The sequence below is a fragment of the Xenopus laevis genome, chromosome 3S (genome assembly GCF_017654675.1).
Source record: "Xenopus laevis strain J_2021 chromosome 3S, Xenopus_laevis_v10.1, whole genome shotgun sequence".
In the NCBI taxonomy this organism is placed as follows: Eukaryota; Metazoa; Chordata; class Amphibia; order Anura; family Pipidae; genus Xenopus; species Xenopus laevis.
In genome coordinates this window covers 46816726-46877673 of record NC_054376.1, presented here as the reverse complement: position 1 = coordinate 46877673, position 60948 = coordinate 46816726, and the positions used below count along the sequence as shown (strand labels likewise).

The 60948-nt window shown below is 40.8% G+C and overlaps 2 protein-coding genes across 3 annotated transcripts; one reads left to right on the top strand and one right to left on the bottom strand.

Annotated features, from left to right (window-relative positions):
• Positions 1-5261: 5261 nt before the first annotated feature.
• On the top strand, positions 5262-20459 carry LOC108712870 (small EDRK-rich factor 2). The gene is made up of 3 exons (XM_018255354.2): positions 5262-5415; positions 16520-16625; positions 20007-20459. The coding sequence occupies exons 1-3, from the start codon at positions 5409-5411 to the stop codon at positions 20068-20070; spliced, it is 177 nt and encodes a 58-aa protein (XP_018110843.1). The 5' UTR covers positions 5262-5408; the 3' UTR covers positions 20071-20459.
• A 2724-nt stretch (positions 20460-23183) lies between these two features.
• On the bottom strand, positions 23184-56353 carry rasef.S (RAS and EF-hand domain containing S homeolog). 2 transcript variants are annotated; one of them, XM_041588261.1, is made up of 17 exons: positions 55359-56353; positions 47152-47307; positions 45980-46070; positions 42383-42478; positions 40309-40386; positions 38176-38291; positions 36308-36376; positions 34015-34093; positions 33191-33240; positions 31205-31400; positions 30998-31099; positions 29397-29544; positions 27752-27833; positions 26507-26639; positions 25175-25279; positions 25010-25086; positions 23184-24776 (listed from the first exon to the last, which is right to left on the bottom strand). In XM_041588261.1, exons 1-17 carry the CDS (start codon positions 55670-55672, stop codon positions 24680-24682), a joined length of 1989 nt encoding a protein of 662 aa, XP_041444195.1. In that variant the 5' UTR covers positions 55673-56353; the 3' UTR covers positions 23184-24679. The 2 variants fall into 2 exon arrangements, with proteins under 2 accessions (XP_041444195.1, XP_018110842.1); XM_018255353.2 differs by having other exon boundaries at positions 26507-26621; positions 55359-56352.
• Positions 56354-60948: the final 4595 nt, after the last annotated feature.

The following is a 60948-nucleotide window of genomic DNA, read 5'->3' as shown; positions in this document are numbered from 1 at the left end:
GTGTTTTGTGAGGCGGGTCTTTTGAGACATTTCATTTAATTCCATTAATTAAAAATTACACTATAGTGCTAATGTTGCTTTACTGTAATATAAGGATATTAGAAGTCACTGAGGGGTTGTTCTGTGACCATATAAAGGCACAAGGCTGCAGAATCTTTTACATATTTTACATTAATTACACTTAAGTGAGAAACCAGCTCTATATGCACATATTTTTTTGCAGTTTTATCCAAATATACGAGTGGATGTGTACAAGATCATCACACGTTTACATGTGGGCTGCTTAGATTTTTTTGCCCGGGCTGCTTTTTACTCCCAGTCCGGCCCTGGCTCAGACCACCAAATGTGTATACTTTGCATATGTGCCTGCACTTTACTAAATTACTGCCGGCAGGGTCGGAACTAGGCAGAAGATGCATTTCCCAGGCCAGTTTGACCCGCCTCTGTCTGCACTTCTCTGCTTTTCACAATGGAGTGCAGAGACCAGCATCTGCCTCATGAATAAATTCTGCAGTGCTGTAAATATGAGGGTTGGGTGGAGGTTGGTGCATAGGTTTATGGGCATCTTCTTTCATTACCTTTTTCATGCTTGATAATTTTAGCGTGAACTTACGGTGCAAATTTGGGGTAGGCATGGCAGGAGTTACGCAGGAAGGTTACAACTAGGGAGTGGGGAAAGTTAACAGCTTGGGTGGCAGCAGTGGGGGGAGGGGTTTCACAACTGGGGTGGTGATGGTGGGCCCTTGTGGTGGAGACCCAGAGAGCCCAGTACGGCACTACTAATGCATGTCATTCAGATGTGCAAGTCAGAGAGCACCTACTGTCTCAGGCTGCAGCACTTGCACCACCCACTGATGATTACTCTGCACCTTGAACCGGACTGGATATTAGATGCTAGGTACAGAGGGCAGCTAGCTGGGTCAATGAAACATGCCTGCAAGGCTAAGTCTATGTTAATATTCTTTTATATACAGTATGATGTGATCTTGAGTTTTGAAAGGCTTTTTCCAGGATTGCCACTTTGTCCCAGATCTTCCTTATTACCTATGCATCTAAATATGTACGGTTTAGTAATATCAATGTACTTACTGTACTGGACATCTGCGCAGCCATTCACTAATATTGACAATTTTCTTCCATTCTTGATTTAAAAAAAAATAAGTGATTCGCAAGTTACCTGAGGCATTATCTTTAAGAATGTATCAAACACAGCAAGACTTTTTTTTTTTTTTTACTTTTCAATGTAATCAACCTAATAGTTAAATTTACAGAATTATTTAGTAAACTGGGTGAGAAAACATGTCTCTAAAAAATGTTTTACTTTTTCAAAACAACATGCCTCTTAAAAAATGTACTTTTTCAAAACAAAACCACTGGAAAATGCCAATTGTATTTGAATCGGCATGGGGAAAAATTACCTGACATGTGTCTCTATGAGCAAATTATTGCTCATTGTGCTGCACTGGACTTCAGCTGTATACCTTTAATGACTTTGGGTCATTGTGCTATGGTGCTTTACTGCTTGCCCAAACCCCCTATAATGTATTGTAGTGGATTTTAACACTAAAGGAGGGTGATAGAAAGACATCAAACATCTGCATGAAAGCAATAAAATGTCTGTGTGTGTCATTAGCAACACCACAAATCATTCTACTTGACTAATATAAAGGAATATCCAGGAAACAAAATTACCAATAGGAATTGAATAAAGAGGGATAAGTTGACAAAAATGGGTTGATCATAATGGGTTCAATGCAACTTTTCAGCTGTTTAATATGAGAATGTTATTTTATCCCTTGTGTGTAAATAAACATACATTTTTTAAAAAAAAGAAATTAACGTATCACATCTTATCTTAGGGGCCTATTTTGTTTGCAAAGATAATAATCTTAGAGGGTCACTATATATTTATCTTTTTTTGTATCAGAACTGTAGTCAATACAGGGGTATATATATATACTGGAATAGTTTGTCTCTCTGTTTCTCTGTAGATTCTTTTTGAAAACATAAGGAGCTGTTATGCAGAGTTCCGTTTAGGTGCACATAAGGCTGGACACAACCACTGGCTTCTTGCAGAGAAAATAACACAATAAGAAAGATATGTAAGGTGAGAAGTAGTGGTCTAATATATTGAGGCAATGGCAGCTTAGGCAAATTTAAAGCAGTCTCTAACACCTAAATATTAATAAATTCATAAATCGCTAATATATCAATATATAGCAGTAATGGGTGAATTTGTCCCGTTTTGCCCGAAATTCGCAAAATGGGCTAATAGTTTGCGAAACGCATGTTTGTTGACGCCATCGCCCATTAAAGTCAATGGGTGTCCGTTAATTGTCAAAGGCGTCTATTCCATCTCCGGCGTCAAAAAAACTTTGAAGCCTGCGAATTTTAGCCGCAAATTTGCACCTGACGAATAAATTCGCCCATCACTGATATATAGTATTATTAACATACTTTTTGTAACTTACAGCTAATTAAAATTAGGGGTCTAACATTCTCGTGGGATCCTTCCTTCTAAAGTCATGTAAATGAAAAAATATTTATATGGCTTCTCTTGAAACGGTCTTAGTTGATGGACAAATCGTACATTTAAACCTAAATGTATGATTTAGGATCTACTACTTTCTGTATTAGGTCCACTTTTATTTAACTTGTTCATTAAAGGACCAGTAACCTTAAAAAAAATGTTTAAAAATTCGTTAGTGCACAACAAAAAATAAACACCAAGACAAATAAAACTTTTAAAAAGCAAAGCCTTTATTAAGAAATAACTTACAGAAAATCCACTTCCTGTCCTCTTCAGTAACAGCGAAAAGGCGACCATCCACACTGCATCGATCGATTTCTCCTCCCTGGCTCCTCACTGACGTCCAGCAGCAGCAGCGTCTCTCCTTCCCCGTGCATCGACTTCCCTCCTCCGCTCTCTTCATCTCCCTGGTGGGTGCATTCCAGAGCTGCCTATAGATCACGAGCGCATGTGTCTCTACTGGCAGCATTGTGCGCAGCTTCCCCAGCGGCAGCTCCTCGTCAGAGCTGGGGAAGAGGACAGAGGGGAGGGCTGGGGATTTCCCTTGTGCCTTCAGAGACTCTGTTTACGCATATGGATGCCCCTAAGCAGACAGCCATGCTCCTGCACAACAGCGACCCTTCCTTGCTCCTGCACAACAGCAAACCCACGGAAGCCAGGGTGTCTTCTTTCTTCAAGAATCTGCTGGGCCCCGAATCAAGGAGGAGAAGAAGCCAAATGCTGTCACTAGAAAAGCCAGGGAGGAGAAATCGAATGCTGCAGGATGGATGGTCGCCTTTTCTGAAGAGGACAGGAAGTGGACTTTCTGTAAGTTATTTTTTAATAAAGGCTTTGCTATTTTAAAATTTAATTTGTGTTGGTGTTTTTTTTTTTTGTATATTAACAAATTTTCAAAATAAATTTTTTTATGTTACTGGTCCTTAAATGACTTAGGGGAGGGTGTTGTAAGTAATGTATCAGTGTTTGCAGATGACACAAAACTATTCAGCCCAATTAATTCCATCCAGGATGTGGCATCCTTGCAACACGATCTTGACAAAGTGGCTATCTGGGCAGCTAAGTGGCAAATGAGATTCAATGTTGATAAATGTAAAGTCATGCACCTGGGATGTAAAAATATCCACTTATACCCTTAATGGGACTGCAATAGGCAAATCCATTATGGAAAAGGACCTTGGAGTCCTTGGATGATAATCTTGGCTGTATCAAGCAATGCCACTCAGCAGCATCAAGGGCAAATAAGGTCTTGAGCTGTATTAAAAGGCTATTGAGGGAGGATAGGGGTTATTCTTCCACTGCTCAGAGCATTGGTAAGGCCCCATCTAGAATATGCCGTACAGTTTTGGTCTCCAGTGCTCAAACAGGACATTGTATTACAGAGGGTACAGAAAAGGGCAACTAAGCTGGTAAAAGGTATGGAAAAATCTTAGCTATGAGGAAAGACTGACCAAATTGGGGATGTTCATGTTGGAGAACAGAGGTGTATTAATATATAAGGGAATCATATAATAATCTCTCTAATGCTTTACTTACCAGTAGGTCTTTCCAGCTGACACGAGGTCACCCATTAGAAGGAAATAGGTTCAGCCTACATATTTGGAAGGGTTTTTGCAGTGAGAGCTATAAAAGATGTGGAATTCTCTCCCTGAATCAATTGTACAGGCTGATACATGAGATAGCTTTAAGAAGGGGTTGGATGGTGTTTAGCAAGTGAGGGAATCCAGGGTTAGGGAAGATAGCTCATAGTACAAGTTGGTCCAGGGACTAGTCAGGAAGGAATTTTTACCCCTCTGAGGCAAATTGGAGAGGCTTCAAATGGGTTTAAAAAAAGTTAAAAGGTTGAACTTGATGGACTTGTGTCTTTTTTCAACCTAAGTTACTATGTAAAAGCATCAGAAATCTGAGGGGGACAGGGCAGAGCACACTATCTGGTAACTCCCATAAGGCTGTTGACAGCTCTAGGAGCAAGGACCACCTTGAAAATGCCATAGAAACCTGGAGAAAATCTAACCAGGAAGAATGGGCCAAAATCACTTCCAATTTCCCAAACCAAAACAAACTACAAAGCTGGTATGTGCTTCTCTTCACACCAGGGCTGGAACCAGGGCTAGGCAGAGGAGGCACGTGCTTGGGGGCGCCAGGCAAGTACCTCACATGCAGCCTACCCCTAGTCCGGCAAGTGTTATCTCACTGAAAAGTGGGTGCGTTCACTAAAGTCAAAGTGCTTACGCACTGCGTCCTCCGTTGCGCACGATTACGCACGTGCGTCCTCGGTTGCGCATGATTACGCACGGTTACGCACGCGCGTCCTCGGTTGCGCACGATTACGCACGCGCGTCTTCGATTGCGCACGGTTACGAACGCGCGTCTTCGATTGCGCACGGTTACGCACGCGCGTCCTCGGTTGCGCACGGTTATGCACGCGCGTCCTCGGTTGCGCGCGGGCCGGCCGGGTTGCCTGCAGCGCCCGGCTGGTCTGGCACTGCTTCACACAAGTTAAACGAAAAGTACACATGAAAAGTAACGAAAGTACAACTTTCGATAGTTATACTAAAGCTAAGTAACGTACTACACCAACCAAGCCCTTCACTCCCAGAACTAACACTAATAAAACGCAGGCGCTGCCACTGCTACATGAGAAACCACCACCCGTTTACCAGACGTAGACACGCCCCGTAACTGTTGATTGGATAAAACGCCGAGATGGGCGGGGCGATCGTGGAACTAACAGCGCAATCATTGCTCGGTTGTTTCTAGACAAACACGGATTCCGCGTGATCGGGATTAGCCAATAGCTGAACGCGACTGAGAGTGAAAGGCGGCGGACGGAGGAGGAGGAGGAAGTTGGTTCCAAGCAGGCGACTCGGTTACGGGAGAGATGACTCGTGAGTATCCCGGACAATATTATCGTTTATTATGTATATATAACTGTGCAGTAAATCTCAGTAGTTTCTTGTTGGCTCGAGAGGCGGGGGCAATGTTTGAGACTGCGGCCTTGTGTGTGCCACGTCAATCAGGGCCTGGGCTCCCCCTGAGCGAGTGGAGATAATGTAGGAGTGTTACCTCAGTCTCTGCTTATTGCTCTCTGTTTATCCACTGCTGAGATAATGTGCTGCGCCTTATACAACTGCCCTGCGCCTTGTACAACTGCCTTGCGCCATATACAACTGCCCTGCGCCATATACAACTGCCCTGCGCCATATACAACTGCCCTGCGCCATATACAACTGCCCTGCGCCTTATACAACTGCCCTGCGCCTTATACAACTGCCCTACAGACTCACTCTGTGCCACATACCAGGAGCCCATTATATTCATTACATGCCCCGGGGCTATGGTTTCCTTCCAAGCACCGCCCGCTCTTTGCCTCTTGTATGGATTGTTGTGTGAGGGCAATACAAGTGCAGTCCCCTGTGCTATTAGTTCTGTTGTGCAACTACTTTACTATACTCAAGCCAAGTACAGGGATCCCTGTGGCTGCTGTATCACTTGGATCACACAGTCTGGGCTTTTATTTCTTGCACTAAGGGCAGAATGTGAAGTGACTGTTTCCCTCTGGTTATTACAAGCATTCAGCTCAGCACTGCTGGGATTTACAGGCTTGTCACGTCTAATTGTAAGAACCAGCCAAAGTCCGCTACAAGACCAGCCCAAAACTAGCCAAGAGGCACTTCAGAAGTATCCTGAAAATAGCACAATGTGTGCAGTGAAAATAAATGAATTTATGTGAAAATACGTCTCTTTCAAGTTTTCACTGTTTTGCAAATTTTTCCATGAAACAAAATGGGACGGATTTGCCCGTCATCAGGGGCGTAACTACAAAGGGGAGGCCAGAAGGTATAGGGGCTCTAATACATATCCAATTATAATAAATATTGGTAAAACAGATCAATCTATATTCATTTTGGTGGCCAGCAGATTTTTGCCCCAAAATTGTCTGAAATTGAGGAAAGTAACTGTAAAATGCGAGAATTAGTGATGTGCAGGTTGGGATTTCTCCGACCCTAGCCCGTCTGTCTGCATCCACGCCTCCGGGTTGCTTTTATAGACCCACGCCGGCCCTGCCCCTCAGGTGATGTCACAAAAGGGGCGGGGCCAGCAGGCGCATAGTCTCTAAAAGACAAAGCCGGAAGTCGGCGTATGATGGTGATGGGCGGGGAGAGCAGGAGAAGAGCTCAACCTACACCCACCCGCAGAGAAGCGTAAGAGGTCGGCCACAACACGCAGTTCCGCACATCACTAGCAAGAATGCTTAAGAGAGACTGGGGTACAGAGCCCAAAATCTGGTAACTCCCGACTTCTACACAACTCGGTCCCATTGCATGCTGGGTATTGTAGTCTTACCTTAAACTTGGCAGCTGGCAAATTGTTAAAAAAAAGCTACATTACCCAACATACATTGGGAGACAGGTTTAGCACATTAGGGCAAGGAAAAACTTTGGCTGGTTTCCAAAGTACAAACCATCCAAAGGCCCAAATCTGTATCTTGGCTAGTTAGTACTTTCAAAACCCACCTGGGATTTAAATTAGTAGCCCAATTTGGCTGGAAAACCGGCAACCTGGCTGGGAAACTCAATGTGACTTTGGGAGGGGTTTGTTTATAGAGAGGGCTTCTCCGATATTGTTTGTTTTGACATGAGCTTATTCATTTGCATTTATGTAGAAAAAGTTAATATAAACTTCAAATTGTTTGTACACAGACATACCTGATCCCTCGATTACCACATTACTTATAAGAACCATTTCCTAACTCCTCCCTTGCTGTGTTCCATTGTGAAGTGATGGATTCTGAGAGATAAAGTCCCTGCTGTTTCCATAGAGGGTGGATTCGCTAGAAAGCAGAGAAAACTTCAAAAAAACTAAAACTGAGCCAACGCACAAAGTCCATGGGGAAGAGGAAATAAAAACAATATAGTGTAATATTTCTTAGAATACATAAACCAACACCCTTTAGCGCTTTACTGGATCAAATGGTGATTTATAAGGCACCATTGTGTAAATGAGTTGGATATAGAGCAATAGTAGGTTAGACCTTCCACCATAGGAGCAAAGGTTTAGTGAAATATAACCTTACCATTCACAAACAAATTATTCAAACATTGTAACCATTCCCAGAAGACTGAGTAAAGAGAGACTTCAATCTCCATAATGATTTCCTTTCAGTCTATGGAATCTGTTATGTTTGTGTAGAAAACAAAATATTTCTATTTGGGGGGGTTGTTCCTTTTAAAACATTATTTCCTGAATATCCACATGAATATTTTTGCTCACTCAGTTTGGATTTCACTCCAGTTTGGGAGCTTCAGATAGGGGGCGATGTAATTCTTTGGCATTTAATAATACATTTACAAAGAGGCATTCTGACTAAAATGAGTTACTTGGCCAAGAGAAGCTAGTCCTTAACCCTTTCCCTGCCAGCCGTTTTGTCCTAGATGCGAACATCTACTGCCAAGCAGTTTTTAGATATTTTGCACTCTTTCACTTTAAGGGCCTTTCCTGGGGTGGTCTTTTAGTTAACCCAGGAAAACAATATATTGTTTTTTTCAGGACAACCTGAACTTTCACAATATGCAAGAATTTTGGTGTAATTCTACTTCTCTAAAAAAATATTGGATTCTAAGTGTCAAATAAAATGAAAAAAATCATGTTGCACGAAGAACAATCACATATATCAGAAACATCATTCATTTTATGTACGAGAACACAGCCGATTTAGAAAGGTCTATGTCTCCTGAACGCGACAATACCAAATATATATAGTTTTATGGAGATTTCTCACTTGTATAGCTCAAAATCTAAAAGCAGTACACAACCAAATTTCCAAAGCAACACTCCCCAAACGGCATACTTTTGATTTCAAGACCAAACATTCCGCTAACAGTAGGTTTACCCTAGAAAACTACCCATTACTAGAAAGAACAGATTCTGGTGAATCAAAAATGGGTAGAAATATCTTTGTACTCCAAACCACCAAGTTGCAATTGTTTCCTAAAGTTATAATGTTTTATAGAAATTGGTGAATTTTTTGAAAAATGACCTCAAAGCTTCCACTCTACAGCAACATATCTCCCACACATCATTAGGTATCAATGTAAAACACCCCAAATATAAAATCCTGGGTCCACTGAACAGTTTGATGCCCAATATGAATAGATGTACCCAAGCACGTGGCATAGGAGGCCCCAAAAGGAAGACCCCCCGTTTGTTCTGTAATTTCAGATACTGCAAAATCAACACATTTACATCGTTTTGGGGGGCGGCAAAGGTAGAAAAAAGTACGTTCACCCCAGAAAACCATATATTTTCGGAAAGTACACATTCCCCTGAATCCAAATTGGGTATGCATGTCTTTCTACACTAAAGTACCAAGCGGCAAACCATTCCTAAATTTGGTGATTTTGGCGACATTTCCAAAAATCACCTAAAAATTTCTTCCCTGCAGCATCGTATTACCCACATACTTTTAGGTATCAAGAGAAATCACCCCAAATATGAAAGCCTAGGGTCCTCTGAACAGTTTGATGCCCAATATGTAGAGGTGTACCCAAGCAAGTGGCATATAGGGGCCTGAAAAGGAAGACCCCCATATGGTCTGTCATTTCAGATACTTCAAAATCAACACATTTACATCGTTTTGAGGGGGGCAAATGTAGAAAAAAGTAAGTTCACCCCAGAAAACCATATATTTTCGGAAAGTACACATTGCCACGGATCTAAATCGGGTATGCATGTCTTTGTACTCCAAAGTACCAAGCCGCAAATCATTCCTAAATTTGGTGATTTTGGTGACATTTCCAAAAATCACCTCAAAATATCTACCCTGCAGCATCGTATTACCCACATACTTTTAGGTATCAAGAGAAATCACCCCAAATATGAAAGCCTAGGGTCCTCTGAACAGTATGATGCCCAATATGTATAGGTGTACCCAAGCACTTGGCATATAGGGGCCCTAAAAAGAAGACCCCCATATAGTCTTGACATTTCAGGTACTGCAAAATCAACACATTTACATTGTTTTGGGGGGGGGGCAAAAGTAGAAAACAGTAAATTCACCCCAGAAAACCATATATTTTCGGAAAGTACACATTCCCACGAATCCAAATTGGGTATGCATGTCTTTCTACGCCAAAGTACCAAGCCGCAAATCATTCCTAAATTTGGTGATTTTGGTGACATTTCCAAAAATCACCTCAAAATATCTACCCTGCAGCATCGTATTACCCACATACTTTTAGGTATCAAGAGAAATCACCCCAAATATGAAAGCCTAGGGTCCTCTGAACAGTTTGATGCCCGATATGTATAGGTGTACCCAAGCACGTGCATACAGGGGCCACAAAAGGAAGACCCCCATATAGTTTGTCATTTCAGGTACTGCAAAATCAACACATTTACATCGTTTTGGGGGGGGGCAAAAGTAGAAAACAGTAAGTTCACCCCAGAAAACCATATATTTTCGGAAAGTACACATTCCAACGAATCCAAATTGGGTATGCATGTCTTTCTACGCCAAAGTACCAAGCCGCAAATCATTCCTAAATTTGGTGATTTAGGTGACATTTCCAAAAATCACCTCAAAATATCTACTCTGCAGCATCGTATTACCCACATACTTTTAGGTATCAAGACAAATCACCCCAAATATGAAAGCCTAGGGTCCTCTGAACAGTTTGATGCCCAATATGTATAGGTGTACCCAAGCATGTGGCATATAGGGGCCCTAAAAGGAAGACCCCCATATAGTCTGACATTTCAGGTACTGCAAAATCAACACATTTACATTGTTTTGGGGGGGCAAATGTAGAAAACAGTAAGTTCACCTCAGAAAACCATATATTTTCGGAAAGTACACATTCCCACGAATTCAAATTGGGTATGCATGTCTTTCTACGCCAAAGTACCAAGCCGCAAATCATTCCTAAATTTGGTGATTTTGGTGACATTTCCAAAAATCACCTCAAAATATCTACCCTGCAGCATCGTATTACCCACATACTTTTAGGTATCAAGAGAAATCACCCCAAATATGAAAGCCTAGGGTCCTCTGAACAGTTTGATGCCCGATATGTATAGGTGTACCCAAGCACGTGCATACAGGGGCCACAAAAGGAAGACCCCCATATAGTTTGTCATTTCAGGTACTGCAAAATCAACACATTTACATCGTTTTGGGGGGGGGCAAAAGTAGAAAACAGTAAGTTCACCCCAGAAAACCATATATTTTCGGAAAGTACACATTCCAACGAATCCAAATTGGGTATGCATGTCTTTCTACGCCAAAGTACCAAGCCGCAAATCATTCCTAAATTTGGTGATTTAGGTGACATTTCCAAAAATCACCTCAAAATATCTACTCTGCAGCATCGTATTACCCACATACTTTTAGGTATCAAGACAAATCACCCCAAATATGAAAGCCTAGGGTCCTCTGAACAGTTTGATGCCCAATATGTATAGGTGTACCCAAGCATGTGGCATATAGGGGCCCTAAAAGGAAGACCCCCATATAGTCTGACATTTCAGGTACTGCAAAATCAACACATTTACATTGTTTTGGGGGGGCAAATGTAGAAAACAGTAAGTTCACCTCAGAAAACCATATATTTTCGGAAAGTACACATTCCCACGAATTCAAATTGGGTATGCATGTCTTTCTACGCCAAAGTACCAAGCCGCAAATCATTCCTAAATTTGGTGATTTTGGTGACATTTCCAAAAATCACCTCAAAATATCTACCCTGCAGCATCGTATTACCCACACACTTTTAGGTATCAAGACAAATCACCCCAAATATGAAAGCCTAGGGTCCTCTGAACAGTTTGATGCCCGATATGTATAGGTGTACCCAAGCACGTGGCATACAGGGGCCCCAAAAGGAAGACCCCCATATAGTCTGTCATTTCAGGTACTGCAAAATCAACACATTTATATCGATTTGGGGGGGGGCAAAAGTAGAAAACAGTAAGTTCACCCCAGAAAACCATATATTTTCGGAAAGTACACATTCCAACGAATCCAAATTGGGTATGCATGTCTTTCTACGCCAAAGTACCAAGCCGCATATCATTTCTAAATTTGGTGATTTAGGTGACATTTCCAAAAATCACCTCAAAATATCTACCCTGCAGCATCGTAGTTCCCACATACTTTTAGGTATCAAGAGAAATCACCCCAAATATGAAAGCCTGGGGTCCTCTGAACAGTTTGATGCCCAATATGTATAGGTGTACCCAAGCATGTGGCATATAGGGGCCCTAAAATGAAGACCCCCATATATTCTGACATTTCAGGTACTGCAAAATCAACACATTTACATTGTTTTGGGGGGCAAAAGTAGAAAACAGTAAGTTCACCCCAGAAAACCATATATTTTCGGAAAGTACACATTCCCACGAATTCAAATTGGGTATGCATGTCTTTGTACGCCAAAGTACCAAGCTGCAAATCATTCCTAAATTTGGTGATTTTGATGACATTTCCAAAAATCACCTCAAAATATCTACCCTGCAGCATCGTATTACCCACATACTTTTAGGTATCCAGAGAAATCACCCCAAATATGAAAGCCTAGGGTCCTCTGAACAGTTTGATGCCCGATATGTATAGGTGTACCCAAGCACGTGGCATACAGGGGCCCCAAAAGGAAGACCCCCATATAGTCTGTCATTTCAGGTACTGCAAAATCAACACATTTACATCGTTTTGGGGGGGGGGCAAAAGTAGAAAACAGTAAGTTCACCCCAGAAAACCATATATTTTCGGAAAGTACACATTCCAACGAATCCAAATTGGGTATGCATGTCTTTCTACGCCAAAGTACCAAGCCGCAAATCATTCCTAAATTTGGTGATTTTGGTGACATTTCCAAAAATCACCTCAAAATATCTACTCTGCAGCATCGTATTACCCACATACTTTTAGGTATCAAGAGAAATCACCCCAAATATGAAAGCCTAGGGTCCTCTGAACAGTTTGATGCCCAATATGTATAGGTGTACCCAAGCACGTGGCATATAGGGGCCCTAAAATGAAGACCCCCCCTTGTATGTTCTGTCATTTCAGGTACTGCAAAATCAACACATTTACATCGTTTTGGGGGGGGGGCAAAGGTAGAAAAAAGTAAGTTCACCCCAGAAAACCATATATTTTCGGAAAGTACACATTCCCACGAATCTAAATTGGGTATGCATGTCTTTCTACTACAAAGTACCAAGCCGCAAACCATTCCTAAATTTGGTGATTTTGGGGACATTTCCAAAAATGACTTCAAAATTTCGACCCTGCAGCATCGTATTACCCACATACTTTTAGGTATCAAGACAAATCACCCCAAATATGAAAGCCTGGGGTCCTCTGAACAGTTTGATGCCCAATATGTATAGGTGTACCCAAGCACGTGGCGTATAGGGGCCCCAAAACGAAGACCCCCATATGGTCTGTCATTTCAGGTACTGCAAAATCAACACATTTACATTGTTTTGAGGGGGGCAAATGTAGAAAAAAGTAAGTTCACCCCAGAAAACCATATATTTTCGGAAAGTACACATTCCCACGGATCTAAATTGGGTATGCATGTCTTTGTACTCCAAAGTACCAAGCCGCAAACCATTTCTAAATTTGGTGATTTTGGTGACATTTCCAAAAATCACCTCAAAATTTTCACCCTCTAGCATCGTAGTTCCCACATACTTAGGTATCAAGAGAAATCACCCCAAATATGAAAGCCTAGGGTCCTCTGAACAGTTTGATGCCCGATATGTATAGGTGTACCCAAGCACGTGCATACAGGGGCCACAAAAGGAAGACCCCCATATAGTCTGTCATTTCAGGTACTGCAAAATCAACACATTTACATCGTTTTGGGGGGGGGGGCAAAAGTAGAAAACAGTAAGTTCACCCCAGAAAACCATATATTTTCGGAAAGTACACATTCCAACGAATCCAAATTGGGTATGCATGTCTTTCTACGCCAAAGTACCAAGCCGCAAATCATTCCTAAATTTGGTGATTTAGGTGACATTTCCAAAAATCACCTCAAAATATCTACTCTGCAGCATCGTATTACCCACATACTTTTAGGTATCAAGACAAATCACCCCAAATATGAAAGCCTAGGGTCCTCTGAACAGTTTGATGCCCAATATGTATAGGTGTACCCAAGCATGTGGCATATAGGGGCCCTAAAAGGAATACCCCCATATAGTCTGACATTTCAGGTACTGCAAAATCAACACATTTACATTGTTTTGGGGGGGCAAATGTAGAAAACAGTGCGTTCACCCCATAAAACCATATATTTTTGGAAAGTACACATTCCTGCGAATCCAAATTGGGTATGCATGTCTTTGTACTCCAAAGTACCAAGTCGCAAGCCTTTCCTAAATTTGGCGATAAAAGCAACTGTTTTTACATTTCTGAAAATCGCCTAAAAATATTGCAATTGGCCGCATTTATCTCACCCAATTTCTTACATACAATTGTAAAACACCATAAATATTGATGCCAAGGGTCTACTGAACAGTTTGATGCCCAATATGCATAGATATACCAAGGCAGCTGGCATGTGCGGACCCCAAATAAAAATAGTGAATATGAGTTTTCTCCGCTGCCGATTCGCCTTCTGTGAACATAGACCCTTGACTTCATATTATTTGCCTCAAGACCCTCCTAACAGCAATGACCCCCCAAAGCCATACATTTTTGGAAAGTACACATTCTGCCGATTCCAACAAAGATAACGACGTCTTTCTACACGAAACTACCAAACTGCAAAGCTTTTCTAAACATATAGGTTTTTACAACATTTCTGAAAATCGCCTAAAAATGTTGCAGTTTGCCGCATTTATCACACACAATGTTTTACGTACAAAGAAAAATCTCTCTAAATATGGACGTCAGAGGTCTAATAAATAGTTTGATGCCCAATATGTATAGATTTACCAAAGTATGTGTTGTGTATGGACCCCAAATGAAAAACGTGCCTATGAATTTTCACGCTAGCCAACTAAGCTGCAGAAAAGAGAACCCTAACTGTACGTTATGTGCCGTAAGACCCCCAAACTGTAAAAAGACCCCCAGAAACCCATATATTTTTGGAAAGCACATATTTTGGCGGATCAAACTAAGTAAAATCTGTCTTTCTATACCAAAGCACCAAACAGCAAAACGATACTAAAGATACATAAGGAACAATAATGCAGGGATAAAATTGCAATAAAACCACAAAAATAGCGTAAATCAATGAAATAACAAAATAATTGTTCTGACAGCGTAATTAGTGGCCGAAATCGATTATCCAATAGTCACGCTGCCAAAATAACACGTTTTTAGGCAAAAAAAACAAAAGATAACAGTATAATGAATTCGTAAAAAAAAAAAAAAACCTGTTTGTGTATACATATTTGTGCACTAATAAAAGTTATCTGAGTGTGCAAATACATGTAAATAAGTGTAAATAAGTGTAAATAACTGTACAAAAGGGACCAAGTGTGCTAAAATTAAAAAAAAAATTTTTTTAAAAATTCCAATCTTTACTAAAATGCATAAATGTACTGTAAGTATGTGTAGGTGCAGGTAAGTGTGTAAAAAAAAAAACGTGCACTTACCGTTTTTGGAGCAGGAGAATCGCTGTCTTCTTTGGAGGAGTCCTGGCAGCGTGTCTGCAGAGTTGCTGCGCAGCAGGAAGTGCGTGGGCGGCTCTGCAGGCAGGAAGAAGGTGAGTGTAGTAGCAGACGCTCCATGCGATGCGTCTGCTACTTTGAAGTCGGATCTGCGACAATCGAGTCGCAGATCCGACTTGACAGCCCCCCAGCCTCGTTGCCTAGGGGGCTGTCTTCTCTCCCCACTCTCTGCGGAGGCGGCAAAAGCCGCCGAAGCAGAGAGAGCGCTCAGCTGCCAAAGAACGTACAATGTACGTTCTTGGCAGCCTGAGCATTTGCCTGCCAGCACGTACGCCGTACGTGCTTGGCAGGCAAAGGGTTAAAGGGATACTGTCATGGGAAAACATGTTTATTTCAAAACGCATCAGTTAATAGTTCTGCTCCAGTAGACTTCTGCACTGAAATCCATTTTTTTTTTTTTAAATTTTAATTTTGAAATCTGACATGGGGCTAGACATATTGTCAATTTCCCAGGTGTCTCCAGTCATGTGACTTGTGCTCTGATAAACTTCAGTCACTCATTTTACTGCTACACTGCAAGTTGGAGTGATATCAACCCCAGCAGTTTGTTTAATACAAACTTTCTAGATGCGACCTTATCATTGCTTTGTAAATGGGAATAATGTTTCTTTTTTTTATAGTTTGTGAATGATGTACCTTCTACTGACTATTTACATTTTTTGAGTAGGTGTTACTGACCCTAGCAGCCAAAACCCTACTGCTCTGTGAGGCTAAAATGTTTAGTTTTTTTATTTAGGTTCTATTATGTTAAAAAAAAAAAAAAAAAAAAAAAAATTGTAGAACACTCTTCTGCAAAACAGCATCTAAAAGCTGGGGATGTCATGTAGAAGTAGGTGGAGGCCTAGCACATTATAAAATCCCTTTTCCATTTGAGGTTTTTGGGGTTATTTTTGCTTGTAATCGCACAAATATTCTTAAGGATTTTGAGGTTTTTGTTGTATTGGAGACATCCATTCTTTTCTTTTTTTTTTCTTCTTTTTTTTTGTTTGTTCATGGTAGAAAAAAAAACTCCCTCTAAATCTACAGAAACTTGAATTTTTATAAATAACCCACGTGTTACTGTGTTGTCTCGACCCCACTGCAATGATGCCACATCCTACATGGAATTAATTGTCCTACATGTGTTTCTGTTACTTACAATGCACTGCACCATTGTAATTGATTTCCAGTCTTCCCTTGGTTAGACTAAACTTGGCCATACACAAAGTATGGACATTCATCCTGCTTACTCAGTATAGGTGCCAATTCAAGAGGCAATTTCTAACACGTTTATTGCAACTGATATTAGCAATCATTTTTGTGCAGGTGGAAACCAGCGTGAACTTGCCCGACAAAAGAATCTTAAGAAAAATCAGGATAAGTCAAAGAAAGAAAAAGATGATGGCTTGTCTGCTGCTGCCCGGAAGCAAAGGTACACATTTATATAAACTGTTGCACATAATCACTGCTAAACTGTCATACAGCTCTTTACTCTGGTCCTGAATGTAGGAAGCTTCTGCCATGTTACTGCATAGGCCCTGGCAATTTCCACATCTTCCAAAGTAGCAAAAAAGGGAAATTGAATCTACTTCTCAAGGACCAAACATGGAGTAGCAACAACTTACAGCTTAAAAGGATGGTCATGATTTTTATGGTTTGCAAATAAGTCATTCTGACATTTACAATGCTAGGTTCTTAAAACAACAAATGTATTTTTGAAACTGTAATGTAGTCAGCATCTCGGTGCAGTGTGTCTAATTCTGAGCTTTTAGAAGGAGCCAGCACTACACAATAGAACTGCTTTTGGAAAAGCTATTGTTTCTCCAAGTTGTACAATGAAAAATGTTTTCTCCTGCTTGGGTGTTATTCTTATGTCTACCACTAGGTGGGATGTGGGTGCATGTTTAGCAATATAAATTATTTCGGAATTAATTTTGATCTCTACAATACTTTTTGGGAGAATAAGGGAGTCTGTGGTGTCATAAATCATTGGCTCTCCTTGTATTTACAGTATTTGGGGCTAAAGTTCCCATTGCCTCTATCTAGGGATGCACCGAATTCACGGGTGCCACTTCTTCTGTCCCGTAATGTAGTTAGAAGTTGGCGTTATTGTTCACAGAAGACAATTTACCATTACCAGTGCCGCAAAATATGTTGGCGCTATATAAATGCATGATAATAATAATGTACAAGTGCATATTTGTAAAGGTAATTGAGGCTTATGGTACATGGGGTAGCTTGCTCACTGTGTATTTTAGATGGCAAAGAAATACCTGAAGCCACATTAAATTATTGGTGGGTCATCCTAGGCAGTTTTGCCTTATTTACCCACTTTGTTAGAACAGTGCTATTAGCCCATGAAGCTCCCGACTAAATTAATTTTAACCATAGGTTCCATGCAGGATGCTGCCACTTTGCAGAGTGATTTGTCTAAGTTGGGAAACTGGGCAGCAAACTGGAAAATGAGGTTCAATGTTGATAAATGCAAGGTTATGCACTTTGGCAAAAATAATATAAATGCAAGTTATACACTAAATGGCAGTGTGTTGGGAGTTTCCTTAAATGAGAAGGATCTAGGGGTTTTTGTAGATAACACGTTGTCTAATTCTGGGCAGTGTCATTCTGTGGCTACTAAAGCAAATAAAGTTCGGTCTTGCATAAAAAAGGGCATTAACTCAAGGGATGAAAACATAATTATGCCTCTTTATAGGTCCCTGGTAAGGCCTCATCTGGAGTATGCAGTGCAGTGATGAGCTGGAGAGAGTGCAGAGACGTGCAACTATACTGGTTAGAGGGACGGAAGACTTAAATTCTGAGGGTAGACTGTCATGGTTGGGGTTGTTTTCTCTGGAAAAAAGGTGCTTGCGAGGGGACATGATTACACTTTACAAGTACATTAGAGGACATTATAGACAAATAGCAGGGGACCTTTTTACCCATAAAGTGGATCACTGTAACAGAGGCCACCCCTTTAGACTAGAAGAAAAGAACTTTCATTTGAAGCAACGTAGAGGGTTCTTCACAGTCAGGACAGTGAGGTTGTGGAATGCACTGCCGGGTGATGTTTTGATGGCTGATTCAGTTAATGTGAAAGTAGGGAGGGGTGTGTGTATGGATGCTGGGTTTTCATTTAGAGGGGTTGAACTTGATGGACTTTGACTTTTTTCAACCCAATTTAACTATAACTGCTGTGCACGCCAGAAAATTCCTGCTCTCTATATTTGGGCAACCTTTGCTTTGTGTGCCTACATGCAAACATATCTAATTTAAATCCGTGGGCAGGGGAATGGAGGGATCTGCTTCTCTCAACCTGAAAAAAAACCCCACAGGTTGAGAACAGTCGAACCAATGCCCTACACGGAGATCTCTCCCCGATATGCCTACCTTGATTTGAGGTGGGCCCTAGGGCCCGACGATCGGATCCTAACGATGGCTAGCGGGTGGATTGTGGGACCGCATCAACGAACAGATGCGGCCACGATCTGACTGGATCCTGTCTGATCGACATCTGCCCGACATTCGGCCAGATATCGATCAGGGAAGCCCATCGGAGGGCCCCATACACGGGCCAATAAGCTGCTGACTCAGTCTGTTAGCAGCTTTTATCGGCCCGTGTATGGCCACCTTGAGGCTAGGAGCACATTGGGACAAATCAGCCTGCTGAAATCGCCACAACTGATGCCAGTAGCCTCCTTCTTTTGCGTCTGGAGCCATTGTGTTGGCTCCAGCAGGTTCTTTGCTGGTGTGTTTGAGCCAGAGCCCACACAATGGTTCTGGGCGAGAATAGAAGAAGGGTGCTGCCAGCAGTATGGGCGGAAGTCTGTTCTATGTGGCCCTATCCTAACCGTTCATGCAGCTGAATCCTTCAACAGAGGTGTCTGGGAGCTGTTACCATGTTGCTTTCCCTTTGTTCTGTTGACAGTCTGTTGGGGGGGAAAAGGAATGAGTTTGATGCAACTCCAACTTGCAGTAAAACGTAGCAAAGTGGAAGTAATTTGAGGGCACCTGGGAAACTTGCATCTCTAGCCGCATGTCATTTCAAAATTAAATATAAAAAAAGTGATCTTTTTCAGTGCAGAGTTTTTCTGGAGTAACCCTATTAGCATGGTGCATTTTTTTATTTTTTTTTTTAAAAAAAAAGAGAATTTTTTCCAATGGCAGAAACGTTTTAGAAAGACATTTAATCCTTTAATTGACTGGACCTGCAGAAAAAGACCATTGTGTAATATCCAAGGATTCCATGTGTCTGGCTCTTTGCCCAACATGCAGCAGGTTGCTATGTAAACAAAGAGTTAACTGCAGCATAAAAAAGGTAAATGTGGCTTATTAGCTGTAGTGTTTTCATTACTCATTTAAGTTGCTTAATCTGGGACAAAGCTAAAACGGTTCAACTGGAAAGGCTTTGCTGCATATCATTTCAATGCAATCTGTGTATTAATAAATGTGGCTGGCAAGTGAATGTTAATGTATGAACAACTTCATTTTAAAAGCATCATGCATTTCAGTTAGGGATGCACCGAGTTCTTGATTCAGCCTTTTTCAGCAGGATCCGGATTTGGCTGAATCCTTTTGCCTGCACGAAATGAATCCGAGTCCTAATTTGCATATCGATTATTAGGGGTGTGAAGGGAAATCAGGTGATCTTTCCTGCCCCTTATTTGCATATACAAATTAGGATTCGGTTTGGTATTCAGCCAAATCTTTTAAGTGGGATTGGGTCGAATCCAAAATAGTGGATTCGGTGCATCCCTAATTTCAGTATATTGTATATGTTTTGCTTCTAAATACTGACCGCACATTTCTGTTTTTGTAGAGATGCTCAAATAATGCAGGAAAAGCAGAAAAAGGCCACAGAAAAAAAAGACGATCCGAAATAGCCAATGTGGAATGCAACAATTTACAGCAGAAGACAACTGAGACCATTTACAACATGATCCAGTTCTGGAGAAAGACATTAACCCCCCCCTCCCCAAACCACAGTGCTCTCCCTGCTATGCGCTGTGTTCAGCCTTTTCTTGTCATAAGCTAGTATCATAGCTCTTTTATTGCCCCATGTAACCTTATTCTGCACACTATTCTTTCTTTTTTCATTTCTACCCCGCTCTCTAACTGCATGCTGGTTTAGCATTGCTTAAATCTGGTCTAGAAAATCCATGTTTGAGGGAAGTACCAAACAGAACATGTCCCTTCATGCAAATGAAAATGGCCTCTTTTTGTATTCACGGTAACCCAGTTGAACATTTAATAAAGAATTTTTTTTCTGTGAGTTGTATTTCTTTTTTTCCTTTGCTAATTGATTCTTTGTATAACCAGCGCTCCAAAAAAATCTCTCTTTTCCAGCAACTACAATTTTAATTTCTCTAGTAAAAACCAAAGAACACATTCCATGAGTTGGTGTGACTGTAGGATAATAAACACGTCACTCTCACATTAAAGGGAAACTATACACCTGAACAATGTAGGTCTCTATAAAAATATATTGCATAAAACAGCTCATGTGTAAAACCCTGCTTCGTGTAAATAAACCATTTTCATAATAATATACTTTTTTTAGTAGTATGTGCCATTGGGTAATCGTAAATAGAAAATTGCCAATTTACTTAGGTTTTAGCTTTCGTTGTCCTGTAATCCAATAGAAAACTTTGTAGGGCGACATCATTAATGCTGTTTCAAAAGCAAGAAATGCAGAAGAATTGTGGAATGTAACAGGTGCCAGAAGTTGGTGGACTCCATGTAACACAGATGTGCAGCAGTTCTCAGAAACACTGATTATACAACTATTAGTTCAGTCATTATTTAGGAAAGCAAAATCTTGAAACATCTTTGTTTATACAGTGAATGTTTGTAAAGAAGTTTGTTTGCTTCTTGTAATTCTGAACTGAATTACTGTACTGAATTTAAAGTAGACCGTGATTCTGCAGCATATTTTGCTCAGCGGCTCTCTAGCTTGCAATTTCAGCAGCTATTTGGTTGCTTGTGTCCAACTTAAGGTGGCCATAGATCTTAAGATTTTTAAAAGATCTTTTAGTTATCGTAAAGCTGGCCATAGATGTTGAGATTTTTAAATGATCCGATCATCATCGTGAGACCACAATTATCTCAGAACGATCGTACGAATTGTCCATCAACTAAAAAGACCAATTTGCCAGGAAAACAAAGGGGAGCTGCCTGCTTGGCCCTGCAAACATAGATAGATTGCACTGGGACCGATAAAGTTTTTTTTTTAACCTGGCCGATCAATTTCCTGACAGATGTCGGCCGCAAAATCGTAAGATGTTCGATCATTCTAATCCCACTAATCGCATGATAATTTAGGAAGATTGGTAAGACTTAGCGAAAATTGGTCGTTCGGCAAAAGAAATTTTTGCGTCTATGGGGACCTTAAAGGTGGCCATAGACGCAAAGATCATTCCCAGATATGCCATTAACGAGCATGGCTATATCGGGGGTAATCTGTTTGTTTGGCCGTATGGCCGAACAATCCGATTACGATGTGCAATGGGCTCCGGCTGGATCGGTCGGGTCAAAATCGACCCCGACCAAACAACCGATCTCCACCGGACGAAAGATGTCGGCACTCGCCACACACGATCCGAAAATCGTACAAATCCTTGATTCGTACGATAGGATCTGTGTGGCTATGGCCACATTAAGACCCAGCTTATCTTGAAACAATGTAGGATTGATCAGCTAAAAAGACCATTTCAAGAGATGTCGTCTAGTTGAAGCCAGAAAAACTGTGGGTAGCTGTCTGCTTGGCCCTGCAAACAATTGGACAATAGCTACATTGCATTGTGAACGATGAGAAAATCTTCTAACCTGCCCAATCGATTGTGTCTTTGTCAGAACCAAAAAATCGTTGGATGCACGATCAATCGGTGCCCACTAACCTCGCAATAATATGACAGATTTATCGGATCGCGCTACAACCGGTCGTTCAGGAAAGAAAAACACCTATGGTGAGCTTTACCCTACCAAATAGGAAATGATCAGAAAGCTTATGGAATATGCATAGGAGAGGGCTTGTATAGAAAGATATGCAAATAAAAAGTAACAATGGCAATACATATTAGACTTATGAGCAATAGTTATTAGGCTGTTTATGTCCATGTCCCCCAACAACCCAATAACATTTGAAACTGGAAAAAGGTAGATCATTTTAAAAAAAAAACTAACTGGAAAGTTAAAGGAAAACTATACCCCCTGAACAGTGTAGGTGTCTATAAAACGATATTGCATAAAACAGCTGATGTGTAAAACCCCGCTATAAATAAACCATTTCATAATAATATACTTTGTTAGTAGTATGTGCCATTGGGTAATCATAAATAGAAAATTTCCATTTTAATTCTAAAAAAAATAAGACCGAGTTCTGCCTTTTGCTTCCACACTTCTTCCTGTTACAGTAAAAGTGGCCATACATGGGCCGATAAAAGCTGCCAAGACGGAGTCAGCAGCTTATTGGTCCGTGTATGGGGCCCTCCGACGGGCTTCCCTGATCGATATCTGGCCGAAATTCGGGCAGATGCCAATCGGACAGGACTAAAAATCCTGTTGGATCGCGGCCACATCTGTTCGTTGATGCAGTCCTGCGATCCGACCGCTCATTAACCTTCGTTATGAGCCAATCGTTGGGCAATAGGGTCCACGATCGGATCAGCCCGATATCGCTGATCTGATCAGGGGCATATCATGGAGAGATCCGCTTGTTTGGCTCTGCATGTGCCTTATGATGTATACAGCACCTTCGTTCTCCTTTTAAAGATAAAACTACCCCTTGTGCGGGGGTTATGCTATAAGAGGCAACTACCACTATGGATTAGAGACAGTGGCGTAATGTGCGTCACAGAGCACACGCATAATCGCCTGCAACCTCACCCCCCTGTATAGAGAAAGCAGTCTCAGCTCCCCACTATATTTATGATTTTATGCCACTGATTAGTGACCAAGCTGTAAAATTAATTATTCTTCAGGCTCTACATACAATAAGTATTTTTAAACATATAAAATATTTATTAACAGTTTTTCTTAAAAATCCTCTGATACAGTTAACCCCCCCATTTTTAGACAGTTCATTAAAATGCGCAGAAATACATTCAAGGTAAACATCCCGATGGGGCACGTAAACCCCCTGTAAATACTTATATAGGTGTATTAAATGCCTCATAGAGGAGTGATATCCTGTAAGTTTTGCCATGCTAAAAAATAAAATAAAAATATATACATGGATTTACATAATGTTAAATTATCTTTGGTAGCTTCTTAAAATATTCAAGTTCTGTGGACTTTATCCATAACTGCAGGCAGTGAAAAGATCCAATCACAAGAGGGAAAAACAAAGTTAACTTTGGTACGTCACCTAAATGCTTTGTAAGAGAAGGGTGCCCCCAAAGTATTTTGATCTGAACTGGCTTGCTCTTCAGGGAAGACTTTTCGTCCGAGGCAATGTGAGCTTTTTGAACATAACCGACAGGGAGTGCCCGTGGGGCTGTTCCACTAATGAGACCCTGGAACATTTTCTTGTGGATTGTCCTATGACGAAAGTTGTACGATATCGGCTGGCAGAGGCTCTCAAAGTGCTCCACATCAAGCAACTGTCCTATGTCAATGTGGCATATGGTGTTTTGTCTGTCCCACACCCTCTGGATAGAGGGGCAATGTATACAATAATATCGGTGATGAGGTACCACCTATGGCAGTTCCGCTGCAGAAGGTCCATTAGCCTTGAGGATGTTGGTTGGTGGTGGCTGATTTGGGTTTCCTGAGGGAGAGGTTAAGCAAAGCTGCCTGAATGCATCCAAATGTAGAGGTGTGAATCTGTGATTTATACTAATGATTTTATGTTGCCAATGCTTGTGATGTCTCCCCCTTTTTTCTTTCTACCCTCTAAGATGTGTCCTGGCAAAAGTGCCCAGAGGGAGGAAAAAACAGACACAGTAACACCACCAGCTCATGCTTTTCAGCGGACAAGTTCTGCAAGCTCTTTGGCTAAGCATTATGTGTGTCCTGGGTTGAGGGAGTGTATGTGGGAAGGGTGGTGCCACTAATAGAAAGTCGGATTTTGTGGCCGGGTTTGTGAAGGTGGTGGGTGAGGAATGAGGGAGGAAACCGCCTTTCATGGACAAAGGGAAAGACTTTGCCAGGGTTGGGTTTTTGGGTGGGATTTATGGACAGAGGAAGCACTCCGAGAGGGTTTGGTGTATGGTGCTGGGAGAAACTGCTTAGCCAAAGCCAATTTTTTACTTATTGATGGTGAATAGTTGCAAACAAGTTTGATTTAGCTGAGCTGATTTTTGTAAATTAAGTTTATACTAAATAAAAAATTCTTTGTGCTCCCGTGCAACCATTTTTCTTGGTTTAGCCCAAGGATCTCAATCTTCAATTTCCATGTGCTTTTCTCAAAAGTGAAATCTGGTGCAGACGTAGCGCTATCCTCCATATTAAAAGCACTGACTTGGGCCAATGTGTCTCCGTTTATAGATGAAGTTACATCTTGCAGCAATTGTCCTTCTTGTCCTGAATACGAAGTAACGTCACCGGCTCCTTGTTTTCTACTTCCAAGTCTGTACATTTCTTCACTTCTCTGCAATGGAAACTTAAGTTAGCAAACGACAAAGCTATAAAATGATCCAGGTAAACAGATAGGCCTGTCCCAGGGAGACTGCATGTAGTATAGAAATGATTATTGTAGCAAGTGGTTTAACCTTGGCAATATAGATTTATAGATTATCAGGGCCCTTTTATTACGCTCTTACCCCTCACACTGGGAAATGTCACTGAATCAGGTTAGAGAAGAAGACTGCCTGTTGCATTTACCTAGCAAGGTGCAGAACAGCTTCTACTACATTGGTGCCGTCTTTTGCACTCGTTTCACAGAAGAGGGAGCCGTAAGCCTACAATAAAGAAATCTGTGTGAGGCACTGGACAAGTCACGTCTGGTTAAATATCTACAGATCACATGACTGGATACTCGTTACCTACCATGGCCAACTTTTCTCCCATTGATGTCTGAATGCCATTCATGTCCGTCCTTATGTCTGTTTTGTTGCCAATAAGCATCATGGGAATGGGTTTATCAGAAGTGTTCTACAATGAGTAAATTAAATTATGAGACGTAGTCAGACACCATGGATATATGTTTAAAGCGGACCTGTCCCCTACACATAAAAAGCTGCATAATGAAAGTCCATAGCAAATTAAAAGTGAAACACAAAATTATTTTTTTCATTAAAACATCTATACCTGTTATAATGGAGTTTAAATGTCTGAGCTGTCAATCAAATATTATCCGGCCAGCCTCTATGCCTGAGGCATAGAGGTGGGGCATTCAATTACTTTCACTTTCCATTCAGCATTTCCTACATGTCACTGCACTTCTCACATTGCCCCTTCCCTCCTCAGGCTCTATCATTAGGTTACCCATTCTGGTGCATACACAAGATTTTGGGGAGATACACAAATTATGAGCCCATGACTAAGTGCCTTGAGTGGGTGCGAAACGCGTAGGGCAGATGGAGATACAAATTATACATTTTTTAACTTTGTTCAAATAAAATATATACTTTTTAACAAATTTTCTCTGGTCCTGTGGATCGGTCTGAGTGCCGGTTGGCCCTGCTTCTTCTTCATACCTTTGCCATACCACTCCCTACAGCTGGGGGTCTGGGGCTGGTGCACCGGACCACATTTACAATGTATTCTGGGGCACCTTGTTTCTCCTAATATTTGTAACACAAATTATCTCAACAGTGTCCAAAACATGGCTCCTGTCTGCTTGCTGTGATTGTATAATTCCAAGACTGAAGGAAACCCAATTTAAACAATAAATATAGTGTACATAAAGTGTATTTTACTCAACTAACATGATGTAAAGAATTTGGAATTATTTCTTAGGGTGACAGGTCCCCTTTAACACTAGTCAGTGGCTAGAGTCAGGAATCACTGCCATGACTAGATATCCAAGCCATGGGACTAACCTATCGGAGAATCTCCTGGTGAGAACAGGCCCTCATGGGGGACTCGGCGAAGGACAACTCCCACAAACCCTTTCTTATTTTCAGCATAGCTCTATAAAACACGGTAACATTTAGAACTGTCTACATCAAAATGTTGTTAGTATGGGTCCTGGAAGTCAGGTGTTTGATGGGTGCAACAGAGCCAAGTCAAACTCTGAACGCTGTGACAATACAACAAAGTTTGGGTTATTATAATAAGGTTACCTTACCTACAGAGATATAACCATATTTCCATATTGATATTCACCTATTTATGTGACCCTGTTAAATGGACCCACAATAAGCTGCAGAACTGTACCTTGATCTCGTCTATCCACTGTCGCACATTAAGGAAGCTCCTCTCAGAGGTGACATCATACATCAGCAGAACACCATGCGCCTTGCGGAAATAGGACTTGGCTATACTGCGGAACCTTGTGGTAAATACAAGACTGTAAGAATTGTCAGAAGCACAAAGTATACAACAATTTTGAAGTTACACCGGTTACATTACATATAGACCATGCAATGCCCGTGTTCTTCCAGCTAACCAGTTCAGATCTGAGACGAGATAAGAAACTTAAAACGTAACCTTTAATAGTAGTTGTTAATAAAAAGGTAGAACAATATGCACGCTGCCAGCAGTACCAAACCAAACGGTGCACTCTTCCTAAAGCTTGGAAGCAGTGTGGGGCCGTGTCCCTAAAACACATATAATTAAATAACCATAGGCATCAGGTGGAATAGAGGGGGTAAGTATTAGTAGCAGAGTAATTTAAGCGGAGTCCGATACTGCTCAATACAGTTTCCAGGAGGTCTACCCCAGTACCCTCTCTTCCAATCAATTCCCCAGCACAATTTCTACCTATCTATATGGGGATCGAGTGGGAGCTGGTCCCCCACTGTCCATCTATGCCACCCACCCTACGGGTTTCACCGAAGATTCTGCTTCTTCACGGGCATAAGTGGTCAGAAGCACAAATAGAAAACACAAAAGAAACCCTGTGGTAGGTGAATTTGGTTTGTCTCTGTCTAAACAGTGATAAGCAGCCTGTGTCTGTCCAGCCTTTTGGGGGGTTGTAGTTCAGCAACACCTGGAGAATCACAGCTTGTCCATCCTAGCTTTAAGCTTTTTATAAATCTAGGTATAAACAGACCAGGGTTCTATCAAGGGTGTCCTAATATTGCACTAGCTGGCCGTGGATATTTACTGCAACCACGTTGTACTGAGGGCCACAGGCTTTACACCACTTGCAAGTACTGTATATTTAACAGGATCCCAAATATTTTCAGATTGGCATTTTATGGGCTAAGAAACTGGAGGGCTCTAGGACCCAATATACATCGTTAGTTACAACCTCTGTGCTTATTGGACATTGTAACCAGTAAAGGCAAATTTTAATCCCCTAAGCGCACAAGAGTATACCTGTATAACAGTATTCTGTGCTTGGGGCAAGAGAAGTAGTTCAGCAGGGCCATCATTTATATGACTCAGTCAGTGCTATTTTCAGCCAAGTTTCCTTATCAGAGCAGTGAGCAGAACACATGCAAGATCTGTTCCTACCTCTCCTGGCCAGCTGTGTCCCAGATCTGTAATGTTGTGTGGTCTCCATCAACCATGAGCTTCTTCATCTGAAAATCAACACCTGAGGGAAAGCAAAAGAAATAAGTGGCTGCCTTTTTATAGCCAACACGAGTTCCCAAAGAATGTGCTAACGGTTATTTAGAGTTATTTTTCCAGGTGGAAAGACAAATAGAACAGGCAGGCAAAGGTTCCATGAGGCTGTGAATACACAGTATGGATCTATTTACATACATTTGCATTCAGTTGCCAAAATTCTCTTGCATTTTAAGTCATATGCTAATAAAGAAAATCTGTTAAGCCAAAGTACACAAAGTTGTGTTCAGAATAATAGCAGTGTGTTTAAAAAAGTGAATAAAGGTCAAAATCCTTATAATCCCTTTTATTTCCATACACACAAATGCACTATGTTGAAAATGTTTCAAGGTTTTGCTTTGCTTTGAATCACTGAACTAATATTTAGTTGTATAATCAGTGTTTCGGAGAACTGCTGCACATCTGTCACTCCATAATGTCAATCTTGTTGGTCTGGAACCAAGACGTTGCTCATTTACTGGTGTGTTTGGGGTCATTGTCTTGTTGAAACAACCATTTCAAAGGCATTTCCTCTTTGCATAAGACAACATGACCACTTCATGTATTTTGATGTATTGAAACTGATCCATGATCTCTGGTATGTGATAAATAGACCCAACACCATAGTATGAGAAACATCCCCATATCATGATGCTTGTGCCACCATGTTTTACGGTCTTCAAAGTGTACTGTGGCTCAGGGTCGGACTGAGAATTAAAACAGGCCCTGGAATTTCAAGTACACAGAGGCCCAATCCCCACATAGAGGCCCAAACAGCTCCCACCAGCCCACTAAATACTGACTTTCTATGGGAACTTATAGCAGCCCCTCCGGCATTTACCAGAGCCCACAGATTGCCAGTCCGGGCCTGCTGTGGCTTGAATTCAGTGTTTGGGGGTTGTCTGACAAACTGTTTGCAGCTCCTAGACCCAAAAAATACAATCTTTCTTTCATCAGTCAACAAAATGTTGCGCCATTTCTCTTTAGGTCAGTCAGTGGCAACAACAAATTGTAAGCTCTTCAGCGTGTCTTTTTTTCAAAAATGGGACTCTGCAGAGGCTTCTTGCCAATAGTTTAGCTTCACACAAGCGTCTTCTAATTGTAACAGTATCACAGGAGCTGATAATTGGCTGAGTTTTTGCCAATTCGACTATTCTATCCATTCGAATGGTAGTTTTGCATTTTTCTTCAATGTCTTTCAGGTTTTGGTTGCCATTTTAAAGCATTTGAGATCATTTTAGCTGAGCAGCCAATCATTTTCTGCACTTCTTTATATGCTTTCCCCTCTCCAATCAACTTTTTAATCAAAGTATGCTGTTGTTTTGCACAATGTCTGGAACAACCCTTTTTACAACCCATTTATAGTGCATTTCAGAGGGAAATGCACTATAACTAGCATGCACAACATTTGCATAATGCTATGTCTGCAAAACAACAAATTACACCAATAAGGAAGGAGGAGGCTGAATCAGGAGAGAGCAATGGGGAATATATATCAACCACTGCTAGATACTGGGTCAGTAAGATGGAGAAAGACAGAAGTACACCCAACCTAATGTTGTAGGAATGTCTCCCCGGAACTCGTTCAGGCACAGCCTGAGAAGAAAACTGGATTTCCCAGCACCAGCGTCACCAGCAAGCACAAGTCTGTATATTGGGCTGGACATCTCGGAAACCTCTTCTGCTGGTGCCCCTTGTTTCTGTAGGGACATGAAGCACAATGTGAAAAACTGTACCATAAATGTACTATATGTGACTTAACCTTTACCTCCACAGCAATGATTTGCTGGTTACTTTATTGCAAGTGTTGGTTGAGTTGCCTGCCGCGCCTAATATTCCCCAGGTCATGTTTATTCTTGTGGGGCAAATATCTTCCCTAAGGAAACTCTCAAATATTTTTTTTTCTAACCGGCAATGCAGGAAGCAGGAAATAAATCACAAAATGGCATGCTACTTGTACTTTAGAATAGAACTGATAATGAGTCATTAATGTTATCAAATTAATAGTAAACAGGCATCTTAAAAATATATAACTGCATGCCAACGATGATCCCAGGCCACTGGAACTCCACTTGTCAGTTTATTTGGTATTGGAGCAGCCATAAGGCTTGCAGTACCAGCAAACTAAAAAATGAGGATTAAAAAATGGATCTACTTTTTTTTTTCAGCCTCCTAAATTCTTCAGTAATGCATTCTAGCCATGCAATCCTTAACCCCCTTTGAATTATCTGAAAAGCTTATTTTGAAAGGGATACTGTCATGGGAAAAAAAAAATCAAAATGAATCTGTTAATAGTGCTGCTCCAGCAGAATTCTGCACTGAAATCCATTTCTCAAAAGAATAAACAGATTTTTTTATATTCAATTTTGAAATCTGACATGGGGCTAGATATTTTGTCAATTTCCCAGCTGCCCCTGGTCATGTGACTTGTGCCTGCACTTTAGGAGAGAAATGCTTTCTGGCAGGCTGCTGTTTTTCCTTCTCAATGTAACTGAATGTGTCTCAGTGGGACATGGGTTTTTACTATTGAGTGTTGTTCTTAGATCTACCAGGGAGCTGTTATCTTGTGTTAGGGAGCTTCTATCTGGTTACCTTCCCATTGTTCTTTTGTTTGGCTGCAGGGGGGAAAAAGGGAGGGGGGTGATATCAAGTTTATCAGAGCACAAGTCACATGACTTGGGGCAGCAGGGAAATTGACAATATGTCTAGCCCCATGTCAGATTTCAAAAGGTAATATAAAAAAATCTGTTTGCTCTTTTGAGAAATGGATTTCAGTGCAGAATTCTGCTGGAGCAGCTCTATTAACTGATTCATTTTGAAAAAAACATTTTTCCCCATGACAGTATCCCTTTAAGTACAAGGAAAGTGCAAATCACTAGGGACTGTTGGGGCCTTTTAGGGGCAGAGATACACCCCCACTGGTGATTTACAATTTTTTTGTCCTTCATCCTTGTGGCCATTATACTGTAAGTGCTTATCACAACAGAAACCTGTGTTGTTAGAAGTCCCATGCAAAGTTCTAGAACAGTGCACTGGATATGTCACAGCAATGAATAGGAAATCTAGCACCTATGTTTAACTGCACAGCCTATACAGAGATGAAATAGGAGTGCAAGCAATATACTAGGACTTGTCGGGATCACTTCTACTCACCCTGGGTGTAAAGGCAGGGAGCTTTCTCTTAGATGAAGCGGAGGAGTCAGCGCGGTTTAGAGGGCGAGACGGGCTCCATTTCAGTTTTCCATCTACTTCTGACTGAGAAAAATAATGTTAAAGAAAACAATTTTAATTACAGATTTGTATAAATCATTCCGGTCTGCAATAATTAGTATGAGCTGGGTGACATGCATAAAAAGTTACCTCGATTTCTGAGTTTGCATTATGGATGCTTCCATTCCAGGGTTCCTCTGAGCTATTGCTGTGCTCACTTCCAAACTCACTGTCCACGTCACTGTAGCCCACGCTGCGTGACAGGGATACCCCACTATCTATACATCTGTCAGCCCAAGTGGCTACATCAGAGAATTTTTTGTCAGGCTCTTCATCTGCTGTGAAACTGGAGAAAAATCTATATTGTGAGTGGTGCATAAACCAAGGGGACAAAACACTCAAGTCTATTGAATCCTCAGTCTGTACAGGTATGTGGCCTGTTATCCAGAATGCTCGGGATCTAGGGTTTTCTGGATAAGGGATCTTTCTGTAATTTGGATCTTCATACCTTAAGTCTATTGGAAAATCATGTAAACATTAAATAAACCCAACAGGCTGGCTTTACTTCCAATAAGGATTAATTATACCGTAGTTTGGATCAAGTACAAGGTACGGTTTTATTATTACAGAGAAAAAGGAAATCATTTTTAAAAATTTGGATTATTTGAATAAAATGGAGTCTTTCCGTAATTCAGAACTTTCTGCATAACGGGTTTCCGGATAATGGATCCCACACCTGTATTTCAGTGGGTATTTGTGCTATTGGCTTTGATATGGATTTCCCAGCATTTGCTTTAGGGTCTCTAACTCTCGAACGCTATAGGGTCATTTCTACAGCAATTTCAAGCTGCATTTTAACTCAAGAAATGTAATTTATTAAGAGACCTTATTCAGGGTGCTTCTTTTGCAATTTATCTGTTTCTAAAATATTTGCATTTTTAGATGTCTAATAGACTTCCAGAGAGAGTTAGCAGCTTATTTTACCCGTGTATTGTGCCAGCAGACAGGCCTGAATGACAGATATCCAGGGTCGGACTGGAACATTGGGGCCCATTGGGTTCCAAACTTCTGGAGCCCCGCATGCATGGGGGAACGCCGACATGCATCGCCACATACCCTTTTTTGGGGGCCAGCAAATCAAGGGATTGTGTCTGAACTAGCGGAGGACCATGAGGGCCGGGACCCATCTGGGTTTTTCCCCGCTTTCCCGCTGTCCCAGTCCGACCCTGCAGATATCTGGTCAAAAAGTGGTGAGATATTGGCTTGGTTTCATGCAGTCCTGCAAAGCTGCAATTATGATCCAGTATTAGAATACCCAACCAGTTATAGTTATTTACAAACATGTAAACAAACCCTTTACCACCTGCTATATAGTCAATCACTTTGGGCAGTGAACCTGAGCACCTGTGCATTGAGCACATAATCTCACTTCTGTGAGTCCCCTGCACCTGATATTAAACAGCTCCCCCCTTTGTGCTGTGTAGGCAATAACTTTATCCTCACAGGACTGCTAATGTGTTTCAGTGAGAGGTGCAATAGCCAATGGCTTAAAGCTCTATTTAACAGTAATGTCATATTTCAATAGCATTTTGAACTTTGCTGATATTTTCATAATGCAAGGTATGTAACCATTAAATCTGTTATACACGTTTAAAGAAACACCCCATTTATAAGCAGGCTTCTGCCACATTGTTGCAATAGTCAGCACCAGCATTGCAGAAAATAGCCGACAGATCCTGCTTTCAATAGCAATTGCATTTACAAATAACTTAGCTTACAATGGTATAGCCCAGAGAGAGTGTTTGCAACAATAAAAATCTTTTCTGAGGATTTTCACTATTTACTATAAATTGTACATTTTGGTACATTTATTTTATGATTTTTCTATAAAGGATTTAGTGACTGATTCAGGTAGCCTTCATGGACACTCTTCTGCATTGTTTTTCTCTCTTACTGTCAGTTTATTTTACTCAGCCGACTAGGAGGTAGAGAACAGCGCAGACAGGCATGAGGAGGTGGCTCTGCAAAAGTCATGAATATGAACCGGAATAAAAATGTACGAAAATTGCAAAAAGTGGTCTGAAGCATACTATGTGCCGTTTTACATTTACACTATTAATATAGTATATATCCTACCTACTGTAGGTGATCACAGAGGGCTCGCTGAGATGACTGGGGGATGAATGCTGCAAGAAGAAAAAGAACATTTACTTTTAGACAAGGAAATAGGATTCATCTTTAGTGAGAATGGTCATTCTTGTACTTAGCAGGGCTTGTTATGCTGGTCCATATGTGCACAGCTTTCCATGGCAGCTTAAACTTTGGAAAAAAAAACAAGAAGAACCCTGCAAAAGTGCATTTGCTTAATCTAAATCTTAAATGTCCATTACTATACCTGACTGGTTCCCCTCTGATATCAGCCTACAACAAAAAATATTTAATTTCAATGTGATCCCTGACCAAATACAGACTAGGAGATGCCAAAGATAATTGCTATAACATCTGATGTCAACTAGGGGCAGATTTATCCATCTACACATAGATCCAACTCTGCATCAGACTCACATCGCTGGGTAGGAGGTCTATTGACACATGTCCTCCTTCTACGACTGCAGACTTCTTTCACATTATATGGTCCTGCCCCCATAAATGTAGAATAGTCCAGGGTAGTAGGCATATTATCTGATATTATTATCTGATAATATGTGGCCTCCAACTAATAAAATCTTGTATCCTGGGAATTATAGATAACATTATTCCCATATACCATGCCAGAAATAGATTATTCTGCTATACCAAGAAAAACATAGCGATTTCCTAATCTTGGACCCACTGGCATGAAATGGACCTAGTTAATAATAGATAGGGGCATGATCCAATCTTCTTACCTTACTGTAACCTTACTTTCATTTTAATGCAAACCCAGTATGACTATTTTTTTTAAAATAAAAAGTACTCACCCGCTTCCTTTCATTTTCCAGATTTGTGAGAGCGGAGCGCATGCTGTCATTGTTGTCATACAGAGATCTGTTGGCTTCACTGCAAGAAGGATAAACATACAATTAACTCTTATTTCAATACATACACTACACATATATTTATAGAGAACATACATAAAAGAACAACCATGTCATCAAAATATAGTGAATTTTCCATTACTTGCTAGTTGTGCTGAATTTAGTATCCTTTATTTTCAATAAATCAGTAATTAAGTTACTATACAGGCAAAGCAGAAAATTAGGTAATTAAAGGAGAGGGAAAGGGTTAATCACCTGTCACCTTTCTTTGTCAGGGGTATGATAGATGATGTAAAGGGCGAGGCAAAAACAACTAGTGGCAGGGTATGACATCAGAGGGCGAGGAAATTATGTGGCGGAAGGAGAAATGTAAATAAAACTTTTCTTCTACAAAATATCTCCAATCTCAATACTCTATTATGTGGGTTTTCAAAGCAAAGGGATAAATGTAACTTATGTAACTTGGACCTTATCAATAATGGATATTGACATGATCCAATCTCCTTACCTTTCTGTAACTCTTGGACTTTCATTTTAATGCAAACCCAGTATGACTATTTTTTATTGTATAGAAGCCAGTAGATACCATCTGGTAAAAGGTGCCCTGGCATTTCAAGTAAATAGAGGGCAAGACTGCTCCCCACCAGACCATTAAAGAGTGTATATGGCATCTTACAGCAGCCCCTCTGCCATTTGCCATAGATGATGTCAGGGGCAAGGCAAAATTTGCTCCTATGGTATGTACGGTAGGTAGGGTTGCCACCTTTTGAGAAAAAAATTGCCAGTCAGCAGGGGTGGGGTGGCGGTCCATGACATCAGAGGAATGGGGTAATGCCAAAAGTAGTCAGGCCATAGTGTCACAGGTGCCTAAAGGAGGATGAAATATGAAGCAAAGGGGGCCAGGGGCTGAACTTACGTGTATTACAAAGTTACTGGCTACTACATTGCCGACTAGGCCGGTAAAATACCAGCGGAGTGGCAACTCTATATGTAGGCTATAAAGTGTTACATTTGAAAAGTCAGGCAAGAAAAAAATAACCAGTTTTTTAATAGAATAAAAGTGCAAATACACAGGAAATAGCCACTTTCAGCTTGTGTGTTGAACTGTAGCCAAGATCCCTGGTAAAATAAATGTACATTTAAACGAGTGGTTGTCAAGAATTTTCAGTTCAAGCCCCACTTGAAGATCCATCTTTTGGTTTGGGACCCCTCTAGCTCATGAAATGGCTTATGAGTCATTCAGACATTGTGCCAAGAATAACTAGGGCAGCAAACCTCTAACTAACCCTTCAAACTGGCCCTTCAGTTCTCCCCACTACTTACTTGAACTGACCTTCAGGCTGTGCCTCCAGACACTGCTCTAATATCTCCCCTGTGGGGGGGGGGGGTAGCCCCACAGTAGGCCTCTGCTTATAAGGGGTAATTGGGCAGTGGAGAGAGTCAGGGAATGATGGCATATATAGGGTATTACACATTTATCAGAAAATAAATTGCCAGCAAATTTGTAATCCCTCATCCAACAGCTAAATCTGGTCATCCATCATCCAGGTGGCAACCCATCCCCCAGTCTGCCCAAAGGCTACACAGACTTCTCTGCATGACATTTCTCTTTTTTTTCATATAACCCAGTCCACAAACATCACATAACTGGCCCTTTTCTAACATCAGTATTCAAACAGCCCCTCACATTTCAAGTACACAGAGTAGAGTCCTGCAAAGGGTCGGGTACCTGGGGGTTACCCGCAAAAAAAGCGGGCACACTGCGGAATGAGCGGAGGATTTTCAGTTGCGGTTATACCCCAGGTCTGCAGGTCTGGTTGCGGGTCTCATCTAAATTACTTATCCTATGTAATATTATTTATATTTTACTCCTTTTAAAGTTTTACAACACTTGTTTCTGTCCCGCCCACTTTTGATGACGTCACTTCCAGTTTGCAGCACCATCACTTCCTGTTTGATGGTGGTCGGCAGGTTGCGGATAAGGCAGTTGCGGGTCCGGGTCGGGTACATATGCGGGTTGCGGTTTGTGTCGCAGGCTGTGGGTTCGGGGGCTTAGAAATGGTTTCTGCGCAGGACTCTAACACAGAGGTCCAAACAGCTGCCCACCAGTCCCTTGTCTATGGAATCTTACAGCAGCCCCTCTGCCATTTCCCAGAACCCACAGATTGCCAGTCCATGCCTGCAGAAAGGTTTAAGTTTACATTTTCAATCCCCAGTTTGGAGACATTATACTCACTTTAGTACTTGAATTTGGTTTGTAAATGTTCTTCTTTCCTCTACCATACTCTTCAGCATTTCATTCTCTCTACATTTTATAGAAAATAATAATTGAAACAATTGTATTATTATCAGTACACATTCTAATGCTCTGATTACTTTTCAAAAATGACGGCACTTTTGGTGTGAAATTTGGTTTTACATAAAATGCAGTAAATGTATTGATTTTGCAACAGCTGAAATGTCAACCATGATAGTTAATATGCACTACTTTTATTGTGGGGCCGGTACATGTCACATTAGGGCTGCCATCAGGAATCATGGGGCCCAAAACTATTACCTTAGCAGCCCCCCCCACAAAGGAAATGGACCCCAAATATTAACTCATTGATCAATCAGGCTTTTGGGCAGAGAGCCCTACAAACAAGGGGAATGGAGCCCCAATAAAAAAAAAGACCTAGAGCACATGGCCAACACCCTGCTCTACTCCAATCACACCCATTATACCAACCCCACCCACAAACGAAATCATAATTCATAAAGTATATTTTGCAGTCGGTACATGCAACGTACTTGTAAAACTATGAACACTGCTAATTAAGTTGTTTAATAATTCCTGGTATTTATATTTAGAATGTTTTATCCTTTTACCTAGTGAAAAGTGGGATGGTATTGCAATCAACTGCAAGTTTTTACATAATAAATTTATAAATATTGCTAAATTTAGTAAAACATTGCATTGATCAGAAAGTCAGCAATCTCCTTAAATATACTTATTTGGTATTGGTGTATTTGGAAGACAATGGGGCAAATTTACTGAAGCGCAAAGTGGCTAACGCTAGCGCAAATTCGCCAGCGTGACGTCATTTCGTTACTTTGCCGATTTACTAACGCCACTGGCGTAAATTAGCTAGTGAAGTGGACCTACTCTAGCGCTACTTCGCACCCTTACGCCAGACAAGTTGCGCTATGGCGAAGGGACGTAACTACGTTAATTCACTAACTTGCGGATTTTCATGAACGTTAACTCTTGCGCCAGACTTGCCTTCGCCAACTGAGACCAGGCGAAGTGCAATAGAGTAGATAGAAAAAATGTCAACTTTTTTTGAAGCAAGCCCTAAGTCCCAAAAAACGCTGGCGTCTTTTCCTTTTTTAAGGGCAGTCTCGAACAGGCCCACCTGGATACCAAGAAAACTCCCGGTGGGCCCTGGTGTCAGTGCTTCTTACCATTTGGCCTAATTCATGGTCATTTCTTATGTCTTTATGGGAACAAAGAGGTTTAATAATGGAAGAATAGAGTATACTATGTAAAGAAAAAAAAACTAGGAGAAAACAGAGGTTGAGTGAGGAGAAGTAGTATAATATTTTGGAAAGTGGGCCCTCAGCCTAAGGTTTTCCGGTGGGCCCATGGCATCCCAGTCCGACACTGTTTAAGGGTGATAGGCTGAAAAATATCGTACATTTTGGGGGTACCCTCCTTCCCCCCTACATTTCCTAACATATGGCACCTAAACTATACAGTGGGCACATGTATAGGGCAAAATAACAACTCTATTTTATTTTATGAAGCTTTCCCAGCTTGTGTAGTGTAATGTATTTGCTGCTACATATACATCCATTGTACTTTAACTTGGCACCGTATGCAAATTAGGCATCGCTAGCGTAACTTCGCTTTGCTTGACGAATTAACGCTAGCGCAACTTCGCTACCGTTCGCCTCCCTGAGCGCAACATTGCATTTTAGTGAATTTGCGTAGCGCTGGCGAAACTACGCCTGGCGAAGTCGCCGGCGCCACTTCGGATCTTAGTGAATTTGCCCCAATGGCTTTTCCAAAACAACTGCAGTTTGTGAGATATATAAGCAATGCAGCAATGCACACACATTTACCTGTTATAGTTCATTTGTTCATCAGCCATGTAGTCCTTCAGTCTGTCCACTTCTGTCTGCAGCAAAGAGAAGTCTGTTTGTGCTCTCAGCAGGTTCATCTTCAGCTGCTCATTTTCCTAAACAGAAGAAAGGAACAACTCGGAAAAGTTTCCTTCGAAACATAGCATTGATGGGTTGAATGTGTAAGATTATACCACTCCTATTATGTTAATAAAAGGGAAATATTCCTTGTGAACAGGGTTTTCTGTTATAAATATCACAGAATATAGTAAACATAAACAAAGAGGTTTCATTTAAAATAGACATACTGTGTGCTATAGCAGAAGCAATCTCCATAGGCTACACACTACCAGATGCTTTAGACCAGATGTACACTTAGGGCGAACACACTCGTGGTGATTCATCGTTGCAACAAATTGTGGCAACTAATTGCCATACCGTAAATGGCCTGTATTTTATCCATGACTGGTGCATTAACCAAAGTCGCTGTGATCAGTCGCCACGTGTGTCTTTGCCCTTATAATTTACATATCCCATGATACAAATACGGTAGCTGTAATAAATACAAATGAAAAAGTAAAAGTAACGTCATGTTTCCTTTGCAAAGTTTAATATCAGTTTTATTGTGCCTTCATACACACGTTTCAGGGTTTACCCCTTTCTCAAGCGCCAGAAAGGGGGACACTATAAAACTCAAAACTGCATTATTCACTACTATAGCCAGATACTGATTTTAGATGGTGTGGTGGTACCATTTCTGAATTAAACAGACCATCATTTTTTTATTCTCAAGATTGGTATCGGCTCCTCATATGCCTCTGAGAGCCAAGTAAAAGGACAGGTACATTAATCTAGCTCCATCTTTTTGATTTACACTTTTTTTAGCTATTGCACCTGAGAGTACAGGCACAACAGATGACGCTCATCTGAAATAAGTTAGCTATAGCCCAATCCCCCATCTACAAAGGCTTTAAGGCAATAACAATTTACAAAAAAGGAGGAAAAGGCCGATACATTGATAAACATTAAACAAGTACCCACCATCTGGATCATAATCCCTGATGTAAATAGCATGGGCTGGGGGTTGTTTGAAAATATAGACAAATGTTTTCACACTTGAATGAATTATTCCATCACAATAAATAAATTGTTACATAACAAATGCATTGTTATATACTGTATTTTAAAATATAACGATTCCCATGATTGCTGCTTGTTAACTGTAACAGTGCTCCACTAGCAGCTAGCACTGTTCCATCTCAAGGATGCAATGGATTATCTACCCTCAATAACAAAGACAGGAATGTGGCTCTTTAAATGCTTAAAGGACAAGGAAAGTCTAAAATAGAATAATGCTAGAAATGCTGTATTTTGTATACTAAACATAAGCATGAACTTACTGCACCACAAGCCTTATCTAACAAATGATTTATGCTTTTAAAGTTGGCCACAGGGGGCTGTCATCTTTTAACTTTGTTAAACATCTTTGCCTGACCCTGACCCTGCACATGCTCAGTGTGGTCTGGGCTGCTTAGGGATTGTCATAAACAAAGCTGCTTGAATTCTGCATGGCTGGTAAGTAAGGCGGGGGCTCCCCCTGCTGTTCATAAGTATGATTGTTTCCCTGCTCAGCAGTTAGGGACTATCTGACAATTCCTATCCACAGCAGTAAATGAAGGGAGAATTTCACTGCATACAGTCAGGTTTCTTATAAAAACGGTACACATTTTTTAATTAAAGTATATTGGAGATAGGTTTCTTTTTCATTAAAGAAAGTAGAAATGGGATTTTATATTTTTGCCTTTACTTGTCCTTTAAATATTACACCTAAAACCAATGTTCTATCATTTGAAGTTGGTAGGCTGGAATAACCCACAACAGCAATATGGCAAAGCTCACTTTTGATTCGGTTTGGTTACAAAAGATGTAGTAATACAAGAGTAAAAACCACACATAGTATAAAAAAAACCAATGCCTGTTCAGTGGTGTGTATACTGTAGGTTTAAGGCTGGACAGCAAACTACATGAATCTCATAAAATCCAGGCAGAAATAGCAATAATGTATACCTACTGGTGTATTCATGCAGATCATTATTACTTATATCTGATTCATTTCTAGGGGACACTGTTTACCTGTGAAAGGTCAAAGATCTGGTTTTTCAGCTTAGCACTTTCTTCCTTGGATTCCATTCCCAGTTGTTCATCTTTTTGCTGTAGGGAAATATGAACAAGCGAGTAATTATGGATTCAAAATTGGTAGAAAAAAAGCCTTCAATTTGTTTTGCTGAGCAGAGAAGAATTATGTACTAGTGGCTGTTCTAAAGGTATACAAATAACTAAAGCACCTAATAATCCTGTTACAAAAGATGTCTCTTTTGTATGTTAATGTACAGTGCCCCTGAAATTGGGTTGTAGGTTGTGATTAAACAAACATTCTCCTGTAATGCAGCCAGGTTGTGTGTGCTTTTAGCATGAAAAAAACAACATTAATTACATACTGGCACTGTAGGTTTAATTACATCCAGGGCATGGAGCTTGTACTGTATGTTCTGTTCAAGATTGCATGGGTTTCATCCTACGATCCAAAAGCACACTGCCAGGAGAATTCACTTCTAATTAAATGAACTGTTCTGTGTGTTGGGCGGTTTCAGGTACCGGTGAGTGGGTATACTGTAAGAACTATGGAAGCAGTACAAAGAACCAGGCTTGGACAGCACACACATTTTTGACCGTATTCAAAGTCAAAGAGAGAGGGAGAGTTAAAAAATGAAAAGGATGCTGATCTTCACGCTTGACCAGGAACTAACTAGAAGGCGCTTCTTGTGATTTAAAATTGACCCGAGACTAAATGCATTGAGAAAGGTATATAATTCTGGGCACTATTTAGAGTAATTTTAAGAGATTAGAATTGCTTACTTATTCTTTAAGTGACCTGAACTTATGTTCAACAGTGTCTCTCTCATTTTAAGGTTTTGGATATTTTAGTGTGCTCTCCTCTTTCGCCAGTGGCAAATTTAAGCTGAGGGATGTACATCCAGGAAGCCAGGTAGGGACTGCAACTATTTCTTGGATATGTCAGTTAGACAAGAGATGGAGCCTGGAAAGGCGACATTTACTCCATATTTAAAGCCTATATATTGCAATCCACTCTTAACAGTGAAGCCGTGAAAATCCTTAGGATTGTTCTACTAATTTCCATTGCTGAAACGTGCAAAGTCCAGTCTCAAGCTGCTTATGGTGAAACACTCCCAAACACTCTGGCATAGTTAACACATAGGTTAAGAAACCTGCCTCACCACATACAGGTAGACACCTATGAGCACACTAATTGTACCATTAGGTTATGGGTGAAGGTTCAGGGTACATAACCATCCTACCAAGCTTGAAACACTTGAATTGATGATTATAAGAGCATTAACTCTGTATTCGGGAGCAGATTAAAGCAGAGATTCCAAAACTATGAATCCGCACCCTCCTCCCCATGTAGCTTAAAACTTTAGAAACAGGGGCACAATGTGAAAAGGATTTAGACAATGGCAATATGCTGATCTGTTATCCTTTTTCTTTATTTATATAGTACGGACATATTCTACAGTTATTATACATCATTCACATCAATCCCTGTCCCAGTGCAGTTTACAATTTACGGTCCCTAACAAACATACACGGATCACCTGCAAAACAATTTTTTTCAATTCAGTTGGCTTTAGATAGCATACTAGAAATAAACATGTTCCTTTATATTGAATTAAAATTGCATGTTCCTGTCTCTGGTGTATCAGTCTGGCAGCTCAGTTATCCAGGTGCAGACTCTGAGCAATTACAATTTTGCTATATTAGTTGATACAATCCTAAACAGCATTTGCGGAATATTATCAATTATTGTATCAATTCTAACAGTTGCTGTTAATGCTTCTGATAAATGTATCAACTAATGTAACAGCTCAAATCCTGCACCTGTACTGGTTAATTTTTTTATGTAAATAGTTTATGGTCAATAAATACAACCATTGTGTATATTTTTTTTAAATATTAATAATGTTAATAATCTAAATAAATGTCCTTTTGTTTTTACATTACTGGCCCTTTAAAGTTTCTAAAAAGCTCCATATGAGCGTTCCATTCCTATTTGCAATGCTTGAATCCTAGCCATACCTATGCACATTAGTCTACAAAGTAAAAGAGAACAGGGCAAGCATTGTTTAACCTTAGTCATCTGATCGATCTTTGTCTGTAGGCTGAGGGTTTCCATCTCTTGCTTCCTTCGTAGTTCCTGAACAGCAGTGTTCAGCCTCAGCTTCTCCTGTAACATACGAGAGAAACGTCTGAGCAGAAATCAAGTAATTGAAAATTCCCCACCATTCAGCATTACATTTCTGGGTGATGCTTTTGCACACAAGATATTATGCCACTTGGTACATGTTCTTTATTGACTGGGGCTTTTCTCCCTTAAATTGCAATAGAACAGCAAAATCAGTTTTAAGGACGCAAGGCTACAGTGGGGCTATGGAATACTATGTTAATGCTGTGATGGCAGGTCACCAAGAAAGCAATGTGCAGTGGCCACTACACACTGGCCATATTGATCTGATTGTCTGGGCTTTGGGCCAATCATTGGTTGATAATGTAGGCCTATGTAGACCCATTTAGGAGAAATGCATCAATGAGATGAAGCAGTCTTTATATGGCGGCATTTTCTAACCTGTCCGATAGATATCCTGCTCATTCTCGGTCAGAGAAGCCCCTTTCACTGCCAATTTGGTGTGAAGGGACAAATCATCAGTTATATATGTCATGTTACACATGCACCATTTGTTTCATGCTTTTCTTTTCTTTGTTTTGTCCCATCTACCCTCCTGTAGTCCTCTCTGGGCTCTGTATGTTGGTTAACTCCATTTACCCGGTAATATTTGCTAGTCTCCATTTTCATTTACATGTATATTGCTGGAGTGGATCATATAAAGACCTAGCTGGATGTTCACTGTTGTCAAGATCTTCAAAGTTAGAAATAAACTTCTCAGCCATCTTCAATATACCATTCTTATTGAGTCAACGGTTTGCTGACATTCCTGAGATTGTAAATTATTGCAATCTCAAGACAACTTAATATGTGAAAAAGCTCACACTTTCAAATGCTTAGAAGGGGAGGCAGAACAATATCTATTCACCCATGTCTGGCCAGCTTTGAAGCCACCCTTATTGCATATATTCTGGTACACAAAAGCAGTCCTCTCTCTGACAGTGGTGCCATTTCCTCTCAGACACACTATGAAACTTTGTATATATATATATATATATATATATATATATATATATATATATATATATATATATATATATATATATATATATATATATATATATATATATATATATATACATACATATACATACATATATATATACATACAAGTCTCATGGGTGTCCGCAATTGTATTATATATATGATAAAGTATCAGCACACTCATTTGTAGATCAATCAAATGTGTTTTTATTCAACACAGCATTGTGTCCAACGTTTCGGTCCCACTTGGGGACCTTTATCAATCCTTGATAAAGGTCCCCAAGTGGGACCGAAACGTTGGACACAATGCTGTGTTGAATAAAAACACATTTGATTGATCTACAAATGAGTGTGCTGATCCTTTATCATATATATATATATATATATATATATATATATATATATATATATATATATATATATATATATATATATATATATATATATATATATATATATAGTTTTACAACCCAGCTGCCAACAGGGGTGAGATAAGAAAACAAACAAAAAACATATGGTTATAGTATCCCTTAATTATCTCCCTACTCTGTAACGCAGTTATGAGTGATTTAGATAAAGAATATACATCAAGCCTTTATGCCAGTGGCACGCAAACGTATCTGTGCCAGCGGGAAAAAAAGGTTGACATTTTGTTGTTCACCCTGTTTTGTTTGTGAACTGACCAGCACAACATTGACCTAGTTGCACGTGGGGTGGGTTTTGGTGAGGAAACGCTACACTCTTCATGCCGAAATCCGCCCATGTGCGCACGCAAGGCCAAATACCATGCCTGTCAGTGCACACACAAGACAGAGTAGACAGAAGCAGATCTGCCTTTTTCTGGTGGAGTATATACAGTACATGCTGTGAGTGCCACTGGGTTTATGCTAAAGGCACACATGACATTTATACTCCTGGAAGAGAAAACACCAAACCGCTTCTTACTGGAATTTGTTCCAAAACACCAAAATCTGGCTTGTGTGCCCACTTACAGACGTATGCCATTCCTTTCAGTGCTACTGACCATGGGGAGGCAAGGAGTGGACTGGCATTTTAGGGCAATGGCACACAGATCATTTTGAGCTTTATGTTAAACCTGAGGTCTAGAATCACTCGTCCATTTATAAGAGTGAGAATCTTCTGAAACAACCTGCTTTCAGCCCTTTCCAATTCAACTGAATGTAAGTGCGAAAAAATGGGTGCTACTGCTATTGGCATTTCAAACAGTTTTCAGCTGTGAGATTTTACCTTTTAATCTTAGCACCCCTTTAATCTGATTTGGAAATAAGTGAATCTTCAGTGAGTGGCTAGCGTTAGCAGCAGGACTTGAGACATGTCCTAGTCGTGTTGTGTCAACCTACTATGTGGGGCATCTTACCAAGTGTATTTAATTTTCGCCAAGAGTAATAACATTAGGTGTGGCCCTGCCCTTTCACTGCTGAGTGTTTACATTAAGTTATTTATTAAGTTTAGACATTTACAATAATTGCAGGATAATTTAATAGTCATACAGGAAAATCCATAAGGCATCTTAATTGTCTAATGCCAGCTGGAAATACTAATTGTCATGCCAAGATATAAACAATTATTGTGCCATTATAATTACATTGTATTTGTTTGGTGCATATTTCCGGGGATACTATGCAAATCTCAAACAATATAAACAAGGATATTAAACAGAGCACAAACTGCACAACCTACACTTACGGGGCATCTGATTTATTTTAAAAAAACTCACGGCTGCATTTAGAGTATAAGTGCTTTGTTCTTACAGCATTCTGGCGGGCTCATTTATCAATGCTAAAGGTGGAAGCAAAAATGCGTTGGCAATATATAAATTTAATAAGGGTGTGCAATATAAAAGCACATATAATTTTAACATCAGTCATTAAGGAGCCATTTGCACTACTCCCCTAGTAAATTTACACAATGCTACTTCTTAATATATGTCTCAAACCTAAATTTCATCTAATTTGCACACAGCCACGGTTTTTTAACTGGAAGTGTGGACAGGTGGCAGAGGCAAGTGTAACCACACGTGCACCCAAGTCTATACTTACTATCACATAGAACCTGGCCAACTTTATGTAGACTATGTAATAGCTAGAGCTAAGCAACAAACCAAAGTCTGTATTAGGCTAAAGGCACGAAGGGCTTTTGGGTTGCTGTAAAGTTTGTCAGGGAGAAACTATGATGATCCAACCGGGGAAATAACTGCTAAAAATTACCAGTGTTGGAAACCTTGCCTAGTGGTTCATGCACACATACTGTATATTTACATTGTCTCTTGCACTAGGATAATGTTAATGGTAAGAAAGCACCGACTGGCGGATGCAATTCAAGTCCATTAAATAGGAAGAGGAAATAATGGGTGAGGAAATAGGTTTGACCTCCCAAACAGAGCTCTCTAAGCTTTTGCATCTATCCAAAGCTTTGTACTTTTCATTTGTATACCTTATTCTACTCATGTAGAATTCATACTAATGATAATGGCCCCTAACCCCCAAACTTTTTTCCTACCCCCTCTCGTATCTTTCTCTCCATCTTGGTTAAGTGAAGCTGTAAATCCTCTTCCATTTCTGTAATCTGCTTGGCTGTTGTCCCTTCAGTCCTAAAAAACAAAACTTGCAATGTGAGGAACAACAGGGGAAAAAAATAGCCTCAGATCATGAGATATTGTAACACTTAAATGCTAACACAGAGCATTCATTATTTTGCAAATTATAATATACACCTTGCCACCTAGCACAACAAGGGCCCCCATGGAAAAAAATAAAACTCAAATTCTAATAATTACAGGACATACATTGTGAAAGTCCTCTTGGAAGTTTTCAGCATTATATGGCTGTCCATCCTATGGCTCTTGCGTGCAGTGAATAGGGCTTGTGCTACACATACATTTGCATTTTGTTTCAATAAGGCTACTCCATGTTTGGTCCTTGCAAAGTAGATGCTTAGATTACCAGTGCACAGATAATCCCCAAGAGAATGGACGCCTACCAAAACAGTCATAACAAAGAGGGAAGGGAGAGGGTTGTATTATAGTTATAATCTGCTTTGCAGGGACCAAACATGGAGTAGTTTCAGTTTTCCACTTTGTCCTGTTTAGCTCAAGAAATAACTAAATCCATAGATTTTACATTATCAAAATAGGGAAACCCTTTAGCACAAACCCTAGTTATTGCATTCCTGTTGAACAAGGGGATATACTACCTCTTTAGGCTTGGTAGGAGGCGGAGAATCCACTGCCCCGCTGCTCTTCTGCTCCTGCTCTTCCTGCACCCAGAAGCATGGTTTTTGCTCGGATGCAGGCAGACATGGAAGTTTTCAGCGCCAAAACAAGACATTTTGCATTTCACAATAAAATCCACACACACTTAGAAAGACAAGGGGAGCAGCAGATTCTCAGTCTGCGGAAAATCCGCTTTTGTAAGGATAATCTGGCCCTAGCCTTACGATAAGCAAGATGTCTGATCCTGTGTCCGGTTTTGCACCACCTTGCTGTGCTGCTGGCATGGTATAATCCTCATTGTTTCTGATTTGAGACACACACAAAAGTTTCCCATTATCTGGTGCCTGTCTGCATGGTTAAAGTTGCCATAGTAACTCCACAAAATCAGGGCCAAAATCTTTTACCTCAACCTCAGTTAAAGAGATTACGTCTTTTGAAAATTACTTTTTTTAAAACAAACCTTTTAAGGACAGATTCCAACTTTTCAATGTTGAGCCTCTGAGCCCGGAAATCATAGGACACATTCTCAACCAGTCTCTCATACTGCTGAACGAGTCCCGGTGCAGATACCCCCTGAAGATCTTGGTAAAATCCATACAACCACTCTTTTGTTGGACTGCAAATAAATAGAGTAAATATGTAAACTAAGAGATTTACAAAACAGAAGCATTCCTTCCATATGTACTCACCCATTCACTCAAGGCATATATACATTGCTACAGATCAAATATTAAATACACACACACCAGCCTTCGGCAAATTAAACGCTGTATAAAGGTAAAGTAAAGCATGTATCAGCGGATATATTATTATACATATAACTTATTCTAAGTCCACATATGTGGTGCACTCCAACAAAGATTAGTTCATGACAGGGTGCTGTCTTATAAGACATAGACAAGTAACCCAATGACAGAGGCACTTCTGGACTTTTTATGAACTGTGATTTTTTTATATGTCAATATTGTCAATTATTGACAATAAAAATCACTTTTCTTTTTCAAGTCCAAATGTGCCTCTGTCATTGGATCGTCACAAGGAAGATGATCCCTTCCTGACGATCCAATGATGTCACCCACGCTTCTTTCCTGCCACTATGTGTTTATTAGGCACTCTTGATAATATCAGTCTCTTGATAATAAAACAGAACACATTTTTTCTTTCATAAGACCGGCGAGTGCGGACTATTTCTATTAGTACGCGATTCTTATTGTGGCTCTGCACCCCGGCATTTATTTACTTTTATCTATGCGAGTACCAGCATCTTTTGGAATTATATATACAGTATACACACACATATATATTTATTCATTAAGGGGGTTATAAAAATATCCACATTTTCTGAATATTTATTGTGCGGGAAAAAAACTCGAAAAAATTTGAATCGTATGAATTTGCTGCAATTTTTTTCAGATTTGACACCCAAAAACCATGAAATCTTTCGAATTATTACACGAATCCAGCACAGATCAGGATTTCTGCAGGACAACTCCCATTGACTTTTTATTCGGGCTTTTAACACCCTCTGGGTTTAATAAATCCCGAAAAATTCAAGTTTTTTTTTTCACTAAAAAATTGTTTTTACCTTTTAAAAAGTCAATGAGAAAAAAAAATCAGACTTTAATAAATAACCCCCTAACAGTTTGACAAAGTTTTATTATTACATTCAAATAAAAATTTTAGAGACTCCCAATTATTATGGTAAGAAATAAAAATCTGACTTGGTGCCGACGACTATGAAAGAAGCATGGATATGTTGTTCATTCTTAAGCTGGCCATAGACGCTTTTGTCGGACATAACTTTCGTACTATTGCTGTCAGGGGCAGAACATTGGCTGATCTCTTCTTTTGTAATTTATTTGATCGGAATGGTTAGTGGCAGGTCGAGAGATGGGAAAGTCCGATCGTACATTGATACATACGATCGGATCTTTGCGTCTATGGCCAGCTTTAGAATGAGAGGCCATTTGTCTATCTCTACATTTCTATTTGACTTTTATTCTACATTAAACACAAGTGGGTCAAATGTAGTTCATATGAGAATAGCAACAGGTAGATTCCAATCAGATGACTGGGTGGGGTGAAGTGAGCCAGGATTAGGAGCATAACCCACATTGTATAAGGCAATAACTCCCGGCTGGGACTGTAAGGAATGTGGGAGATAACATGTCCTTTATCTTCTTTAAACAGGTGTAACTTGGCCCAGAGACTGCCTAAGCACTAGCTAAAATACTGCCGCTGGCATCTCTATACTGTTTACAGTGTAGGTGGGAATGCACTATGCTTAGTCAGTGACCAATGACTCAACCTTGCAGGTGTTTGTCCAAACAACCTCTCTTATAAAAGTATTTTTATTGCAAAGCTGTGGAACACTTTACCGGCTTTTTTTTCTAAAGGTGAGAGCAAAAAACAACGATTCTCAGCCTCATCTGATATCAATGGTTTTAATCACAGACCAATCAAGTTATACACCCAGGGGCAGATTTATCAAGGGTCGAAGTGAAAATTCGAAGTAAAAAAAATTTGAATTTCAAGCTATTTTTTTTGTACTTCGACTTTGAATAGGCCAAAATTAGATTAGAATTTAAAAAAAATGTGACTATTCGAATATCGAAATTTATCATGTACGGTCTCTTTAAAACTTCGACTTCAACCATTTGCCCCCTAAAACCTGCCAAATTGCTGTTTCAGCCTATGGTGGACCTCCTAGAACCCATTTGGAGTCATTTGGCGGACTTTGGAAAGCTATGCTATGATATCTGATTAATAGTACAAAAATAAATGAAAGACAAGCCCTATTTATAAAGTTATTATTTCCTCTTTAAACCATGGTGTTATTTCATGCGCTACCGTTACCATTCATCGGACGTAATACTCTGTATTTCTGAATGTGAATGGGTTATGAAGAGCTGTAATGAAATGTGAGTCAGCTAAGCTGGTTTTACTAGTCAAACACATGTGACCAGGAAGGTACATTCGCCAACAACATTATCACTCAATATCCTTGTTGCTAAGGGCTGACCTAAACAATCCCATGCCTGTATTTCCAAATTACTACATTAAAAAAGGGATTGAACACCAGGCCCTTTATAACACAGAGGAATTTTTAACCAAAAGAAAAATATGAAGTTCACATTACATTGCAAAATTTCTATAGCAGCGCTTGGGCATTATGGAGATTGAACTGCTCTGAAGGTTGTTGGTACAGTGGTGGCCAATTGCAACAAAGCTGCAGATTGCTATATAAAGTTAAAGGAACAGTTAAGGTGGCCATAGACGCAAAGATCCGCTCGTTTGGCGACATCGCCAAATGAGCCGATATTTCCCCGATATGCCACTAACGGGCATGACTATATCGGGGGTAATCTGAACGTTCTGCTTTATGGCTGAACAAGCAGATTAAGATGAGAGCGCAATGGGCTTCAGTGGGACGGTCGGGACAAAATCCAACCTGTCCGATCGACCAAACGACCGATGTCCGCCGAAAAATGTCGGGACTCTCCACACACGATCCGAAAATCGTAAGAATCTTCGATTTGTACGATAGGATCTTTGCGTCTTTGGCCACCTTAACACCAAAACATTAATGTGTCCTAAAGTAATGAAAATATAATATACTGTTGTGCTGCACTGGTAAAACTGGTGTTTTGCTTCAGAAAGACTACTATAGTTTATATAAACAAACTGCTGTGTAGCCATGGGGGCAGTTGACGCAGGATACACAGCAGTTAACAGATAAGCTCTTTAGCATACAATGGGATTCTTCAGAATTTATCTGTTTTCTACTATGTGTCCTGTGCTTGAATGGCTACCCCCATGGCTACACAGCAGCTTGTTTATATAAACTATAGTTGTTTTTCTGAAGCAAACACAGCAGTTTTACCAGTGCAGTGCAAAAGTACATTATATTGTATTTCCTTTCAAACACTTTCATTTTTGGTGTTACGGTTCCTTTAAACAGGGATTGTATCTACCAAAGCTCTTGCAGAACAGCAGCTACAATCATAGGGTGAGTCAGTAGATTGCAATGTGCACCACAAATAGAACAGTCGTAGGTGCAGGCAGTTGTAGTGCTGAATGACATCTCTGCAAGAAGCCTGCAATAACAGCAAATATCAGGGCTGTCCGAGCTGCAGCCTGGTGTTATTGTTGAATTGTAACTAACACCTTATGGTAGAATGGTGGATGTTACATCTGATGGCATGTGGGATTCCCACAGGCTTTAGGAAAAGAATCTTTTTTGCGGTGTGCTGAGGTGCAAGTGCCCATTGCTGGTCAGTGCATTCAGCTAATTGGAGCAACGTGAGAACATACTGTTTCCAGTACAATTAGATTCTCTAGATTTTCTCTGAATTAAAAGATGTAACTTGATAATAGGATTTACTGTCATTAATTTGTTTGTCATAGGCAGCATGCAGATCTGTGTAATTGGTGTACAAAGCTCTTTCCTACATTCAGCGAGTTTCCCCATTAGCCCCTAATTAGCACAGGTTGGATATGAAGAAACCTTGGCCGAGAACATGATGCTTGCTAATGACGGCTTACATTGAGGTGTGACGGATATGAAACACTTGCACTGTAAAAGAAGAAGCACATGAGTACAATCTGGTTCATAGGAGCTCATACCTCAGACTTTACCGCCATTCCTTATTTATCTAAACAGCAGAACTGAGGTCATTGGTGGCAAGACCGAAATACACGGCCCTACCATCGTTTCCACACCTAAAAAAATGTAAATTACGACTTTATTTGATTTATAGGATGGAAAGCTTGATGTGGAGAATGCTTTACAATTGGCCCCTGTATGGCCACCTTAAGAGCCGAAATTGACCTTAAGGCCAGACCTGCCCAAGTACTGCTCATACCTAGGCATCCAGTTTGGGGCCTTATGAGCTTCATTTTCCTATAGACAATTTCAGATAGTTGGGTGACTTCTCAAAAAAGGGTCTTGCATCAGTAAATGGTTAGCTGGTTCCATTGGATTCTGAGCAGTGAGAAGGCATTCCACTTATTTCCCAGTAAACACAAACCCGGCACAGCAGAGGGACATTATAGGTGACCCACAATTGTACTTTTGCCCCTGAAAAGCCTTTAGGCCCAGATTTGAAGAGAGAACAATGACAGCAGGAAGTTTCAGCCTTCTACTGGAAAAAAGGCCCCAAACGTATTATACAGAATATTTGCCACTAATGCTTTGCGGAGTGTTTGAATCTACTACAGTCATTACATATGTTTCATGTGTAAATATACATATACAAATGAGCGGTTTGTAATGTCAAATAAATATTCATTCATATTCATCATGGCTTTCCATTAAATATACAAAACATACACGGTAACCCATAAGGTAAACTTTAGTGACATTAGTGAATAAAATGCAAAGATAGTGGATAGTGAGTCGGGTTGCAGTAGTTGTCAGTTCTATAGGGTAGTGCAGTGATCCCCAACCAGTGGCTCGTGAGCAACATGTTGAACTCTAACCCCTTGAATGTTGCTCCCAGTGGCCCCAAAGCAGGTGCTTCTTTTTGAATTCTTGATTTAAGGGCAAGCTTTATTTGCATAAAAAGCATGTGTACTGCCAAACAGAGTCTCCTGTTGGCTTCAAGTCCACATAGGGGATATCTGTAACCAATCACAGCCTATATTTTGCACCCCCAGGAACTTTTAGCATGTTTATATTGCTCTCCAACATTTTTTTTACATGTGAATGTGGCTCACAGGTAAAAAAGGTTGGGGACCCCTGGGGTAGTGTGTCGAAGTGGATAAGGATAGCACTTTGTCTGGGGAGGCTACAACAGAATGGTTTCAACTGGAGGATGTATGATTAAATACTAATCTATAGCAGTTATTCTCTTTTGGGGGGAGGCTAAGTAATCTAAATCTTAATTACACTTTTCCAACACCAAGTGGGTATAAATACAGGTGAGATATCATTTGTTGCGTGCAGGACTACTTGACTAGACTCACTCAGGTATCTGTTTGGGCACAAATATACAGTACACAATAATGCAGTTTATCACAGCTCTGTGCCAGGGATCTCTTTGTGGGTTCAGCCCTTTTGGACCAAGGACACTTACATATAGAAATGTTTACTTTACTGTGAAAGTGGGACCTCATAGGCAGGTCTTCTGTTGGACCCTAGATACCAGAGAACTAGAGCTTACTCGATTTAATAAGTACCTGTCAGTTGAAATATCTTTCTACGATCAAGTATGAGTGTGTTTTCTTGGCCAAACATATGGCTGAACTACAGAATGATACCTTAGGGTGAGCAGATGTATGGGAAAATACAGGTGACACTGCCATATTCACACAAAACACACACATACTGCATATTGAGTCCATTTATTTGCTGAAGGTTATTATGCACAGATAGACATGTATGTATAAACATAATTAACATGCAATAAAACACACATTTAAAATCCATCATTTGGCTCTAATAATTAATAATGCAGGTACACAAATTACCAAATAATAGACATCTATTACACAGTCAATAACATCTCAACAAATGTGCACTTATAATTGGCTGGAAAAGTATAGATGCCACTTAACACAGCTGGGGTCAGGGCAGCCAAATAAAGTTGGTCAGAATAATATAAGGGTGATAGCAGACAGGACGATATGTTGCCCACTGAAAATCTGCACTACCTGAGGGTGACATCTCCTAAAATACTTTGCACACAGAAGTCTGATGTAGCTAAAACACAGCAATCAGGTAATCGTGCAAAGTTTCCTTGGAAGGAAGCATGCTCTGAACTGTATTGCTGCAACATAGTATAGGGGTTGTTCACAATGGGGTCGCTGACCCTACCAGCAAAAAAAAAAAATGATTGCTACAATTTTATAGTTATTGCTTATCTATCTAACCAGTCCCTCTCCTATTCATCATCCAGTCTCTCATTTAAACCATTGCCTGGTTGGTATGATTAATTGGGCGCTAGCAACCAGATAATTGCTGAAATTCCAAACTTGAGAGCTGCTAAACAAAAAGCTAAATAAATCAAAAACCATAAAAAAACGAATTGCAGATGGTCTCAATATCATTCTCTACATCATAGTCAAAGTTATTTTGAAGGTGGAAAACCCCTTTAAATACTAAGTACCTATCCCTTTGTGGGTACTGCAGAAAATTACCGTTAAGGTCCCCATAGACCGGACTGATTTTAGTGCAATCCAACCAATCCGTCAAATTATTGTGAGGTTAGTGGGAATCGAACGGTCGTGCATCTAACGATTTTCCGTCCGGCATCGGTCGGAAAATTGATTGGCCAGGTAAGAAAATTATCATTGTTCACTGTGAAATCTATTTATAGTCCAATTGTTTGCAGGGCCAAGCAGGCAGCTACCCTCAGTTTTCCTGGCTTCAACTAGACAAGATTGCTTGAAATGGTCTTTTTAGTTGACAAATGGTACATTTAAACGATCGTTTCAAGATAAACTTGGTCTAACGATAACAAATAGATCTTTTAAAAATCTTTACATCTATGGCCAACTGTAGAAAGGTGTGTTACAGGCACTAATACATCTCTGTCATTCAGCTTTAGAATAAGATGTTTTGTTAGGTATACTTGTGTACTAACATCAACTTTCCCCCTATATCACTAAGGCCAAGTCTGTGCCTTCAACTGTCTTTAAAATCAAACAACAACTTTGCCTAACAATCCAGTTGTGTGTTTGTGTTGCTTAGTTTGCTGTGCCTGGCTCATCTCCACCTGAAGAGTTTAATGGTAGAACTACACGATGCGCTTACCTCCGTTCCGACGCAAGGAATGCGTCACATCGGATGCTCTGAATCTAACGTAAGCAATAGGAATGTGGTATGTAGCAGCTGATTTCATCCGACACGACTGTCGGATGAAGATGCAACATGCAGCGTTCGCATATGACAGTAATGTGGGATGAAATCAGTTTCTACGTGCGACATTCCGCTTACTTACATTAGATCCGGCACATCTGATGTGACACCTGCACTTCCTCGTGTCGGAGCGGAGGTAAGCGAATTGTGTAGTTCTACCCAAGACAGTGTCAGCTGTCAGATTCTCTCTCCTGTGTTAGGGCTCTGCTAAAAAAAACTACAAATCTACTTTAACATAAGATTCTAAATGGGTGACTGAGTACTGCCTGTGGTCCTGAAGGGCCCTGGGATGTATAATCATAGGAGCAAGGCTGAAAGATCACTTCTAATAAACAGACAACAATCTCTGGAGGGAACTTACACTATTTTTGCACATTTGACAGGTGCTGTAGTGCTGGCAGTTGCTCTTGTGCTTATACTAGTGATTCCTGACCGCTTGCTTTGGGTTGAAGAATGAGCCCCATTGAAGTCCCTTTGTGCACTGTATGCAGTGAAACTAACATGGGGCTTGTGCCCCCACCAATGGATTCAGAGCAAGCCCCTCCCACAGCACAGTCAAACCTCAATTTTACATCCCCTGGTTTTACGTTTTCCCTCATTTTCCACTGTTGTTTTGTGGTCTCGCCTATATATTATGCATAATACATTTTCCTGGATTTCACACCATTTTTTCCTGATCCCCTGAAAAATGTAAAATGTGGGTTGTCCTGTATGTGACAAGTGCAGTAAGCCAATTGAATCCCCCACCCACCAAGTGAATGACAGGGGGATAAGGAAGCATTGGAGATTGATCACTGATCTCCTACCTGCTCAGGTGCTGCAACTCTCCCCCCAGCCTCCCCTCCAACTCCTCCCAGGCAGGGGTCGGCTCGGGTTGCTGGACGGGCTGCAGGTTGAGGGTTTGGGAGACCTCCTCGAATCCGGCTGCGAAGTCTTGGAAATCAATGATCCCGTCCCCATCCACATCCAGCATCCCAAAGAGCGGCCGGAGCAGGCCGGGTTCCACCCCCAGATCATTACACACCGAGGCGAAGTCCTCCAGCTCCACCAGCCCCGAGCCCTTCACATCACACGCGGAGAACAAACTGTGAAGTCGCGCCAGTTCCTCAGAAGAGCCCATGTGAACCGGCGCTGCCGGGGGAGTCCGTCTGAGCAATGGCAGGAGAAGGGGAGTCTGAGTGCGCCTCCAGCTGAAGCCAAAACTAACACTGACTGACGCCACCCCCTAATGAGACTGACTGCGGGTCGGACCTGTAATCAGTCGGCTCAAAGAAAGTCTCCCAGAAACGGAATGAAAATATCGCTTCTATTCCCTATGCGGCTTATGGCAGTGGATAAAAGCCAGGGGTGCACCTGTTACGCGGGGGAGAGGGGTGTAATGAAGTCCCAGATCTTCCTGAAACGACACTAAGAGCTCAGCACCACATACACAAGTGTCAGTCCATACAGAGAGTTCAGTCCGCGGCTCCAGTTCCCATATACATATAAGAACTCCACGAGCAGGTTAGTAAATGTGCGAGCAATTCCTCTATACGCCTGCCCTCAGCTGCAATGAGACCTTCCCTTTGTGTGTATGGGACCTGGAGTCCCTCAAAGTCCCCGGGGCCAAGCCGTTCATTCCATTCCTGTAACCCCGCCCCCTTCTCTGTTGTGTCCTTAGGCTCAAACACACGCACTCTCACGCCCAGCCCGTCCCGCAGCTGCATACTTCTCTGCATTTATTGCTCAGCTGCTCCTCTTCTGTGTAATGCCGGGTTAGGCCAGCCGGGCGCTGTAGGCAACCCTGCCAGTCACTTCGGCCCCCGCCGCTGTAATGCGCAACCAAGTGCGCGCGTAACCGTGCGTAACCGAGGACGCACGCCGTGCGCAATTGCGCGCAGCCGTGCGCAATTGCGCGCAGCCGTGCGCAATTGCGCGCAGCCGTGCGCAATTGCGCGCAGCCGTGCGCAATTGCGCGCAGCCGTGCGCAATTGCGCGCAGCCGTGCGCAATTGCGCGCAGCCGTGCGCAATTGCGCGCAGCCGTGCGCAATTGCGCGCAGCCGTGCGCAAAGCACTTTGACTTCACCCACTTTTCACTGAGGTAACAGTTGCTGGACTAGGGGTAGGCTGCATGTGAGCTACTTGCCTGGCGCCCTAGGCACGTGCCTTTTCTGCCTACCCCTAGTTCCAGCCCTGCTTCTGTGGAACTGCTCCGTTCCTTGTCATGATCTTGTCAGAAAAAGGGATAATTCACCTTCAAATTAAGTTTCAGTATGATGTAGAGAGTGATGTTCTAAAACAATTTGCAATTCGGTTTTTATTATTTTTATCGTTTGTGGTTTTTGAGTTATTTATTTTTGCCATTTCAGCAATCTGGTTGCTGGGTTCCACAGTACCATAGCAACCATGCACTGTTTTCAATGGCTGCCACCTGGCTGGTATTTATCCCAAACAAAAGCCCTTGACTCGCCCCCAATCCACTCAAAACTTACCTTTTCTCCACTTTCTGTCCATCGCGCAGTGGTTCCATCCCCTTGTACATCACAGCCCTCCCCTTTTGTTCCCGCCCCCTCCACCGGTCAGTGGAAATTTTATGAAAAGGTGGCAACCCTAGAGACAGGACTATGAATAAGGGAGGGATTGCATAAGAAGATGAGTAATAAAAAGGGGCTGCACATTTTGAGATGAAAGTATTTTCCCCTAAAACAACCAAAGGGTTCTATACCATAAGGGTGATGGAGCTAAGGGATGCTGTTCCTGGTGATGTTTTGATGGCAGGTTCCCAGGTGCTTTGGCATTGTATATATATTAGGAATGCACCGAATCCACTATTTTGGATTCAGCGGAACCCACAAAAGATTCGGCTAAAGGGGAAAACATTTTTTACTTCCTTGTTTTGTGACATAAAGTCAATTGTATTGGCATACAAAGCCACATTGGCGGAGGGCTTACTGACACTTTGGCCCACCAAGTTTTTATAACTGCTTTCTCTGGTTCTCTGTCTGTAACGTTCCATCTGAGTCTCCGGTGTGCTGGGTCTCCTCCATTTACTGAGTCCAAAATAAAAGGATCACATGACAACCCTGTGCCACATGGGAACCTTCCTAAAACCTACAGGGCATGCCTATCTCTTCCCACCCATGCTTACACAGACTAGGCCTCTATCTACATCTGTTGGAGATGACAATAATGGGGAAAGGCTAATTCCTGCTCCCTCACCCAATGTCAAACTGGCCCACCAGGAAAACGCCCAGTGAACCCACGTGTCATTGGGCCCTTTATTATTATTATTATTATTATTATTATGGGCCCCATTATTCCAACAAGCAAATAAGCATTCACCCCAAATTTTCCAGGTCTACAAATAAATATGTTCCTATCAAAATCGCCAAATGCTGTGTTCTCCTGTTTACTTTTTCATTCTCAGTTCGTGTAAATCTGACCTGCCTCTTAATCAGTCTCCAAACCCATCACTAAGAATATTCTGCATGTACTGTGCATTTCTGTATAGCACTAAAGCCACATATGGGCAGAAGAGCAAAGAAACCATATGGACTCCGCTGAGCTCCTCCACTTGCTGCAGTATTTTAGTCCCAGCTTTAGGCAGGAAGGAAATTCCCATGCGGGTGCCTTAGGTGTCTCTGAGAGTTACTCCCAAAATGGGCCTAATTATGAACATGGCTAAGCAAGACAAAAAAGACCAGATAATCAAGTTAAGTGGAACAATAACATCAGAGCTTAAATAGTTGGGACCCTAAGCAATACAGCTAGAACAAACCGAGTGCTTCTATGATCCACGGACCTCTTTGGGGCTTTTTATAAAATTGTTCAAGACAACCATACTTAACTTTCTGATTGACAGCATAACTTAGTTATGAAAGGGCACCTATTACCTAAAAATTGTTTCACCCGCCAGACTTGCTGGCTAACAGAGCGTGCACTCCAGATGGTAAAAACAGTAGTATTTTTTAAAGAAAATACCCCCCTATGTGCATAATGAATAAGTGCCCTAACTCTTCAACCTCTTAAATCCAAAACCATAGGCATTTTGTGGCTTTTCAGTGCCCAAGGAGAAAGACCTGATACCAAACACTTCTCTTGCTCATGTGCTTTCCTACTCCATGAAATCCAAAATAAAGATACCAGAGTCAGCCTTTTGCTGGCCTTGGTAAAGTGCCACCTAAGGCAAGATTGCTTCTTTGTTTCACCGCATCCAGGCCTGGACTGGCAATCTGTGGGTTCTGGCAAATGCCAGAGGGGCTGCTGTAAGATGCCATAAACACTCACTATTTAGTGGGCTGGTGGGGTGTGTTTGGGCCTCTGTGTGGCCTTTTGCGGCCTCTGGGTACCTGAAATGCCAGGACCTATTTTGATTCTCAGTCCAGACATGGACGCATCCCATGGCACACCTGGAGGACAGAACTAAATAAGCCTGTAGGCTGTAGGTGTTGCCATTTGCATATGACAAAGTCCGAGTTGGTTGAGAAAACACGAATGTAGCGCTACAGCAGGAGTCAGACTGGTTTGAGCTGTTTAGTGCTGTTTCCTCACTATCACCACTGGCCCCACACTATTGATATTGAGTAGAGTATAAGAATACAGCACAACAAGAGCAGATACAAATATGTCATTCTTTGGCAACAAAGGAGTTTATATGCAGATACATGTTTAGAAATTGTTAGCTCTGGCAGGTTAAAGAGAAAACACACTGTTTAAGCAGGGTTTATTTACCAGCTATATATAGGTGCATACAATATACTGTACACAAAGCATTCTTTCTCTTCTTATTTACATATATATGGAGGCCTTCCAACAGGCAGAGTAATATTCAATATTATAATGTTATATTAAGATTTATGAATAATGATAGGTATATGGCAGCTGCTATTAATATGTACAAATATGCAAGCTGTGTGCCTCCCCAAGGTGGTCCTGAAGCAGAGGAAGGGGTGTGGGGGCAATTAGAGTGATATCTCCTAACCTACAGCAGGGTGACTAATAATGATATTTTCATATACATACAGCTTTGTTGTGAGTTTAAGGTACCTGAACCACTGACTGCATGAGGTAGGGTGTAGGATGAACACAAGGAGTCCGAAAACCTGGATTTAAGGCACACACAATTTCCTTAAAAATTAGATGAAACTGTAACTGAGGTAACATTCATTTTTAAAGATTAGTCTGAAAGTGCAGCATTCCGATACATGGCAGCGGCACAATACTACTTATCAGACCTGATCAAAATTAGATCTCAAGCCAAGACATGCACAAAAGTATTGTAAAATCCCACAGAATATGCCGGTGATTAATAGATATTTATTTATATACTTATATACTTTGATGCATGCTGTCCTCTTGAAAGAGGGTGAGCGGTGTTTAGGAAGAGTTTCTGGGTGCTGAGTTCTAGGAATGTGTCCTGCTGCTAAAAGAACAACTATAGCTGTACAGCTTTATACGAGTTTAGTGCAAAGACACAAAACATATACACATATATGGTCAATATTACAGGGATTTATTAGATTGTTTACTTACACACACATACACACACACGCACGCACACTTAAACACTCACACATTACACAAACACACACACTTACAGACACACACACTTACGTACACACATTACATAGTCATGCACACACTTACAAAAACTTACTCACACACACATTCACCCCTGTCTTTAGATCCTGCCTTTTGCATCAAATGGTGCTAAAAGCAAATTAAGGTGGCAATACTTGGAGGTTTTAATAAATGTGTTTATTCATCTGTCTGCTAACTATATCTTTCAGTTTATGGTGCATCAGTAGGTGAAGAAGTGAAGAGAAGCCGCAGAAATACAGCCATACCATGCATGGTCCATTGTATGATATTGGCCCAAGGATTAATTGGTGCCATAGCGTATACTGTTGGCCAGGGTATGGCCACCTTAAGTGTTCTTCAGCTGCCAGTTTTACAGTATGGCCTTTAATTTGCATTTATCATTAAATTTTTTAATTATTAAAATATCATATCAGATTATAATCTAGTTTTTATTAACTGCACTAGGCCCCATACCAGAAATACCAAATGATGCACATCATTTCTATAATTGCCTTTTTTGGAGGTGGGCTTTGATGGGGCAGTTGTGTGTTTCCAAGGTGGGTCTATATTTTGTTGGTCACATTTCTGACTTGTTTTGCTATACAGGACTCCTCAACTCAGTTCAGGTCCCCATTGTATACTAGAAGAGGTGTCACACACACAGTTTCATTTGCACAATAATGTGCACTTCCAGCAGTTCTTGAAAATGGTTTATTACCAGAAACATGGACTTTACAAATTTCATTATAGAATCAATATCTCTAGTATCCTACATAGTTCCAAAACAAGATTTCAGCCATAGCACACATATGTGCCTATCGTCTGCACTCCTTGGT

Bases quoted from the DNA above. Each gene is read 5' to 3' on its own strand.
- LOC108712870 (XM_018255354.2), top strand. The intron at 16,626-20,006 runs GTACACATTTAT...CTGTTTTTGTAG, and splicing joins GCTGCTGCCCGGAAGCAAAG to AGATGCTCAAATAATGCAGG.
- rasef.S (XM_041588261.1), bottom strand. From the start codon at position 55,672: ATGGGCTCTTCTGAGGAACTGGCGCGACTTCACAGTTTGTTCTCCGCG. The intron at 38,292-40,308 runs GTAAACAGTGTC...TCTTCTGTTTAG, and splicing joins AGATCTTTGACCTTTCACAG to GAAAATGAGCAGCTGAAGAT. The intron at 33,241-34,014 runs GTGAGTACTTTT...TTCTTCTTGCAG, and splicing joins TGGAAAATGAAAGGAAGCGG to CATTCATCCCCCAGTCATCT.